At 38.5% G+C, this 69,462-nt stretch overlaps 1 protein-coding gene across 8 annotated transcripts; it reads right to left on the bottom strand.

Moving 5' to 3' along the window:
- Window positions 1-9,687: 9,687 nt before the first annotated feature.
- Window positions 9,688-46,347, bottom strand: NDUFAF6 (NADH:ubiquinone oxidoreductase complex assembly factor 6). 8 transcript variants are annotated; one of them, XR_014255347.1, is made up of 10 exons: window positions 46,108-46,347; window positions 40,531-40,630; window positions 28,364-28,486; window positions 23,985-24,041; window positions 19,776-19,878; window positions 17,771-17,904; window positions 16,619-16,720; window positions 14,518-14,599; window positions 14,123-14,179; window positions 9,688-9,831 (listed from the first exon to the last, which is right to left on the bottom strand). XR_014255347.1 is itself a non-coding variant. In XM_082432775.1 (9 exons), exons 1-9 carry the CDS (start codon window positions 46,302-46,304, stop codon window positions 9,703-9,705), a joined length of 1,002 nt encoding a protein of 333 aa, XP_082288901.1. In that variant the 5' UTR covers window positions 46,305-46,343; the 3' UTR covers window positions 9,688-9,702. The 8 variants fall into 8 exon arrangements, 7 of the variants coding, with proteins under 7 accessions (XP_082288901.1, XP_082288905.1, XP_082288902.1 ...); XM_082432775.1 differs by lacking the exon at window positions 14,518-14,599 and having other exon boundaries at window positions 46,108-46,343; XM_082432779.1 differs by lacking the exon at window positions 14,518-14,599 and having other exon boundaries at window positions 40,527-40,630; window positions 46,108-46,248.
- Window positions 46,348-69,462: the final 23,115 nt, after the last annotated feature.

The following is a 69,462-nucleotide window of genomic DNA, read 5'->3' as shown; positions in this document are numbered from 1 at the left end:
CAAAAACTGATAGAATTAAAAGAAGAAATAGACAAATACACAATTATAGTTGGATAATTCAACATCCCTCTCTCAACTATTGATAGAACAACTAGACATAGAGTCAGCAAGAATATAGAACATCATCAAGCAACAGGATTTAATTGACATTTATAAAACACTTCACCCAACAAGAGCAGAATACATATTCTTTTCAATTGCTCACAGAACATATGCAAAGATAGGATTATATCCAAATTTCACATTTAAAAAAAATCCACTAATCAGATCTATTGATACTTTAAATATCTAGATATAAATACTGGGGTTTTTTGGAGTTATTTTATCAAAAGCAAAGATTTCAAATGAAATTTATTTCACATTCATCGGGAATGATGTTGACTGCATCTGCCATCAACAATAATTTCTTTCTTTCTTGCCCAGATGGGGCACAGCAAATTAAGGCAGGGGAGGCACTCACTTTAAATAAACAAAAGTTATGAAAATCTGGATTTACAGAGAAGATACTTTCACATTCCCAGATGTTTTTGCAAAAGGTTGGCCAAAATATTGTTTTATTGGAATCTCCCCAATTTTAGCCTAAATTCTCTCTCCTAACTGAATAGTACTGTTTACATTCCACTTCTATAGGCAGTTTCCTACATTAAGGCACATGTACATTGGCTCTGATGAAAGTTTGTCATTTACCTTCTCTGGGCACACAAACATAAACTCATAAGCATACATTTGATCACTATTGTCACACAGCAGCAAGATGAAATTTGAGCCTGTTATTCAGCAAAGGATATATGCACATACATTTCATTTCTTCAAGCTCTCAGCTCCTCAACTGACCAGACTGCTCTGGTTATGAGTGACAGAAATTCAAATCAAACTTGCTTAAGCGAAAGGGAGGAATTTCCTGGAAGGCCCATAAAACCCAACTGTTGGCAGGACAAGGGGTGCCAGTGGAAATCAGGGACAATGGAACCATGAATTAGATGTCTTTCGGACTTTCTCTTCCACTCTCTTTCCTTTATTTCTACTTCTTTCTAAATAGGAATTTCATTTCTCAGATTTCCACATGGCTGAAAACATGGCCACCAGTGGTTCTTGAGACTCATATCTCTTGCCATGTGTGTGTCTGTTTCCCCAGCTCCAGCTCAAATAATTTCAGGAAATGAGAGAGATGCTGGTTCATAAGACAGCAGGTGGTAGATATATGCTATAGTCACACGGTTCCATCTGCCACAAACACCTCTTCAAACCCTAATCCCCCGGTGAATACCTAGTTTACTTTTTTTTTTTTAAATAAATTTATTTATTTATTTATTTTTGGCTGTGTTGGGTCTTCATTTCTGTGCAAGGGCTTTCCCCAGTTGCGGCGAGCGGGGGCCACTCTTCATCGCTGTGCACGGGCCTCTCACCGCCGTGGCCCCTGCCGCCGCGGAGCACAGGCTCCAGACGCGCAGACCCAGCAGCTGCGGCTCACGGGCCCAGCCGCTCCGCGGCATGTGGGATCCTCCCGGACCAGGGCACGAACCCGTCTCCCCTGCACTGGCAGGCGGACTCCCAACCACTGCACCACCAGGGAAGCCCCGTAGTTTACTTTAAAGGTTCCATTTAAGCATCATTTCCTCTAAGAAATTCTCTTCTAGTATCTTCTTACAATAGAGTTTAACACTGTTCTTTGGATCCCTACATACCTTCTATGTATTTACCTCTATCATGGATCCGGTGATGCTTTATTTTGCTTATTTGTTTACAGCTCTCTTTCTATTGGACCCTGGCATCATAGACATCTTTGCTTTCCCAGCCCCTAACAGGGCAGCTAGTTTGCTGAATGACTGCTGATGATTTTTTTTTTAAACAAAACTCATTGCACAACTCATTCCAGGTGTAGACAATGAGTAGTTGGAACCATCAATGTGCTCACTAATGTGCATGAAGTAGTGACTACAGTAGCAGAAGAAATCACTGATGTTCACCCAGGAAGAATGAAAAGGCCTGCCCCAGGCTAGGGTCACACTTAGCATTTAATTGCATTCTCTACTCCCTAGTGTGGTTTCCTTGCTTCAGGAGAGATAAAACTCCAAACAGAAAGTGTCATGTCAACCTAAATAGTGATTTAAATCACTACTAAATATCTAAGCAGTTACATCCCAGAAATGTCATTGAAAAAAATTCCCATCTAGGGAGTCTGCATCAAGATTAAAAAATTTAAAACTCAAGACACACACACACACACACACACACACACACACACACACAAAGCAAAAAGGACCCTTCCCCTTTCCCCCTTGAACAAAGAGAGAAAAAGATGAAGGAAGAGCCAAGTGATTTTTTTTTTTTTCTTTAATAGTGGGAGAAAATTTACCACGGACAAGAGATGCCCTTTGCCCCAGATAATAAGTTCTCCACATCTAGGAGCTCTGGGCAACTGCAGAACCAAGCTCAGGCCTCCCAGTGGCCTATGGACTGCTCTGTGGGTAAGACAGGAGAGTGGCCTTTCAGCAAAGCAGCCATCCCTGAGAGCCACGCCTGCCCCAATTTCCTTTTCCCTCCTGTTTCTCCATCCTGCTTGATGCATTTTCTAGGAACATTCTATGAGCCTGGACCAGTGCAGCTGCACTGGGCGGGGATTAGTTGCAATAGTAAATCTTCTCTGGTGGGAGCAAAATAGATATCTTTGACCTCCAGTTTTTCACCAGGACCCAGCTGGATTGGTCCATCAGAGCCCATACTCCAAGGCACACAGTGGCTTAATTTTCCCTCTGACGTTCAGGCAACACAGCATAAATTCCTCTATTGCTCATCCATCCTCTCTCATTCTCACTTACAGGCACAGACATGAAAAAGTCAGAGAGACTAAGAACGAGCTCCCCACAGCAAGTTTACAAGGTGAGTTGAGCAGCTGTGTGGGGCATCAGTGCATATAGGACATCACTAGAATAACTCAGAAATGCGTTTCCATTAACTCAGGTCCCACAAGCAATTCCTCACATAACCAGTAGATGTGAATTGGTCCCACGTCCACAGAAAAAATGGGGAAAATAGTCTTCACCAGCACCAGCTCCATCCACACTAAATTAATCTTGAAAATTTATTTAAATGAATATGAGTTTGGACAGGCTAAATTATTACTCATATTCCTTGGTCGAGTACAAGTGCCCACTTCTCTTGTTTATTATGGCTCATATCTGAGCTAACCAATCAGAAAACAAAATGGAAATCTTGTTTTACTTCGTATCTGTCCAAAGCCAAGAGAAAAAAAATTAAAAAAGAAAAGAGTGTCAAGATGATTTAGAACTCTATTTCAAAGTTTTTGCTCAGAGGCATGCTAACTTGCAGTGTGGTTTACAGGCATCTAGTTTATTCTCCTCCTCTCTTCCGTTGCCTCTTCACTGTTTGAGGAAGGGAAAAAAAGGAAACCAAGACGGTGAAAGAGAAAGCTGATGGGGTGGATTAAAGTTTGATTGATGCTCCAGAATATGCCATTTTGGACAAACAGTGATTTTTTTAAAAAAAACAGATTTATGAAAAATGATCCAGTGTGACCACTCACTTCTCAAAGAGTCTTTTATTTTTAATAAAAGGGAGTTATGAGAACATTTCTTCAAGAAGTGACCTCCTCTAATGTATTTAAAATGCACTTCAGATTCAAATACAGATGGAAACTGAATATATGCCTAGGATGGCTGATGATATCGGTTCACGCGGATCTATACCTCACATCTTGCTTCAAATTCATTCCATGTAAGAAATCAAAACACAAAAAGTACTAAAAGAAATCATGGGAGAAAAGATTTTTTTATCGTCTTCAAGTAGGCAAAGAATATAAAGAATTAAATCAAAGGATAATCAAATGGCTTTTACATATATGAAAAGATGTTCAAATTCATCCATAATAAGACAAAAACCAAGTAAACTATTCTGAGAAGTGATGTAAGTACATAAATCCTGTGCTCCATTCTACCCAGGAAATCCTTATAAATATTGACAAAGGCTATTATGCTGGCTTTTCACAGAACATTACATGGAATGGTGGCTTAAATGACTTTATTTAGTTATTAAAGGAAGGTTTGACTTCAGAAGGCTGGAGGTCTTAGCTATATTTGGATTACAATTGCAAAATAAGAGAGAGAACATATTCCCAGTAAATTAAAATAATGTTCTTAGAATAAAAATTAAGAATATTTTTCCAATATCTTTTTCAAATTGTATTATTAAGCTAAAATGCAGACTAAAAAAAACTACACAGAATATACCAATTTGTATATTATATGTATGCCAAGGAGAAAATTGGAAGGACATAGACTAAAACGTTAACGGTGGTTATTTCTTACCTGGTAAAATTATAGTTGATTTTTAAAAGGTTTTCCTTTATGCTTTTGTGTTTATTTTTTCCCCAAGATTTCTGCAATGAGCACATGTAAGTTACTTGTGTAAAAAGAAAATAAATACATTAATTTTTAGAAAATGATCTCTCAGTAAAGAGAGAATTATACACTCCCCCAACCAAGACTCAAACAGATCTAATTCTAACGACCACATGGAATAGCTTACAAGAAAGGAGTGGAGGAGGTGTCTTTATGTTGACTGCGAACTTTCTCAGCTTATTAGTCCACTTAGAAGATAAACAAAGGATAAAACCACTGCAGCAAGAAACAAATGTAAGATATAGTAAAATAGCTTCTCAAATCATTAATGTTGGGTCCTAAAGAATCTTTGTAGCACCCATAAAAGAGATCTTGTGGTTTTAAAAAGCTCTAAAACTTGCTCTCCAAGAAATTCAATCTGTAGGCCTGTGTTTAAACACACAGGACATTATTACATAACTAAGCAACTGGGAAGATTAATCGTGATTAAAAATAAAAAGGAAAACACACAGAACACCAAGGCAGGACTTGTTTAATGAGCGAAGGGTAACTCAAAGGAAAACAGTATTTGTACAGGGTAATAAGAAGTCAACCCACAGACTTATAAAATAAGAATAAAAATATTCTATTTCATATCTGATTCAAAAGGTACGCTTATCAAAGATATGATTACACTAGAAATAACACAAATGATATTCATAAGCATATACACAAAATATATTATGGACCATTTGTGATTTATTTCCAAATCTCATGCCATTCTTCAAATCCGAACACCTTAATATGTCTATGATTTCCCTTTCCAGCCTTACTTTTCCTTCCTCACACCCTGCTTTCCAACTGTACCTGATAATAGTTGCTTGAACACCATATACAGTCTACTCACTTTTTTTTTTTTTTTTTTTGGCTGCATTGGGTCTTCGCTGCTGCTCACAGGCTTTCTCTAGTTGTGACAAATGGGGGCTACTCTTCGTTGTGGTGCATGTGCTTCTCATTGCAGTGGCTTCTCTTGGTTGCGGTGCATGGGCTCTAGGCGCATGGGCTTCAGTAGTTGTGGCTCACGGGCTTAGTTGCTCTGTGGCATGGGGGATCTTCCCAGACGAGGGCTCAAACCCTTGTCCCCTGCATTGGCAGGCGGATTCTGAACCACTGTGCCACCAGGGAAGCCCTGCCCACCACATCTCTGACATGAACTTCCAGTTTGTCATGTACATATCAGCCCCAACCCATTTCCTCGGATCCCACTACCCCACCTTATACTCTGGTATGTTCATTCAGACCATAAAGGTTTATGGAGTAGCATCAGGATCTATGATAGGTTCTGGGGACACAAAGATGAATAGAACATTGTCTTGCACTCAAAAGAACTTTGGCTGAGTGAGGGACAGATGTGTAAACAATAGTTAAAATACAGTTGGCTTGCGGGGAGAAAGCATGGCTATGCTTAGTGAAACCAGCCTCCAGTTGGTGGTCACTTATTAATCCATCATCCACAAATTCTCCTAAACCATTGCTTGCAAACTCGAGTGCTTACAGAGTAAGCAGGTAACATGAATTTATGAATCAGGTTGGGTGTGAGACAGTCGCTCATGCTGAGACCTGTAGCCAAATGGAGAGTACCTGTCCTATCTAAAGGCATTCAATTTCTCACTCTTTTTCAAATGCCATGCCTGAATAACAGAATATGCCTGCAGGCCTGATATGGTTCAGGCTGCCGGTTTGTGACTTCTGTATACTAAGATTAACAACGTCGTTTAATGTTCACTACATGTAGGTCCCTCTCCTAAGCACTTTGCAAGTATTAACTTACTCCTCGCAGCAACTGTGGAGGTTGATATTATGATTTTGCCCGTTTTACAAAGGCACAACTTGGGCACGGGAGGGTTCTCATACCTTGCTGAGGTCACACATCTATTAGGGTGGTGAAACTGGCACCTGAAGCCAGTCAGCCTCCTTCACAGACCACACTCTTAAAAGAAGTACTTCATAGCACTATACTGCTCTGTATCTAAACTTTCAAAATTCCTTTATTCAGCTTAAACTACATAATGAATTACATATTTAAAAATGTGCCAAATATTATTCCTTTTTGTTGTTGACCAAACTCTTTTTTAATTGGTATAAACAGACGTGATGTAAAAATTTGACCATCTATCTGTTCACCTTTCCATAAATTTCATTACACTCCTTGCTTACCATCATCTTTCTCATTTGAAGATCCTAATTCTTTAGAAAGAACTTTGCAGTTATACTCCAAGAAATACATGTTCATTATAGGAGAAAGCAGGTAGAGTTAAGTGTTATTTAAGGTATTTTCATGATGACTCCCCGTCTCCTCTCCGTTCCCTCCAGTCTACCTCCGACATCCTTCCCAATTCTGGGTGTATGTGGATTATTAGCCCTCCAAACAGTAGGACAATGTTTTGTTTTCTTTTCAATAATTGTCAGCATAATGTTTACAACTCTGTGGCTCTTTCTGGACAAGGCAATCGATCAGGCCATGTCTTCAGGGAAGTCCTATTTATATGAGCTAAAACAAATCCAAGGACACCTAGGCATTTGGTGAAATGGGCAAAATATAAACTCCCAAGTCTGTGATCTTAAGTCAAAATGTTCCACTAGACCAGGAGATGTGGCCACTTTTTATTCACAAACTTTCCTAAGAACTCTGGACGTTACATTATATTCTTTTTACTTAGGTAAGTTGAAGCCAAAAAATGAAGTCTTAGAGAGGCTATTGGTTCGGCCTCCTGGCCTTTGTTCCTACTGCTTCCTCAGCCAGGACCTCTCCCAACATCTGCACCCCCTTCCCAAACCCTGCTTCCTACCTGACCTTCCTGAAACTCCTAACACGGCCCCTCCTCTGGGAAAACTTTGACCTCCAAAGTGGTTACGTGCCCTTCCTATATATACCCAGTGACCAGCACTTAATATCTATTTCAGTTGTCTACTTATTTCTCTAATTTGTAGTTGGAATTTATGTAGTAATTATACTTCTTAACCTAACTTGTACATGAAATTTATGCAGTAACACTTTATTTCTGGAAAAAAGTTGTGCCCTTGAGCTTTTAAACTTGGCTGTTTATTTTACAATCTCAAGAATAGTAAAAATATATGGGTTGTGGGCTTTGGCATTGAACTAACGTGGGTTTGGCATCCAGCTCTAGTTTTAATGGCTGTGTGACCTTGAACTGAGGCAGTTTTATCCTTTGGAAAATAAAGACCTACTGCTCTGTGAATATTAAAGCTTAGGAGCGCAAGAGCACATCACCTGTCCAAGTTCGTGCTAAGTGTTAACTGCTGTTGTATTTCTCAAGAGTAATTTAATTTCATCAAAAGGAGAGATTTAACCAAAAGAATAGAAAAAATAATGCCAGCTGATTTGGAACTACTCAAATGCATTTTATGATAAGCAACTTTACCTACATTGAGATTAATACTTAACATTTGTTATCTGTTGCTCTCTACCTATTCAATATCAAAATACATCTTAAATGGTTTGAAAATGTATCTGACTCCTTTAAATGCTCTAAAAAAGAGATCTGAAAAATGAAAAACAATGTTGGCACCATCTAAGGGAGTATCTTTTAAGCCAGGAAATTAATAGTACAGTAAATGTCACCGAATAAGACCCTATCTTAATCTCTAGGAGACTGGAAACGTCAGTTCATCCAACTCCCTAAGCATCAAATTTCAAACGGCTTAGAAAGTATTTTGAAATTATTTACTTAAAGTAAATTGGCTTCTGAGCCAGTAAAAAATCCAGTAATCCAGTTGAGTGTTTAAACCCCTCTTTTTAACCCTTCTTAGACGGGAACTAAGATGCTTAGCGATTGATTGCTGCCAGATTTAACCTGGTAAGACCCACAAACAATTCTTACTAATAAAGACTATCTCTAATGAACTTTTCAACTCTGGACCATTCAGAATCCCACGAGGAAATGTGTCCCATTTCCCTGGATTTTCCTCTTTTAGATAAGCTTTAAGCTCTCTAAAGCCACAGGATTAAATAAGAGGATATTCTTTCAGCATCAGTATAAACCAAAAGTACACTAACATAAACAACAGCATTGTATGTTCATTCATTTATACATTTATTAATCTCCACTTGCTCTAAATCAGAAGCCATACGAGGTGCTGGGGGATCCCAAGATGAATAAAACAATCTATTCTTGCCCTCAAGCAGCTCTCCATTTGAATTTTATTTGCAAAACTGTAATACTTTAAGCCATCATTAATTCACAATTGAAGTAGGCACTAATTCATAACTGAAACCAAAGATTTGAGATGGCATAGAGAAATGGTACAACAGAGGTGGGAGTGGGCAGGAAACAAGACCACTAAAAAAAGAAAGGAAAAGGAAACTAGGGCACAATTCTGGTTTTAGGAGTCAGAGACTCATTCAGAGTCCAGATCTGCCAACTACCAGCAATGTAAACAATTTTGGTTTTTGCAATTAGTATGTTTAATTAAAAATTTTTAATTACCAAAAATGTTCCTTGCTTCAGTTTTGAAGATCAGATGAGAACACTGGGAAGTATACAGCACAGAGCTTTTTAGTGGGAAGCTCAACTAGTATAGTAATTTTTAAAAATGTAGTATCCCCTTAATGAATGTTCAATACAATTTTGTTAATTTACATTAATACACATTTTGTTAATACAGTTTTGTTCATGATGATAATGCTCAATAATAGAGAGTGAAACAAAAGGGTAAACAAAGAAGTAAAAGCCTTCAAATCAGCCAGATGTAAAGTCAAATTAGGGTTCGAGCTCTTGAAAGAAGTTATTTTATCATCATGGTCAAATTTTCACAGGGTGGTAAAGATTAAACGTTAGAGATATAAGGCCCTCAACATAGCGACTGACACTCCTCAGATATAAACTTCACTCTTCATGATCCCTAAATAAATGCATTTCCCAGCTGTCCTGGACGCCTGGGTTTTGGCTGCTCAGAATGCAAACCCCGTACTTCCTGAGCCCCTTCCCCATTCTTCTCTAAGGGTGAGGACAGGAGGAGACGTGCTTCCCCCTGCCCTCTGGTGGCTGAAGCATGGCCTGCAGCCTAAGCACAGCTAAAACGATGCTCCCTCCTGGGGCTCGGACTCTGCAGGGATGGCACAGCAGACACTGTCTGGGCTGCTGGTGACAAGGGCGGTGCCTGCAGCAGAATCTGGGCATCACGGCCCCACAGCAACTTCTCACTAATTCTGTGACCTACACACTCATCCAATAAGTGAATTTTCTCCTTAGGTAAACAGTTCCTGTTGTTTGTAAACAAGAATCCTAAACTAGTACACTTTTGTAAAACTAATAAAAGTAAATATCAGTGCCACGAAATTATTTTAATATCTTTTTCTCCATGACTGAATATACAAAGATAATGGAAGTAAAGTATTCTTCTGCTGTAAAGATGGGTGGAATATATCAAAATCCACTTGTTGAATTTTCTTTAAATAGTCCTCCAGAGCAACCTGAAAAAAGAGAATAATGGTCACTAGATCACAGAATGATTAAGTCTTTAAAAGAAACAAAAACAAACCCAGCAGGTATTAAGGCTATTGTAGTTTTCCTGAGATGGTCTTCTACATACTAAGAATGTAAATGAAAATTTTAAAAGAGAGAGAGAATAAAGACATCTTCTAAGAAGTTTTCTATGAAGCCAGTAAAACTATGTCACAGATCTAGTACTAGAAACATCAAACCAATTCTGATCATAGTTTAGTGTTCTGGTCAAAATGTGAAAGAGAAATTATTTGTCAGGTCTTATTACTAGATTCTGTAGAATACAAAAGGGGCGTTTCATTTGAGGAAAATGAACCCCCCCCACACACACACACACAGAAATGCACAGTGCAATGACGGGGAGCTCAAGTTGTTTCTTTAAAAGATTATTTTGTGCAAAAGTTTAAAGGGTCTCCATGTTCTTGCTGGAAAACAATTTGCAACCAGGGAGAACAATCACAGGTCCCTATAAACCTCACACCATGCTCCCCCCCCATCACACAAAACTTGACAAAGCTTTCTCTGGGACCGGGGATCAGGATGGAAAACAGTGACGATGGGCAGTGCTCCTTATGCTTTTCAATCTTATTAATTTGTAAATTTTTATTAAACAGAGAAGCCACCTACTTTTGCACTGCACAATGTGAAGCGGCCCCACCGCCTTCTCAGCCCACGTGCACAGCTCCCTCTAGAGTTCTGCAGCGCAACCTGTGTGACCCACAGAGAGCATGCTTGTCCAAAGGACTGTGTGTTCTCCCAGACTTCTATACACTATAAATGGATGAGTGTACATACAAACAAATTCACTCTCTACTTTTGAAACCCTACACTTATATATGTACAGCAATAAACATGTGCATTAATGTGCACAGATGCAAAAAACCTGGAAACAATCCAGAAGTTCTTTGACAAAAAAATAAATGTTCACACAATGAAATATTAAGCTGCCATGAAATAAATGTAGCTAGATGCAATAATATGGATAAATCTTAGAAACACTGTGTGTGTGTGTGTGTGTGTGTAACCCAGAAGACATAAACAGAAAATGATCCATTTTTATACAGTTCAAAAAAAAAAAAAAACCTAAGGGACTTCCCTGGTGGCGCAGTGGTTAAGAATCCACCTGCCAATGCAGGGGACATGGGTTCGATCCCTGGTCCGGGAAGATCCCATATGCCACAGGGCAACTAAGCCCATGTACCACTACTGAGCCTGTGCTCTAGAACCCTCAAGCCACAACTACTGAAGCTCGCATGCCTAGAACCCGTGCTCCACAACAAGAGAAGCCACCGCAATGAGAAGCCCGCACACCACAACAAAGAGTAGCCCCCGCTCTACGCAACTAGGGAAAGCCCACACGCAGCAACGAAGACCCAATGCAGCCAAAAAAAAAAAAAGGCAACATTTTGGTTAGGAATACATAAAATAGGGAAAAGCTTTTCTAGAATAAAAGCAAGATAATAATAAATACAAAATTCAGGATAGCTACTTGGAGGAGGAAGGCAGAGGCAAGGGGATGAGATTGGGAAAACACATGAGCACAGTTTAATGGTAACATTCTAGTTCCTGGATTAAGTGGTGAGTTCATGGGCATTCATTATGTTATGCTTTATAATACATGCAGACATATATATTCATTTGTAGATATCAAATAAAAAACACGTTAAGAGAAAAAACTTTGAAGATATTTTAGTGTACTTTCACATGTTCGCTTTTATTTTTGGAAAAAAAGAGCTCATGTTATTCATAATGTTCTGTAACTTGCTTGTTTTAAAAATCAATTCATATACTGTTATTAACTTTCCACCTCTAAGAACGTTATTATGTTCATTTTAATAGTTTTATAATATCCAATTATAAAGAATAATGAAATTAAGATACAAGCACATGAAAGAGTATTATACAGCCATCAAATATTGTATTAATAAATATTTCTAATGATGTGGTTAAATGTTTGATAAATAGGACACTGCCATATAAAGTGTGACTTTAAATATACAGAGAAATTCATTTAAAAGAAAGAACAGTGAAAAAAAAAAGAAGAAAGAACAGTGTAAACAGCATTTATCTCTGGGTCTGGGAATTGTAGGTGATTGTTATTTTCTTCTAATATTCTTTTTATATTGTCCAAATCTCTATTATGAGAATGTAATGCTTTTATAATTAGGAGAAAATTCCATTAAAATACAGATGAAACATGACCTCAAAATTAGAGCTCAACTGGGCATTCACAAATTAGGATTTGGTTCATGGTTAATGGTAAATAAATTGTTCAACGTAACAAATTCATTGTGAAATTCTCAAAGATATTACAATCTCTGAATATAGCTTCTTAAAACCTCATGTATAGAGCACAACATACTCTACCCTAGACTAGTCATTTTCAAACCATTTTTAAACAGCAAAACCTTTTCTTTGAACAAGTAATTAACAGATGCTCCATATATAAAACAAATGAGAAGAGACGTGCCCCAGCTGGACTTAGGGTGTAGGATAGAACCAGCTCCTCGGAAACTGCCATGTAGTCCCTCCACTTTCTCCTGGCACAGGACGGAAACAGAGCTGGGCTCCAGCCCCTAGAGTTTCTGATCTGTGGTGGATCCCAAGATCTACATTTCTAACAATATCTGAGGCATATATTGCTGGCCCAGGGACCACACCACTAGCCTAAGATAGTGGTTCTTAGGCCTAGCTGCACTTCATGATTACTGGGGGAACTTTTAAGAAGTATCAGTGCCTAGATCCAACCTCTTAGGTATGATTTAACTGGTTTGGGGACAGGCCCAGCATTGCTTTGTTTTGCTTTCAAAGTTCCCCAAGTGATTCTAATGGACAAGCAGAGTTGAGAACAACCTATTCCACAAAAGTGAACAAAACAAAGTCTTGAACTTTCTTGGAGCTTATAAGTCAAGACAGGTGATAGGGTACTTCCCAAGAGGTCCAGTGGTTGGGACTCCACACTTCCACTGCATGGGGTGTGGATTTGATCCCTGGTTGGGGAACTAGGATCCTGCATGCTGTATGGTGCAGCCAAAAAAAAAAAGAAGAGGAAAAAAATAGAAAAAAAAAAAAAAGAGAGACAAAAGAGATGATAGTACATCACCAAATAACCAAATAAATAACAATTAAAAATGGTGATATAGAACAATGTGTTGACACAGAAAGAGATGCTTGGCACCTCATTTATACAAAAAATACATATATAATTACATGAACATAAGAAGTCCAGAAAGATGAACAGACATTATCTCTGGAAAGGACAGAACTGTGAGACCATTCTAATTTCTTTTGCCTCCTCTTATGTGAACATCTAAAACATTAACATATTACTTTTATAATAAGTAAACCCAGAAAAGAAAGAAAATGATTTCAAACACTCAGATCTGAGACCCAGGATAGAAGATGTGAAAGGATAGAAATGAATCTTTAAATATATTTTAGGGAAAAATGTAGAAGGTATGTTTGGTACTGTAGAAAATGCATGAATTTCCCTTTTCAAACATCACAAATCTTTGAACCTTGGTTTCTATCTATAAAATGAAGTAAACCACACCTAGGAATAATGTATGCAATGACCTAGCTCAGAACCTGTCCCACAGGAGGTGCTACTAACCGGAAGCTATTCTCATTTCTTTATGTATTTTACCACAATGGTTCCTGAACCAGGCTACACATCAGAATCACCTGGGGAATTTTTAAAAATCACAGATCCTCTTAGAAATGCTCCCTTCCCCAACCTCAAGAGTCTTATTTAGTAAGAAGACCCCAGGAATCTGTATTTTTGAAGAAGCCTTCCAGATTATTCTGATGCAGCCAGCTCAGCACTGGTCTGTGAACCACTTTCAGGAACCAATGCTACAATATGGTCACTAAGGAGAAAAAAAAAAATAGACTATTAAGTCATACTTACATGGCTATAAGTAGCCTAACACTCCTATGATTCCCATCTTACCTATGAATAAACTGAGGTACATAGTGATTAAGGAACTTGCTCCACAGCTAGTAAATGGCAAAGCAGATTCAAACCGATGCAGTCTGGCTGCAGCCAGTGCTAATGACAATTCCACTCACCTGCCTCTGGGGAACAGAGGCATGACCTTCACCAAAAGCAGAATGTAACTAACAAAACATACCATAGGGAGGAAAACAAAACAAAGACTCCAAACTAAAGAACTGCACTGGGAACCTTATAAAATAGAAAAAAAAAATTATACACATCTGCTTCATTAATTAAACAACCTTCTCTGTTAATCTACTTACTGTCTGAAGGAAAGCAGGAAATGCTTTCACAGGAACACTTTTGTGGAAGGACCTAGCCTAAAAAAGGAAGACAAAAGGAAACTGGTTTGAAATACAAATATTTCTGGAAATAAACACTCTCCCTCTGAAAGTGCGCACAAAGCAACACCAGCAGTTTAAATCAGCACTGCTAGGGACGCTCTCGAAAGCACGAAAATAGTTCTCATCTCCTGCCGGTTGAGATTAATTTGCCAGATCTAAAGGAATCAGGAAAAGGTACTATATTAAGAATTCTCTTCTTTCTTACATTTGGTTTTGGCATTTCCAACTGCCTTATAACTTTGACACCCCCAGCTCTGTGGTAAGGGGTAAATGAAGACATACAGGTGACCCTAGAATAACATGGGTTCACTTACACGCAGATTTTTTTCAACAGTAAATACTACAGCACTACACGATCCTTGGTTGGTTGAATCCACCTTGGATACAGAAGACCACCTATAAATTATACACGGATTTTCAACTGCGTGGAAGGTTGGAGCCCCTAACCCCCGTGATTGTTCAAGGGTCAACTGTACTTGCATACAAGTCCCAGCACCTCCCCAGCTTGGATGTCATTCCCTCCTGTCTAGATGAATATAAGATCCTTCTAGCTGATCTTCCTGCCTCTGTGTTCCCCAACCTTTAATTCATGCCCCACAGTCAGCCAAATTCATGTCCTAAAGTCACTGTTTTACTTTTTCTTTCTTTAACTTAACCCCCTGATAGATCATGTCCCAACTATTCATCTTGGAATTCAAAGGCCTACACATCTTGAATCTAACCTCATCTATCCAACCTAACACCCTACTACTCTGGACTACAGAGCCCTGATCCACTCAGGCTGATGCCCATCATCCAGGCCTCACCAAGCCCACTTCTGTCTGAAGGGCTTTGTTTATATTGTCAGATACCGCTTCTTATTCCTGACTCACTTACCACATCTACTACAATTGCTCTCTTCAAGATCATCCACAATTTACTAATCATCATACCTATCTTTTCTCTCAATCTCTCCAAGAAATGCAAAACTTCAGTATTCCCCATTCTTGGAACTTGCTCCTCCCTAAGTTTCCAAGACACTGACTCTGAGTTCTCCCTCTTCTTTGATCATTCTTTCCTTCTCCTTCTTCCTATTAAATGGCCCTTCCTCCTCCTACCTGAGAAATGGAGGTGGGCTCGAGGTTCTGCCTTTGGTCTTATTGTTTAAATGTATATTCTCCTTGGACAACAGCATAGCCACACTTAGAGCTTTAAACATAAGCCTTCCATCTGGATGACTACCCAATCTGTATCTCCAGTTCTGACCTCCTTTTAAAGTCACAATCCTGCAATCTGCATTTTAGCCCACCTCCCTAAATGCCCTCTAATCCCCTTACATTCAATGATGTCCAGCAGCTACCGATCAGCACCCAGCACACCACTGCTTTTGTATTGTAGTCTCGGACTGGCACCATTACCATCTATATTTGAACTCCATGCAGCCTTCGACTTTCCTGCTTCCTGATTCTGCTACAATCCAATCAGTTATCAAGTCTAGTTGATTCCTCCTCTGTTATATGTGTGTATGTATGTATATATGTATATATATTCACATACATACATATACATATAAAACATCTACCCTCTCTAAATCACTCTTTATTTTTTAATGACTTATTATAGCTTAATTAGTTGGTTTTAATATTATAGTTTTAATATATTTAAGTTATATTAAATATGATAATCACTTGTTTGTACTTTCTGGGCTTTAATAATTTACATGTAAATTTTAGTTTCAGAAACTATTTTGACTGAGCAACCTAGATAAGTTACATTCGCTCATATCTTGGAAGCATTTAGAGTAAAGCTACCAAGAAGGTTTAAGAATGCAACAAATCAGACACTTCTTTAAATGTGGCAGTAAGGAGATTATATACTAGAGATTATTATTAGAGTAAGCAGGATGAAAGCCAAATTACAGTATGGTGAATGGTGCCATGGTGGTGAGGGCCTTGAGGTAAAATGAATGTAGAACACTTGTGCAAAAAAGGTTAATTGGGAGGGAAAAATAAGAAACAGAAGGGTCCAATGGGCTGCCTGTAACTTCAGAAGGCAGTAGCAACAAACCAGAAGATAAAAGGGGCAAGTTATCAGAAAGGCCAACTGAAAATACCAGCTGGGAACTGCTGACGATGCAAGGTCCTGGAAGAGTAGAAGACGCATCAGCCTTGACAAGGCAGAAAGACACACCGTCCCCTGAGAGAGAAACAGTGAGTGGATGCATCAGAGAGGCGCCTAACTGAGGAAGCTGAGAGGGAGAAGGAGAATTTTTTTAAGTAGAAAAAGTTTATAATAATCCCTGAGATAAATCTATTGGGATTTCAGTGAGCGATGGATATGGACTGCCGAAGAGAGAACACTACAACCATGCTCTAGGAGGAGCCACAGCTAGAAATGATAGTTTCCTAAATGATTTGGCCAAAAGAGGCTACTTACATGCTTTAGGTGCAAGTGTGCCTGGCTGGCCATGTCATATACCACATCTCTCACATTTTTATCTTGGCTCTTCCGTAGAAAATCCTCTTGTGAAACACCATGCTGTGTGGGAAAATGTACATTACATCAGGATTCAAAAAGCACAATTAAAACTAGCTCAAGAAAACTGGTGATAGAACAGTATATACAGTATAATGCCTATTTTGTTTTCTTGTTTTTTGTTTTTTTTGGCCACGCCGTGCAGCTTGCATGATGTCAGTTTTCTTTTTTTTTTAATATTTATTTATTTATTCGTTTGTTTCTTTGTTTGGCTGCACCGGGTCTTAGTTGCAGCACACGTGGCATGCAGGCTCTTTCACTGTAGTGTGCGGGCTTCTCTCTAGTTGCGGTGCGCAGGCTCAGTAGTTGCAGCGCGAGAGCTCTCTAGTTGCGGCGCAGGGGCTCCAGAGCACACAGGCTCACTAGGTACAGCGCTCAGGCTCTAGAGCATGCAGGCTTAGTTGCCCCGTGGCATGTGGGATCTTAGTTCTCCAATGAGGGATCGAACCCACGTCCCCTGCATTGGAAGGCGGATTCTTAACCATTGGACCACGAGGGAAGTCCCCTATTTTGTTTTTTTAAAATATATCTATATGTATGTGAGTGCGTATATAGACACACCCACAGACACTCTCTCTCCTGGAAGAATATGCAACAAGATGCTAACTAATGACAGTTGTAGGTGAAACAAAATAAAGCAAGAAACAAACAGATAAGAAGTTTAATAGAACAGACAATAATGAACCTCCTCCAGAAAACAAAAGTTCTCATAAACAGTATTCTTTTTTAATGGATTATTTCCTCCTTTAAAATAAAATAAAGAACAGGCTAAGGTGACCACTAGGAATAATTACTGTAATTGCTTGAAAGGGAGTAAGGCATCAACATGAAGGTACACCAAGTGAGGTTCTCTGAACCTTCTTACTCATAGCTCCACCACAGACCTAAAATGCCTGACTGATAAAATTCTGACTTGATAACTCTGGAGCAAAAAAGCAATAAGCATGTGTTTCAAAAGGGTCACTTGAATAGACTAAGCAAAGAACCAAGACAGGACCGTCCCTCCCCATATTCTTGAGGTAAACAATTACAGGGTACAAACAACGGCCTTACCAGCATACAAATATCCATGGGAAGGAATACTCTTCTTCTACTACCATGATACGGCGTTGCTCTCAAGCAAGTTACAATGCCTTGTGCTTTTCCAATGTGACTTGCGGCATGATCTGCATGAAGATCCTTTATACCTATAATTTTAGAAATCAACTGGGCTGCTCTTTTCTCTTTAAATGCATAACAAGTCAACAGAAGCAGCATAGAGAAATGACCTAAACATGTAAAAGGTGTTTCTCCCATGTTTTATATCTGAAAAACAGGATTTATGAGAGCAAAACTGGGCACAAAGACAAGCTGACCATTTACCATAAACAGGTTTCTGAACGTCAACTTTTAAATAAAAGAGTTTTCCTCAGAGTACAGCACACCAAGAGCACATTTGGAATTTTAATTAGCTATCCTGGAAAAACACTGCAAGTCTTGCATTTCTTCTCCTCAGTGCAATTTCCATATGACTTCATTTTAAGTATATGCTTAACAAACATTCTGCTCTTTGCTCCCTCCTTTCATTGTGTTGGCAAACATGTCACTGAATGTGCAGGCAGAACAGGTCCGGGACATTTGGTAAGGACTTGTGTTATTCTTTTAGGGTGACATAAGGACATATTACCTTCTTCAAATGGATGCTATTGTCCTTGTCCCAAATAATTTCCTCGTTACAACTTAGAACAAAATCAAAGGAGGAAAAATACCATCTAAATGGCATAGTTTTTTTTTTTTTAAGACAAATCTCACAAAAACTTTTAGATATACAGTTTTATTTCTTCTACCTTTTGTTTTTAAACATGGGGTAGTATTATTGACAGAGAAGGAAGGAGTCAGGCCACAGGCCTTCCAAATTGTAGCAGATGCATAAAGAAATAAAATCACCTGCAATTACCAGATTATTAATTACAGCATTCTCATGAGGTAGCTAAAGTCCTTTTATGAGAGCCTGGGTATTCTGATTAGCCTGCATTCCATTCCAAAGAAAGGTATATATTATATTCCCCTTCTTACTCAAAAAAAAAAAAAAAAAAAAAAAAGCTATTCCTTTCTAGTTGGTGCAAAGAAAAACTTCAGTGTTAAACTGGTTAGACTGTCACATTATGAAAGAGTGAAGTCTAAAAGGTGTTTTCTTAACAGTATGCAGTTACCACATCATCCAGCAATCCCACTCCTGGGCATATATATCTGGAAAAGATGAAAACCAATTCGAAAAGATACATGCACTCCAATGTTCATCGTAGCACTATTTACAATAGCCAAGACATGGAAGCAACCTAAGTGTCCATCAACAGAAGAGTCAATAAAGAAGATGTGGGGTGTGTGTGTGTGTGTGTGTGTGTGCGCGCGCACGCACACACACACTGGAATATGACTCAGCCTTAAAAAAGAATGAAATATTACCATCTGCAGCAACATGGTTGGACCTAGAGATTATCATACTGAGTGAAGTAAATCAGAAAAAGACAAATATTATATAATATCACTTATATGTGGAATCTAAAAAATATTACAAATGAACTTATTTACAAAACAGAAACAGACTCATAGACTTAGAAAACAAACTTATGGTTACCAAAGAGGAAAGAAGGGGAGGGGGATAAATTAGGAGTACGGGATTAACAGATAACACACCACTACACATAAAATAAACAACAAGGATTTACTATGTAGCACAGGGAACTATATTATCTTCTAATAACTATAATGGAAAAGAATCTGAAATACAATATATACATATAACTGAATCACTTTCCTGTATACCTGAAATTAACACAAATTAACACTTTCCTGTACACCTGAAATTAACACAATTCTAATAACTATAATGGAAAAGAATCTGAAATACATATATATATATGTGTAACTGAATCACTTTCCTGTACACCTGAAATTAATCACTTTCTTGTACACCTGAAATTAACACAATATTGTAAACCAACTACACTTCAATTTTTTAAAAAAAAGGTGTTTTCTTTAAAAAAGAGAAGTATAAAATAGAAAAAAAAAAACTTACCCAATATTTCTAGTGTTAGATAAAGAAGAGAGCTCTGTGTGTTTTCAGCATAATTTTCCAGTTCCTGGATGTTACGATATGCTTTGTCATCCAAATTTTTTTCCTACAAACAAAATGCTTTATTTGCTTGACGAATTGTCAATATTTTATTTTTAAAAGGCATTATTTTTTTGCCCTAAAGAATTGAGTAATAAAGAATAAAAACTTTTAGTATAAATTGTTTATTACACAATAAAATAAGATTAAAATAAAATTAAAATATTAAAGTCCTACATGTTCAGTACTTACAAATCACCCCTCAAAATAATATCTCAGGAATAATCTCAATGCACAAATCACCACGGACATGGGGTTGGCTTAATTTTTACTTCCTTCTAAAGCCTAAGATATCATGAGAAACTGACAGCTGAGCTCTTACTTAAGTACTTCAGACAGTATCTCCTTAACCCTAACAACTCCCTCAAAAGGAATTAATACTTTATTCATTTTGCAGATGAAGAAACTGAGTTACCACGAAGTTAAGGAATACGCCCAAGGTCGCATAGTGAATTAGTGGTGGGGAAAAGATTCAAACCCACATATTTTGACCATTAAGCCCGTGCTCTTAATATGGAAAAGGTGCCTAGAAAAAGAAAGGAGATCACAACCAGGCCCTGCACCCCATTCCCCACAAAAGAAACTATGCTCAATAAACTAACGGTTGATTACCAGAACACACTATATCCAAGAAACAGAAAAATGTAAATCTTAGAACATCCAGCAACTTTTATAATAATACATTTACAAAGACTTGATAGCCAAGGTAATATTATTCCTCCACCCCTTCCTCCTTTTTTACAATCAGGAGAAACTGGCACCAGCAATGAATCCCAGGGGAAAAAATATGCTCCAGCTCCATTACATTTAAACAAATTGGAACATAATTCATATACCATAAAATTTACCCTTTTGAACTATACAATTCAGTGGTTGTAGTATATTCACAAAGTTGTGCAACTATCACCACTAATTCCAGAATGTTTTCCTTTCATCACCTCAGAAAGAATCCTGTATCTATTAAGCAGTCACTTCCCAGTTCTCCCTTTCCTTATCTCCTGACAAACCTCTAACCTACTTTGTCTCCATGGATTTGTCTGTTGTGAACATTTTATAAAAATGCAATGATACAATATGTGGCTTTTTGTATCTGGCTTCTTTCAATTAGCATGTTTTCAAGGTTCATCCATGTTGGCACATCTTTTAGTATCTCATTCATTTTAATTGAAGAAAATATGAATAATATTCCATTGTATGGATACACACATTTTGTTTATTCATTCAACTATGAATTGTTCCCACTTTTGGACTATTATGAATGAACATTTGTGCACAAGTTTTGTGTGGATACGTTTTCATTTCTCATACCAACCTGGGAGTGAAATGCTAGGTCTATGATAACTCTATGTTTAACTTTCTGAAGAACTGCCAAACAGTTTTTCCAAAGCAGCTGCACCATTTTACATTTCCATCAGCATTGTATGAAGGGTTCCAATTTCTCCACATCCTCACCAACACTCATTATTGTTCATTCTTTTTATTATAGCCATCCTAATTGTATGAAGTGGTATCTCATTGTGGTTTTGATTTCCATTTCCCTCATGAAAAGATGTTGAGCATCTTTTAAGGTACTTATTACTCATCTGTATATCTTCCTTGGAGAAATGTTTACTCAAATCCTTTGCCCATGTTTAAGTTGGGTTATTTGTCTTTTTATTGTTGAATTATAAGAGTTCTTTATATATTCTAGATACTAGTCCCTTATCATATATATAACTGGTAAATATTTTCTCCCATTCTGTGGATTGTCTTTTTGCTTTCTTGAAGTTTTTACTTTTGATGAAGTCCAATTATCTATTTTTTTTTTTTTATTGCTTGTGCTTTTGGTATCATACCTAAGAAGTCACTGCCCAACAGAAAGTTAAAAAGATTTATGCCTAGGTTTTCTCCTAAGACTTTTACAACTTTAACTCTTACATTTAGGTCTTTGGTCCATTTTGAGTTAGTTTTTGTATATGGTATGAGGTAGGAGTTCAAATTCATTCTTTTGCATGTGGATAGCCAGTTGTCCCACCACTGCTTGTTGAAAAGGTTATTCTTTCCCTCACTGAATTATCTTCATACCCTTGTCAAAAATCAGCTGACTATCAATATATAGGTTTAGTTCTGGACTCTCAATTCTATTTCATGCCAATATATATGATCTATATGATCAGTATATATTGATCTACATGTCTATGGCAGGTCAATACTACACAGTTTGATTACTGTAACTTTGTAGTTAAGTCTCAAAATTGGGAAATGTGAGCCCTCCAACTTTGTTCTTCTTTTTCAAGATTCTTTTGATGATTCTGGGTCCCTTGCATTTTCATATGAATTTTAGGATCAGCTTGTCAATTTCTCCAAAAAAGGCAGCTGGAATTTTTATAAGGATTACATTGAATCTTTAGATCAATGCAGGGAGATTGATCCCAGTCCTTTACTTTTAAATATCTCTCCATACAAAAGCCAAATGTTATATTCCATTAAACAATGGAAAAACTGCTATTTTTTCATTAAGAAAAAAAGAGAGATTTTCCATTATCTGTCTTGAGTTCTCAAATTTTCTTTACCTCATGAAAACTGAAGACACCTGAAAAATACATTTTCTTAGTACTAATTAATTCTATAGGCCAACTGAGCAATTTTTTAAATGTTAAAGTCATTATCTCATTTTTGCTTATATTATTACTACTATAGCCTATGGTTATTAATAGATTGTATCCAAATAAACTAAGTAAACTTACATTTTCAGGACAACAGTATATGATAAATATCAGGCCAACAAGGACACTTAGCCAACAATGTGTCAGAAAGATTACACAAATCAGCCCAGGTCATCAAGCAATTTGCATGCTTGGTTAGAACTAGAACTTAGTTCTAAGAACTCAGTATAAGACTCCATTTGCTAGAACTGTTGAACTTTCCTTATTCCCTCTATTTGGACAGAGATCCAAGCACTGGGTATGCATAATGATGTGTGTACAACTACTCAAGTTTTGATGATATTAAGGAATTATCCATATTTTTTTAAGGTCTGGTAATCATATTATAGTTATGTTTTATACAAGTTTTTTTCTCTCTTTTTTAAAATTTTTATTTATATTGGAGTATAGTTGATTTACAACGTTGTGTTTAGTTTCAGGCATACAGCAAAGTGATTCAGTTATACATATACATACATGTATTTTCAGATACTTTTCCCATTTTAGGTTATTACAGAATATTGAGTAGAGTTTCCTGTGCCATACAGTAGGTTCTCGTTGATTATCTGTTTTATACAAGTTTTTACCTTTTCAAGATACATGTATATGTACAGATCAAATAATAACATGTCTGGGGTTTACTTTAAAATAATCTAATAGGGTTTAGGGAGGGAAGTTGGTAGAATATAGATTGGACATGTATTTATAACTATTAAAGCTGGGTGACAGATACATGAAAGTATATTACACTATTCTCTCTACTTTTATATAAGCCTGAAAATTTCTGTTTTAAAAAATTTGTTTTTAAAAAACAAACTAGTTGAGTGTGGTGCGCACACACATGCCTCTGCCTGGGTGCCTGTCCTTGCTTGTCTGTCTCTAGGTACGGGGGTGGGCGGCTGAGGTGGGTGGCATGCAGTGGTGGAGAATGGATAAAATGGTACAGTTCTCTAAAAGTTTCCTTCCTCCAAATTTTTTTTTTTTAATTTTTATTTATTTATTTTTGGCTGCGTTGGGTCTTTGTTGCTGTGTGCGGGCTTTTCTCTAGTTGCAGTGAGCGGGGGCTACTCTTCGTTGCGGTGCACGGGCATCTCATTGCAGTGGCTTCTTTTGTTGCGGAGCACGGGCTCTAGGCGCACGGGCTTCAGTAGTTGTGGCACGCAGGCTCAGTAGTTGTGGCTTGCGGGCTCTAGAGCGCAGGCTCAGTAGTTGTGGTGCACAGGCTTAGTTGCTCTGCGGCATGTGGGATTTTCCCGGACCAGGGCTTGAACCCGTGTCCCCTGCATTGGCAGGTGGATTCTTAACCACTGCACCACCAGGGAAGCCCTCTCCAAATATTAATACACATACTAAAACAGTTCCTCCCTGAAGATTAGCTTAAGGATTAAAAAGGAAGAAAAAACTTAAGACTTGAGCAATTTCAACTTACTCTTTCATCAATGATTTTCATAAGCCATCTTTTAGTCAGATTATGTCTTTTGACAGCCTAAAAAAAACAAGAGTTGTAAGTTTTAGAAAGTACTAGAAATGACTTCTGTAGACCCGAATAACATAAACAAACCAAATACAAAACTAGGTAAGGGAGCATTTGTAATAACGCATCACCAGATAGATAGCTATGTTAAAGAACTAGGGAAAAAAGAGAATGTCCCTAGAAAACATTTCAAAACATTTCCAAGTAAAGATAATATATCCAAAACCTTTCCCCTAATTTGTCTTTTTTTTCTTATACTATTAGTAATTTAGTGATTCCACTTTCAAAACAAAAACGAAACAAGAATTAAGCAGAGCGGAGCTTCTCTGCTATGTGATATGCCCCAACTTCTATGCTTACTTATTACACACAAACTTTTTTCCATAAAAATGAAGATTCTATTTAATGAAAATAAACACTTTCCAAAAAGAAAACAGTAATAAAGCTCCAAAGAAAACAATCTGCAGGGTACAGTGTTATCTTACAAGTAAAGACACTCTAGTAAGAAAGAGAACACTAGTGCTCAGATCTTGGCCTCTAATACCACTCCCCACAAAGGAAACAAGAGTCTAGAAAATGGGTGATTCCAGAGCTGGAGCAAGGGAGATTCAAGATGATTCAAGACTATTTTATTGTGCCAGAAAATAGAAAGTGCTCAAAAAAACAATGGGAGGCATGTCAGGACACAGAAGCCAGTTTGATGGGACTCCCACTGTCCAAATCTGGGACTATTTGAACACCAAAATAATTAAGTATAGTAATAAGTTATAAACTACTGAAAAAAACAGGAATTCATGAGTTTATACCAATAATTAATAAACAAATAAATAATATAGGAGAGCGAGAGCACTTGCTTATAGTAGAGTGCCAAGTGGTAAATGTGAACAGAGCATCAGAGTTGCGAAATTATCATTCTGCAATCATAATAATAAAGACTGGATAAGACAAGAACCATCAATGAATGCAGGAAATTTCAAGAGAAGCTGATGAGGAACAGGGCATTTGCACTGTCTTAAAGTTGATTAGTTACAAGGGGAACTATAATTATACAGTAGATTACACACTGGGAAAACCAGGCAACATCTTGACTGTTAACGAAAATGAACAATGCCAATAAAGGACAGATGGACAAAATGTGTCTCCAGATGTGATACCCTGAGAATACATTACCTATGCAGTATTCTGGCCAAGAATGCATAACCTGAATCATTTAATCATGAGAACACATCAGACAAATCCAAAATGAGGAATGTTCTACTACCAAAAAAAAAAAGAAAGAAAGAAAGAAAAAAAGAAGGGGTTACATTCTTCAAAAATATCAATGTCATAGAAAACAAAGAAAAGCTATGGAAATGTTCCAGATTAAAGTAAGCTAAAAAGACATAACAAAAAAAATACCTAACTGGATCCTACACTGGAGGGAAAAAATACATTAGTGGATATTATTGGGTCAAGTGACAAAATTGGAATATGAATGGAAAATTAGATGAAAAGTGTTATATCAAAGTTAAATTTACTGAAGTCAATAACTATTCTGGTTATATAAGAGAATGTCTCTATTAGGAAATACTAAAGTATTTAGGGACAAAGGGACATGATGTATGTAACTTACACTCAAATGATTTAAAAAAATGTGTGAAAATATATACAGAGAGAGCATGCTAGCACACACACACGTGAGTGAGCACACAAAATGATTAACAAATGGGATAAAATGTTAACAACAGGTAAATCTAGGTAAAGGATATAGAAATGTTCTTATACTATTTTTAATTTTGTAACCTTTCTGAAATTTTGAAGTTATTTCCAAATAAGTTTTTAAAACATTGTTTTCTTACCAAGTCAACACTAAGTATAATATATTTTTACAATAAATAAATATAGTAGTGAAACAAAGTCTTAGGAATATCCTACACTTCAATTGAGACTCTAAGATGTCACTGATACTAAAATGTAAAGGCTGACATGCTCATCAATACACATTGATGTGACAAAGGGTGGATCTGTGGAGAATGGAGCCCACTTTGCCCTACAGGAACTTAACAGAAGCTAAAAGGGCTACATGGAGCTGGTTTCCAAGTGCTCTCAGCATTATAACTACATAGCAGGACTCTCTACAGGCCTCTCTCCCCAGGGCCAGGAATCAGCCTGGGATACCTCAGTCATTAGAGTCCTGCTCTTGCTTTATTTTGCACATGTCTGAGTAGTGCAGGACTTGTTTGATCTTTGTAACCACATCATCAAGCACCATTCCTGGCATAGAAAAGTACTCAATAAATACTTAACCACTGAAAAGTCAGACTCCTATTTACTCAAGACTGACGCTATAACAGCTGCAGTTCCTTGACCACAAAATATAGCTCTCTTGTCTGATTCTGAAGGAAACTGGAGATCAAGATAAAAAATAAATATTTATAAGAAGCTGAAAACCTGCTGAACAAGACTATCAAAACTTTGGAAATAGAAGCCAAATAGAACAAAAACCTTGGCTATAAATATTAGAAATTATAGATATTCAACTATTTTGTACCCTAAAGGCACCAATGAAACAGTGTGGCAAGAATGTACTCTTTGGACAACATGTCACTGTTTCCCTATTTAATCTTCTAAAGAACCTGAAACTCTTCAAAGAATCAATTGAAAGTTTGACTGGACAGTGGCGCAATAATGGTATGTTCCAACAGAATGGGGAGGGGTAGGGAATATGCAATCAGGACAACTGGTCTGAACACTACCTGCTTCTTTCAAATACTCATATTAACCTTCAATACCTGTCATATTAGAAAGCTGGCCAGGGACTTCCAGCCAGTGGCACAGTGGTTAAGAATCCACTTACCAATGCAAGGGATATGGGTTCAATCCCTGGTCCGGGAAGATCCCACATACTGCAGAGCAACTAAGCCCATGTGCCACAACTACTGAGCCTGCACTCTAGAGCCCGTGAGCCACAATTACTGAGCCCGTGCACCTAGAGCCTGTGCTCCACAACAAGAGAAGCCATTGCAATGAGAAGCCCACGCACCACAACTAGAGGAAGCCCGTGCACAGCAACAGAGACCCAATGCAGCCAAAAATAAGTTAATTAATAAATTAAAAAAAAAAAAAGAAAGTTGGTCAACATTAATCAACAAAATTTAAGCAGCTATTAAAACTGGACAAATTGGCATACACGTAAACACTGTGTAATTCGATATGTTTTCCAGAATTTTTTTAAGAGAAGCGAAGGCAAGATAAATTTGTGTTAAAGAAATCTCTGACCTTTCACATTATTTCCTGACAAAGGTCAGAATCTTCAGTGCAAGTCTTAGCATAAACCTCTAATGCAATCAGGTTTGTATATAAAATAAATAGAGTTTCTGGATTTTTAGAGAAACTTTTTTCTAAACTGAGTCACCTAGGATGAGATTCTTGAAGTGGGATGAATAAAGGTAAACAACTAATCTAATACTCACAAGCTTCCCATCCACTCTTTCTTCTCAGTCCCCGGTGGAGGGGCCTGGCTTTCCATCCTTACTGAGGCTCTGTGAAGTCAATCTGGGGCCCACAAATGGGGCCTGCCTCTGCTGGGGCACAGACCTGAGAAGAGGTGTACCACTGTCAGGTCTGTCAGTGGCTCCCGTGACGGAAACTATCTTTTGGCATTCATCATATTACAATGGGGACACAGATCAGTGATGAAAGGCACCTAATTCCCTTTCTCTGTTCATAGTTCAGCGTATTTCTAAACTGTGCATGGCTGTTTGTGAATGAGGAATCCATACAGCTTTAATGTAAAACTAATTACTAAATACATCTAGTTTACAAATAATACCCTAGCGCATAGGTTTCCATTCTCGGACACCTAAAATTCATCAACAAATACGCAATTCTATCAAACTAGACAAGGCAGTTTTAGATTTGTGTCTGGACAATGATGAGAGCACGTCTCCTGTCACAAAAGATCAATGCGTGATTTTCTACTGCCCAGAGTACGGATTAAAGCACTGAAATAAGGAGCTGCTGGGTGGTCAGACAGAAAATGTACCTGCCACTGCTTCAAAATTTGTAGGGTTTAAATTCTGCAATCAAATATGTGGAAAATAATTTATAAAGAGACCAGATTCCTCCTTCTTCCTTTAATAAAGAAATACACTGAAGATATATGCAAATTATTCATGGATGATTTTAAATTCTGTCAAATCTAACATATATCTGAACGTTACATGAGCCTAAAACTATTTTCAGGATAGATTCCCCATTGACACTATCCAAATGGTATGTAACAAAAAGTATGCTCAAATAACATTCTTGCAAATGAAAAGTAGGGGTCTTTTTTTGTTTGCTTGTTTGTTTACCTTCCATAGTTCAATGGCCACAGGCTGATGTGGTGGACTGTCACAGTATACATCATCCACAGTTTTTTTCCAAAACTGCATTCTCATCAGTCCAATTGTTTTCTCAGAGACGGAGTCCTTAACCTGTAAATAGTGTTTAAAAACTTTAATAAATGCACTGTTCACAGTCTCAAAAACCAGCATTTGTAACTGCATCATCATATAATTCAGCCAAAAATTAAGTTTCTCTACATTTAATTTTTCCTTGAAGTTATGTATCATTTAAATTATCATCATTATGAGTTTCCTAAGTAAAAGCTACAAATTATTTGGTGCTTATTCAAAAATATTTTCAAGGTCTGCATTCAAAAATAGGAGCAATTCTTCTAGAAAAAAATTGTAAGAAAAAACAAGGAGAGGGAGGGGGATCATTTCGTTTAAAAGAAATTTAAGAGAGAGATCAACCAGTCACATGTAGACCTATCTGAATCCTAATTTAAAGAGACAGAGACAACTAGGAAAATCTGAACACCAGACGTTTAATGATATTAAGAAATTATTGTTAAATTTTTAATATATAATAATGGGATTGTGGTTATTTTTTTAAGTGAGTTCTTTTAGAGATGCAAGTGAAATATTTGCAGATGGAAAAATTTGAGACTTACTTCAAAATAACCTGGAGGTGGGGATGAGGTGGGTGGGGAGTAAAGATGAGAAAACAAGACTGGCCATGAGTTAGTAACAGTTGGAGGTGGGTGATGAGGTATATGGGGGTTCATTATGCTTCTCTCTCTACATATGAATATATTTCATGCTGTATATGACTGAAGTTTTCCAAAACAAAGTTTTTACATAATAAGTGGAAGAGAAGAAAAACAAACCTCACAGGGTTAGTGATAGTAAAAATATTTTTGAGTCTTAAGATAAACCTAGGAAATAGAACCAGAGGCTTTTTAGAGGAAGCAGAAAAGGAACTAATACTTATTTATCAAATGTCAACAGGTACCAGGTACAGTACCAGAGGTTATCTGATCACAATCCTCACAACAAACTCACAGGGTCCTTACAAATACACCCATTTTACAAACACAGAAATTACGGTTCAAAAAGGTAGAAGTTTATCCCATGCTCTGCATACTCACAGCTCTTATAATGGAACCAGAAGGATATGTAAAAGATTGTGGGTGAGGGGAGGGGTTGACTACAAAGGGACACATAAGGGTTGATGGAATTGCTCTGTATCACGACTCTGGTGGTAAATACGTGACTGTAAGCAGTTCTCAAAACCTATAGGACTGTACACCACAGAAAGTGAATTTTACTGTGGTACATTTAAATAAACTCATTTATTTATTCACTAAGTAACTTTTTAAAAGATGATTATTAGACTCTCTCCCTCACTTACTACTGATTAAGAATGGCCCTGAGTCAAGCAAGAATCACCAATGCATGCTAAATCTAGGAGGTAAATTTTTTATTTTTAATTGAGCTATAATTGACACATAACAGTATCTTAGTGTCAAGTGTACAACATGATTTATGTATATATTGTGAAATGATCACCATAGGTCTAGTTAATATCTATCACCACACATAATTAGGAATTTGTGTATACTGAGAACTTTCAAGATCTACGCTATTAGCAACTTTCAAACACATAATACAGTATTAGCTGTACATTACATTCCTATGACTTATTTACTTATAACTGGAAGTTTCTACCTTTTGACCACCCTCACCCATTTCACCCATCTCCCACCCACTGCCTCTGACAACCAGAAATCTGTTCTCTGCATCTATGAGTTTGGGGGGTTTTTTGTTTTGCTTTTGTTTTTGTTTTAGATTCCACATATACGTGAGATCATATGGTATTTGCCTTTCTCTAACTTACTTCACTTAGCATAAAGCCCTCAAGGTCCATCTGTGTTGTCACAAATGGCAAGATTTCCTTCTTTTTTATGTCTAAGTAATATTCCATTGTGTAGATATACCACATCTCTATCCAGTCATCCACCAATGGACACTTAGGTGGCTTCCATGTCTTGGCTATTGTAAATAATGCTGCAATGAACAAGGGGGTGCATGTATCTTTTCAAGTTAATATTTTCATTTCCCTTGGATAAACACCCAGAAATGAAATTACTGGATTATATGGTAGTTCTAGTTTTAGTTTTTTGAGGCACCTCCATGCTGTTTTCCACAGTGGCTGCACCTATTTACACTCCCACCAACAATGCACAAGGGCTCCCTTTTCTCCACACACTCTACAACACTTGTTATTTCTTGTCTCTTTGATAACATCTATCCTAATAGGTGTCAGGGGATATGTCATTGTGGTTCTGATTTGCACTTCTCTGATGTTAGTGATGTTGAGCACATTTTCATATACCTATTTGCCATATATGAGGTAAATTTTGATGAGGACCATGGTCTTAAAATGTGTCCTCATATTTAACAAGGAAAAAATTGTTAACACCTTGACTAGTGACCAAAATTGGTATCGCCAATAAGAGGTATACAGACATGTAATGCCTCCTTGTGATTCCCTGAGAAGGACATACACCATTTAGGTAGTTAAGCATTAGACTAGATATATATAAATATAATCATGACAAAAAATAAACTCCAAATGAGAAATACTCAATTTTTGAAAAGGAACAATATTGTTTTTAAAATGTCAATGTAATAGAAGACAAAGAAAGGCTGTGGAAATGTTCCAGATTAAAGGAGGCCAAAGAGACATGAAAACTAAATGCAATACATTATCCTAGATTGGATCCTGTACAGAAGGGTTAAAAAATGCCATAAAGGACATCATTGATATCATCTGACAAAACTGGAAACCAGAAGGTAGATTAAATAAATGTACTGTATCAATCTCAAGTTTACTCAAACTGATAACTGTTATGTAAGAGAATATTCTTATGGTAATGAAATACAGCTCAAGTTTACAGGGATAAGGGCCATGGTGTAGTCAAGTTACTGTAAAACGATTCATAAGAAAAACAGTGCATGTATGTGTGTGCATATTTGTGTGTGTGTGTGTGTATATACACAGAGAGAGACAGAGAGAGGGAGAGAGAGAGGGAGAAGGGGAGAGGGGCACAATATGATAAAGCAAATAGGGCAAAATATTAACAAAAGGGTATATGGGTATTTGTACTATTCTTACTTTGGTGTGTGTGAAATTATTTCCAAATAAAAAGTTTTTTTTTTTTATGGTCTTGGTGCTGGGTAGGTCTCTTAGCAATGTTTAGTGTTCAGATCCCATGGCATACGGTCTATTCTCAATACAGCATCAAGAGTAATCCTTCAAAGAAGATGTGGCATATACACACACACACACACACACACACACACACACACACACAATGGAATATTACTCAGCCATAAAAAAGAATGAAACAATGCCATTTGCAGCTATAAGGATGGACCTAGAGATTATCATACTAAATGAAGTAAGTCAGAAAAAAGACAACTACTACTTACCAAAGTGATATCATTTATTTGTGGAATCTAAAATATGACACAAATGAACTTATCTATGAAACAGAAACAAACTCACAGACATAGAGAACAGACTTGTGGTTGCCAAGAGGGAGGGATGGATTGGGAGTTTGGGACTAGCAGATGCAAATTATTATATACAGAATGGATAAACAACAAGGTCCTACTGTATAGCACAGGGAACTATATTCAGTATCTTGTAATAAACCATAATGGAAAAGAAAAAATAAATAAATACATTTTTAAAAAAGAGTCAATCCTTTTAGGAGGGAGATCAAGAGGCAGAGTAGGAGGCCACTGAGCCCACCTGCCCCCATGAACACATCAAAAATACATCTACATCGCGGAAAACAACCTGGAAACTGGCAAAAAGGCTCTTCTACAACCAAGGCTGAGAAGAAAGATGCACATGGAGTTGGGGAGGAAAGGAGAACCAGTTAGGTTGGGACCCAGGCCCTTAGCAGGGGACACAGAAGAGGAGGGGGATATCACACACAGGCTCAAGGAACCACCCTGGGAAGCAAGGGGTTTGAGCCACACATCAAGCACCCCAGCCCAAGGGTCTGACACCGGTAACACAATTACCCTTAGCTGGTTTGAAAACCAGTGGGACTTACTGGAGGGCTGTAAGAAACCAAGACTCTGCTCATGAAGAGTGTGCACACACTTACTTATTCCTGGAATAGCATGGAGGCTGCAGACTGAAAACTGCCTGCGGCTCTGACCAGCTGCCTGCTCCAGCCTCTCCTGCTCCAGCACTGCCCTCCACTAGGGCGAAGGCTGTCATGGCTAAGGGGAGTGCACACACTTAAAGAAAAGGAAGCCAGCTTGGGCCTGACTCTGCCTCTGAATAGGGTGAAGGCAGCCATTAACAGCATGCACATCAGGCTGCAGGCTGAAAACTGCCTGGGGCTCTGACTGGCTTCCCAGACCATTCCAGCATGTACCCCAGCCCACACCAGGCGCCTGCTCCAGCCCCTCTTGCTCTCGACTAGGGCTAAGGCGCCATTGCTAGAGGAGTGCACACACTTAGAAGGATGGGAGCCACCTCAGACCAACCCTCAGGGCTTGTGCTCCAGCACCTTGGGCTGGAAGCGCAAAGGAAAAGCCCCAGCTCACACCTGGCTCTGGCTATAGCCCCTTCATCTATAGCCCTACCTCCCACCAAAGTGGTAGCTGCCAGCACACCCCAGGAGAAGACATGACCTATGCTCACTTCAGATCCAGCTCTCCCACCAAAGTGACTGGGCACAAGCAGACTGCATAGGGGCAGGCCCACCCAAGGACAACCCTTCAAGATTGGGACAGGTAACCAATCTTATCACCTAACTCATAGAGACAGAGAAAGTTAAACAATATGAGAAGACAAAGGAATATGTTTCAAATGGAAGAACAAGAAAAAAACCCTGAAAAAAACCCTAATGAAACAGACATAAATAATTTACCACATAAAGTATTCAAAGCAATAGTAAAAAGAATGCTAACTAAATTTGGGAAAAGAATGAATGAACACACTGAGAATTTTAACAAGGAACTAGAAAATATTAAAAAGAACCAGTCAGAGCTGATAAATACAATAAATGAAATGAAAAATGCACTAGAAGGAATGAACAGCAGACTAGGTGATAGAGAAGAACACATAAGTGATCTGGAAGAAAGAATAATGGAAATCACCCAATCAGAACAGCAAAAAGAAAAACAAATGTTAAAAAAATGAGGAAAGTTTAAGGGACCTCTGAGCCAACATCAAGTGTATTAACATTCACATTATAAGGATTCCAGAAGAAGAGAGTGAGAAAGGGGTAGAAAATGTATTTGATGAAATTATGGCTGAAAACTTCTTGAAGCTGAAGAAGGAAACAGATTTCCAGGTACAGGAAGCACAGAGAGTCCCAAGCAAGATGAACACAAAGAGACCCACACCAAGACACATCATAATTAAAATGGTAAAAGTTAAAGATAAAGAGGATCTTAGAGGCAGCAAGAGAAAAAAAAAAAACAAAAAGAGAGAAAAGCAGAAAAACATACAAGGGAATCCCCCTAAGGCTATCAGCTGATTTTTCTGCAGAAGCTTTGCAGGCCATAAGGGAGTGAGTGGCATGATATACTTAAACAGCTGAAAGGAAAAAACCTACAACCTAGGATACTCTGCCCAGCAAGGTTATCTTTCAGAACTGAAGGAGAGATAAAGAACTTCTCGGATAAGGAAAAAACTAAGAGTTTATCAGTACTAAACCAACCTTACAAGAAGTATTAAATGGTCTTCTTTAAGTGGAAAAGAAAAGGTTACAAGAAGTAAGAATTTATAGGGGAAAAAAAAATGCCACTAATAAAGACAAATCATATAGTAAAGGCTGTGGATCAACCACTTAAATATTAAAGCCAGTATGCAGATTATAAAAAAAAAACTGTAAAAGCAACCATAACTACAATAAACAGTAAAGAGACAGACATGAAGATGTAAAATATGACATAAAAAACACAAAATATGAGGGAAGGGAGTAAAAAACGTAGATCTTTTAGAATGCATTTTAACTTAAAAGACTATCAGTTTAAGTCACGTAGATATAATTATTGGTCAACACATATGAACCCCATGGTAACCACAAATCAAAAACCTATAATAGATACACAAAAACCAGTAAGAAAGGAACCCAAGCATACTACAAAAGAAAATCATATAACCACAATGGAAGAAACAAAATGAAGAAGAAATTAACAGAGAAGAACTACAAAAACAATTGGAAAACAAGTAATAAAATGGCAATAAGTACATACCTATCAATAATTACTCTAAATGTCAGTGGACTACAATTACTTTAAATGTCAAAAGACACAGTGTGGCTGATTGGATAAAAAACAAGACCCTTCAACATGATGCCTACAACAGACTCACTTCAGGGATAAAGACACACACAGAGTGAAAGTGAGGGAATGGAGAAAGATATTTCATGCAAACAGAAACGACAAGAAATCAGGAGTAGCAACATGCATATCAGACAAAATAGACTTTAAAACAAAGGCTATAACAAAAGAAAAAGAGCATTGTATAATGATAAAGGAACCAATAGAGCAAGAGGATATAACATTCATTATCATATATGCACGTAATATAGGTACATCTAAATACATAAAGCAAATATCAACAGACATAAAGGGAGAAATTGACAAAAACACAGTAATAGTAGGAGACTTTAACACCCCATTTACATCAAAGGACAGACAATCCAGAAAGAAAATCAATGAGTAAACAGTGATCTTAAATGACACATTTGACCAGTTAGAATTAATAGATATCTACAGGACATTCCATACAAAAACAGAATACAAATTATTTTCAAGTGCACGTGGAACATTCTCTAGGACAGATCACATGCTAGGCCACAAAACAAGTCTGAAAAAATTTAAGAGGATAGAAATTATATCAAGCATCTTTTCTGACCACAACAGTATGAAAGTAGAGATCTATCACAGAAAGAAAAATGGGAAAAACATTTAACACATGGAGACTAAAAAACCAATGGGTCAATGAAGAAATCAAAGAGGAAATCAGAAAATACCTCGGGACAAATGAAAATAAAAGCACAACTTTCCAAAATCTATAGGACACACAGCAAAGAAGTTCTAAGAGGAAAGTTTATAGTGATACAGGCCCATCTCAAGAAACAAGAAAAATCTCAAATAAATAACCTAACTTACCATCTAAAGGAATTAGAAAAAGAAGAACAAACAAAGCCCAAAGTCAGCAGAAGGAAGGAAATAATAAAGATCAGAGCAGAAACAAATAAAATAGAGACCAGAAAAAGAAAAAAGAAAAGTTCAATGAAACCAAGAGCTGGCTTTTTGAAAAGATAAATAAAATTGATAAGCCCTTAGCCAAGCTCATTAAGAAAAAGAGAGAGAACACAAATAAACAAAGTAAGAAATAAAAGAGAAGCAATTACAACTGATATCACAGATACAAAAAAATCAGAAGGGAAAACTATGAACAGTTATATGCCAACAAATTGGACAATCTAGAAGAAATGGATAAATTCCTAGAAACTACAATCTTCTGAAACTAGACCAAAAGAAATAGATAATCTGAACAGACAGATCACTAGTAATGAAATTGAATCAGTAACCAAAAAACTCCCAGCAAACCAAAGTCCAGGACTGGACAGCTTCACAGGGGAATTCAACCAAATACACAAAGAGGAGCTAATACCTATCCTTCTCAAACTACTCCAAAGTATTGAAGAGGAGGGAAGATTCCCAATCACGAGGCCACCATTACCCTGATACCAAAACTAGACAAAGACACTACAGAAAACGAAAATTACAGGCCAATATCTCTGATGAATATAGATGTAAAAATCTTCAACAAAATATTAGCAAACCAAATTCAACAATATGTAAAAAGGATCATACACCATGGGATTTACTAAATCCCATTGGGATTTACATCCCATTTACAAGTGGGATTTACTAAAATGATGGTTCAATATCCACAAATCAATTAATGTGACACCATATTAATAAAACAAAGCATAAAACTCACGATTATCTCAATAGACTCAGAAAAAACATCTGACAAAATTCAACATTCACTCATTCATGATAAAAACTCTCATCATGGGGCTTCCCTGGTGGCGCAGTGGTTGAGAATCCACCTGCCAATGCAGGGGACACGGGTTCGAGCCCTGGTCTGGGAAGATCCCACATGCCGCGGAGCGACTGGGCCCGTGAGCCACAACTACTGAGCCTGCGTGTCTGGCGTCTGTGCTCCACAATGGAAGAGGCCGAGATGGTGACAGGCCGGCGCACCGCGATGAAGCGTGGCCCCCGCTCGCCGCAACTGGAGAAAGCTCTCGCACAGAAACGAAGACCCAACACAGCCAAAAATAAATATAAATAAATAAATAAATTTATTTAAAAAAAAAAAACTCTCATCGAAGTTGGTATAGAGGAAACATCTCAACATAATAAAGGCCAATTATGACAACCCCATAGCTAACATCATACTCAATGGTGAGAAGTTTCTTCTCTAAAATCAGGAACAAGACAAGGATACCCACCCTTGCCACTTCTATTTAATATGGTATTGAAAGTCCTAGCCACAGCAATTAGACAAGAAAAAGAAATAAAAGGCATCCAAATTGGAAGGTAAGAAGTAAAACTGTCACTATTTGCAGATGACATGATACTATATAAAGAAAACCCTAAATCTCCACCAAAAAACTATTAGAACTAAGAAATGAAGTCAATAAAGTTACAGGATATAAAATTAATATACAGAATTTTTTTGCTTTTCTAATACACCAATAATGAACTATAGGAAAGAAAAAGCAAGAAAACAATCCCGTTTAAAATCACATCAGAAAGAATAAAATCCTAGGAATAAATTTAACCAAGGAGGTGAGAGACCTATACTCTGAAAACTAAAAAACACTAATGAAGAAAACTGAAGATAATACAAAGAAATGGAAAGATATCCCGTGTCCATGGATTGGAAGAGTTAATATTGTTAAAATGTCAAGCCTACTCAAAGCAATCTACAGATTTAATGTAATCCCTATAAAAATACCCATGACATTTTTCACAGAACTAGAACATATAATCCTAAAATTTATATGGAACGACAAAAGACCCTGAACAGCTGAAGCAATCTTGATAAAAAAGCATAAAGCTGGAGATACCACACTCCTTGATTTCAGACTATACTACACAGGTACAGTGATCAAAACAGTATGATACTGGCATTAAAACAGACACATAGATCAATGGAACAGAATAGAGAGCCCAGAAATAAACCCATGCATTTATGGTCAATTAATCTTTGACAAAAGAGGCAAAAATATACAATGGGGAAAGACAATCTCTTCAATAAGTGGTGCTGGGAAAACTGGACAGCTACATGTAAAAGAATGAAATTAGAACATTTTCTCATATTATATATGAAAATAAACTCAAAATGGATTAAAGACCTAAATGTAAGACGACACCATAAAACTCCTAGAAAATAGGCAAATCACCCTCTGACCTATGTCATAGCAATATTTTTTTGGATCTTTCTCCTCAGGCAAAGAAAACAAAGGCAAAAATAAACAAATGGGGCCTAATTAAACTTAAAAGTTTTTGCACAGCAAAAGAAACCATCAACAGAGTGGAAAGACTACCTACTGAATGGGAGAAAATATTTGCAAATATTTGCAAATGGTATGTCTGTTGAGGGGTTAATATCCAAAATATATAAACAGCTCATACTCGATATCAAAAAAACAAACAATGCAATTAAAAAATGGGCAGATGACCTGAACAGACACTTTTCCAAAGACAATATACAGATGGCCAAGAGGTACATGCAAAAATGCTGAACATCACTAAGCATCAGGGAAATGCACATCAAAACCACAATGAGGTATCACCTCACATCTGTCAGAATAGCTGTCACAGAAAAGACCACAAATTAAGAAATGTTGGCATGGATGTGGAGAAAAGGGAGCTCCAGTACACTGTTGGTGGGAATGTAAATTGGTGTACCCACTGTGAAAGCAGTATGGAGGCTCCTCAAAAAACTAAAAATTGAACTACCATATGATTCAGCAACTCCAATCCTGGACATACATCCAAATTAGTCAAAAATAATGTACATTATCACTTGTATGTAGAATCTAAAAAATAAGACAAATGAATAAACATAACAACAACAAAAAAAGAGAAGCAGACTCACAGATATAGAGAACAAAGTAGTGGCTACCAGTGGGAAGAGGGATGAGGGGAGAGACAAGATAGGGATAAGGGATTAAGAAGTACAAACTACTATGTATAAAATAAATAAGACACAAGGATATACTGTACAGCACAGGGAATACAACCAATACTTTGTAATAACTTTAAATGGAGTAAAATCTATCAAAAATATTGAATCATGGTTGTACACGTCAAACTAATATAATATTGTAAATCAACTATACTTTAATAAAAAAAAATGTTTTTAAAGGGTAATTCTTCAGAAACACGACAAACAGGTGATGCCTTTCTCTGCTCAGAACCTTCCAATGGTTTTCCATCTCACTCAGAGTAAATGCCAAAGTGACTGAAGTGGTCTCCAAGACCTTACTTTTCTGGCCCAGATACCTCTAACCTAATCTCCTCCCACACTCTCCCTCCTTTCTCTGTTGTGCCACACTGGCCTTCTCGGCTTTGAATATGTCAGGCACACTTACATCTCAGGGCCTTTGCACTTGCTGCTCCTTCTGTCTAGAAGACTCTTCAGCCACGTATCTCACTCCCTTGCCTCCTTCAAATCTTTGCTAAAATGCCACCGTCTCAGTGAGGTTTTTCCTGATCACCCTACTTAAAACAGGAACCCCTGCTATACCTAGCCTTCCCTATCCTCCTTAATTTTTCTGTACAGTATTTACTTGTTCCTTGAATACAGGGACTTTGTATGTTTTATTCAATGCTATAACCCAGTACTTAAAATAGTGCCTAGCATATTTTGGACAATACCTGTTGAATTGAATGAACAAGACTGTGTGTGTAAAAAAGCAGTAAGACAGACAGCCATAGGGAGATGAAAGTGGCATCTTGTGCAGGGCAGTGGGACCAAGGGGCAGCCAGGTGGACACTGCCTGGAGTGGCACACAGGTGCGAGGCTACCTGCACAGTTGAATTTATTTAAATTAAAAAAAAAAAAAAAAAGCAAGACATTCCTATAAGGTGACAGAGAATCACGGAAAATATGGAAGATTTATTTATTAAAAATGGAATTTTAATTATTTTAAAGTTATAATGGAAGATCACATTGGGTACTATTTATTGTTAAATTCTGACTGACTTAAGATGCTGAAGTGTAGTTTATACCTGAAAAAGGATGAAGTAAAAAAATATAGACCCATGACTTCTAGAAATATACCGAGGACAAACAGCCAGACTCTATTACTCTCTGCAGATTTATAGTGTCTAACCACAATTATGCCTCAGTACTATACTCACATCCTTTCATTTGCCCCTACTTCATGTCCTATCATATTCACCAGAAAGGCTGTGTCAAAACCTGTCATACTCTTCAAGACTCCAAACCCTCCTGTGCTCCCTCACTCTCAATAACTAACCTCTCCATTTCATTTACTGAGAAGATCAACGCCATTCTATCTCAACTCCCTCAATTACATTCTCCATCTCAATTTATCTTATATCAGCACACATTCTTTCCAGTCTAAGAGAAAGAAGAGTCGCTTCTTTGTTTGTAATTCTTTAGAAAAAATGTGAGTTAGTATGATATAAGGTCTGGGTTTGCTATAATTGCTTCAATTTCCATTTCACTTTAAAGCTAAAAACTCAATTTAAAAAGTGCTTTGAAGAACAGCCATATACATGTAAATTATTCAAATGTTGTAAAGAATAAGCAGTAATACTCTGATGAACCTATTCAATTAACAGACAAATGTTCAGTGTTAATTGCATAGTTTTATATCTTTAAAAAAAGAAATTCCAGGATGGTCTTTCCAAAAACATTAAGTTCATTAGCTAGTTTTATTTTTGGAATTGAATTGTTACGCAGGAGAAAGAAATCACCAGCAGAAACCTTAAACACATCTAACATATAAATTACAACTATATTTCTTTATTGTTCAGCATTAAACATATTACATCACTATTTTTACAAATAATTTTTAAGGTATTTTAATACCAGCCTGAGCCAGTTCCACATTGAAAGCTCTCAGTGCAAAAGCAGAGCTTCTGGACTCTGCAGGGAGTAGCAGGGAGCATAAATAGCCTTCATAATCTCGTTTCCTATAATAAATAAGAAAAAAAAGATAATTACTTTTCACTTTCCAAACTGCACACAAAAAAACACTGACCAAAATGAACTGAAAACAAGGCTTCAACTCAAAATAGCCCCCAAGTTTCCTATATTTTTTTTTTTTTAATTTTATTTTATTTTTGGCTGTGTTGTGTCTTCGTTTCTGTGCGAGGGCTTTCTCTAGTTGTGGCGAGTGGGGGCCACTCTTCATCGCAGTGCGCGGGCCTCTCACTGTCGCGGCCTCTCTTGTTGCGGAGCACAGGCTCCAGACGCGCAGGCTCAGCAGTTGTGGCTCACGGGCCTAGTTGCTCCGCGGCATGTGGGATCTTCCCAGACCAGGGTTCAAACCCGCGTCCCCTGCATTGGCAGGCAGATTCTCAACCACTGCGCCACCAGGGAAGCCCCAAGTTTCCTATATTTTATATGTTTCTCTACAATTATAAAAAATTTATGTGCTTCCAATCCCAGACCAGTTAAAATGAATAATCAATCTCTACTAATTTATTTTGACTTATATAATATATATATAATTTTAACTGTTTCAGAATCACTTTGGTTTTAGTAAGAATTCAAATGAGTTACAGATGTAGAAATCAAGAAAACAGTGCCAGCAAGTATTGGTATGAACTCATGGTTTTGAATGCATAGACAAATATATACGTAAGACAAAGACAGAGAACAATATGCGGGGTGTGTGGGAGGGTGCACCTGTGCGTATGCGCACACACTCACACTTACTTCTATTTCCCTACAGCATCTGCTGACAAAGCCTAGAAACAATGATATCCGCCCCCCCATACCCACAGTGTCAGCGAACACACCCTGATTTCTCCACTGAAAGAAACTAAGGCTCCTTGAAGGAATGACTGTCTCCAAGGCTGGTGCAAAGAAAATACCAGATAAGCCTGAAACATCTTCTTGAGCAGAAAGTAAACAAACGTTCAAAGAATGGAGTGACTTGTTAAAAGGACAAAGAAATTGGCTTGATGAAGTTCTATTGGCCAAGTCTGGGACAATTTGAGCAACAAAAAAATAATGACAGTAAAAGATTGTAACAGGACCCCATGAGCTCATACCAATATAAATGAATGAATAAATACAAAGAGAAGGAAAAATTTGACAACCAGTACAATGCCAACTGATAAACCTACAAGACATGATTGAATTTTTAAAATCACCACTTGATAACTATTAAAGTAAAAACTCATTCAAGCAAATATCAATAAATGTCTGAAAATGTTAAACAGGTGAAAGTTTGAAAGAAAAAGAGTATTTACATAGTATTAAAGTATCTCCTCACAAAATAAATATTATTTGCTAACATTCTTATTAATTTACAAGGGAGAAACCTGAAAGACACTTGAGAACCAAGTAACAAAAAGTTCACTCCACAGTAGTAGGATAAATCAACACCATGTGCTTTCTGACATGATACTGAGAAAAGCACAGCATAACTTCTGTAATATTCCTGCAAAAATTGTGTAAATCATGAGTAAACATTAAAAAAACCCAAACTGAAAGTCTACAAAGTAGCCTGTCCTGTTCTCTTAAAAAAAAAAAATGTCAAGTTCTTTAAAGATAAGGAAAGACTGAGAAACTGTCCCAGATTGGAGAAGACTAAAGACACATGACAACTAAATGTAGCACATGATCCTGGATATATGAAAGACATAACAGACTAATTAGCAAAATGTCAATGGAGTCTGTGGATTAGATGGTAATACTGGATCAATTTTAATATCCTGATTTTGATGGTTATACTATGGTTATATGGGAGAGAATCCTTGTGTATTAAAAACACACACCAAAATAATAAGGGGGGTAATGGGGCATCTACATCTTATTCTCAAGTGGTTCAAAACGTTAACAATGAGGGAATTTGGGTGAAGAGTACATTGGAGCTCTGTGTACTATTTCTGTAACTTTTATGTGAATTTGAAATTACTTTAAAATGAAAAGTTAAAAAAATATAATCCTTACTATATTCATTCTAGGATGACTTAAGTATAAAGTGCTTACTAGGGCTTCCTTGGTGGCACAGTGGTTAAGAATCTGCCTGCCAATGCAGGGGACACGGGTTCAAGCCCTGGTCCGGGAAGATCCCACATGCCGCGGAGCAACTGAGCCCGTGTGCCACAACTACTGAGCCTGTGCTCTAGAGCCCGTGCGCCACAACTACTGAGCCTGTGCTCTAGAGCCCACGAGCCACAGCTACTGAAGCCCATGTGCCACAACTACTGAAGCCCGCGTGCCTAGAGCCCGTGCTCCGCAACAAGAGAGGCCACTGCAATGAGATGCCCGCGCACCACAACGAAGAGTAGCCCCCACTCACCACAACTAGAGAAAAGACTGCGCACAGCAACGAAGACCCAGCGCAGCCATACATACATACATACATAAATAGATAAATATAAAGTGCTTACCAGACTGCCTATTGACAAGGCTACTTTCACTGTAATACACTGGAACCTTACTATAACAGTATTTCCTATAAAACAGTACTCAGTATAAAATGGGTCCAACCTCATTCCATGGAGTTTAGGTTTTGAAATTCAGACTACTCCCACTTTTCAACTGGTTCACACTTTGTCGTGTGGCTAACAGAGAACTTAAACCTTCACAATTCCCCCAACTTCCACATAAACAAAAGGGAGAGATCATCAGTAGATAGCAGTAACCTTGTTATCACAAGACAGCTCTACTAAAAAATCTCACCATATGCGGTTTCAGCTACAATATGGAGAGTTCAGACAAAACTTTATAGCTTATACTTGTAAATATATATAGATGTAAACATTTCTAAATTTTATTTTATTACAAACAGTCTCTAAACTTCAAAAGTGTTTAAAACACCTGAAAGTTAATATGAGACAGTAAGAAAACACTGAATAGGAATCAAACTACAATCTTAATTTCCATCATTCAACTAGTTATTGACAGAAATGATACCAGTCATGTCTATTTCCTAACTTGAAAAATGAGGATTGATATCCTATCTGGTTCATATCTCCTTAAAAATAACCAATATGTGAAGTACTTCAAGTTTCTTACACGAAAATGAAAAATGAAATGAAGACATAACAAAACTGTAACAGTCTTTGGGAAATAAGATATTCTACACAGCTAATGGTTTGCCCTGTTAACAATTTTTAAAATACTTTGGTTGGAAATTTTTCTAAACAATATTACCCACTTCTTTACATTAAATAGGATATACTATTTAACCATTTCTTCATCAATCAGGATCATTGTTATCAACATTGATTACTGGTATACAAGGATAACCTACAAATAGCTAACCAAGGTCCAGTTACCTAAGAACTGTTCCAGATAATGAGAAATGCTATGCTATGATGGCTTTATACAGCAGCAGGGTCAATAACCTTTCATTCATTCATTCATTCAAACATTTATTCAGTGTCTAGCACATGCCAGGCACTGCGCTAGACACTGAAGATTGGTATAGACTTCAGTCTAGCAGGGAGAAACAGACATATGAGAAGTAAGCATATCTAGTGCTAGGACTGCTATGCTAATTCCATGCACCTGTGCCACTGAAGCACAAAAGTGGCTCCTCAGTGAGGCTGGAGAACTGCACTTCCAGATACCACCACTGCCACCTCCTCATCTTATTATAACACTAATCCCAAGGCCTGAGGCGGTGTTCCTCAAACCAAATCCCAAGAAGCCTATGTAAATTAGGCTTGAGATTTTCCCAGGAACCTTGATTCCTAGAAGATCCTCGGCTGGCTAATCTGAAGTTTTAGCCTAGTATCTTGTCTGATATTTGGAGGCCTTGCATAAGATACATGTCCAGAACAACCCTGCACACACAATTTTGGAGGCCAAATCTTGCAAAGATTAACGGACAATTAGAAGCTAAAAGTTCTAATCTTCCTTTCAAGTTCATTTTGTTTTTATTTTAAACTATTTATTGAGCATTTGTTATGTACCAGCATTTTTATATACATCATGTAATTTAATCCTCACAACCATGTTATAAAGTAGAAATCTACAAATGAGGAAATAGCTGAATCTTAAAGTAATTAACTTTCCCAAGTGACAGAGCTAGGATTAATAAACTCAGATAAGGTCTGCCTGCTGCCTACTTTTCAATAAATCGCTAGAGTCAACAGCCTCCATTCCACTTAAATACCAATATGGACAGATTAAGTATCTGGCCATTTATAAATATATATTTGAGAAAAACTGTTATGTGATATCCACAGACTATTTCTAGAAGAATATATAAGAAATTAGTAAGACCCTGGATAGGAAAGTTAGGACACTACTGGTGTCAAAGAAAAATTGCACTGAACAAGTGGATATGGATGGTATACGTTTTGGTAACTTAAATTTCTTATCATCAAAAAATGATAACTTAAAAATATATATAGATGAATATAATCTTTTTGGCTTTTACAGTTCTTAATGACCTGATTTCCACTAATGCTACCTTGTTTCTCCTACAAGCAATCAACAAGTAAATAAGGCGGGGTAGGAACACTATTTTAAAAAGTGATTAAAAACAAAACAAAATACTGAAATGCATGGGAATGTTGTCGTTATGCTACATTTTGCTACAATGGAATTCAAACAAATTGGATTTACTAGCCCAATCAAATTCAAGATAGTTTAACTATTCTAGCACTTCTCAGAAGTCCTTGAGACCAGGTACTTTGAGACTTTTTGCCACTGTTACGAATTAAGGGCAGCAAAAGGGCAGCGGGGGCGGGGCCGGGGGGTGTTGGTGGTAAGCCATTCACTCCTGAAGTCAGGCCTGGATTCCAAGGCAGGCCCCTGCCCACATGTACCAGGTAACCTGATTCATCCAATTTATCCCACAAATGATTAACAGCGACTCCGATGTGCTATGCCTTTCGCGTGCTACCAGAATAACTGACTTTATGAGGTTTAGATTCCACTGAACTCAGGTAAATTCCAGAATCTCTCTAAACCTTCATTTCCATGTCTGTTAGATGAGATAATAAAGTTTATACCGTACTCACTGTACCCCTGCTTTGCGCCAGGCACTGTTCTAAATGCTCTAATCCACATAACTGTAAGTGGTAGGTCTACAACTGTTCCCTCATACTTTGTAACAAAAATTAGATAATTTACTTGTAAACTACTTTGCATAGTGCCTGACACATAGGAAGAACTCAAAGTTAACTACTGCTTAATTAAAATTAGTTACTAGCCATCTTTCGAATGTTAAAAAGCAATTCATGCAAAACGTTTAATTAGGTAAAAGTTAAGGCTCGGGCAAGGTGACAGACGAAGGAATTTTGCCACAATTTTGTGACCAGTGTGAAAGCTCCTGTTGCCTCACTCCCCCATACACCCGAGCTCACACGCTGAGGGACACGGGGAAGGTGCAGGTCCGCTCCGAGGCCCGCCGCGCCCACCAGGGTCCCTTTCGGCCTGCTCCCCGACCTCCCGGCCGGGGGCAGTCGGGCTCGCTCACCGCAGCAGCTCCAAGCAGTAGCGGTCAGTGCCCGAGGCGCCAGGTCCGCTGACCGCGGCCACGCTCCGCCCGGACCCCGCGGGCTCCGGGAGCCGCCGTGCGTGCACCCACAGGCCCCTGGACGGCCGGCGGCGGCACAGGCCGGGGACGCCGGGCCGTAGCGGGCCCCACGCCGACACCAGCGTGGAGGCAGCCATGACAGGGACGCCGCCGTGCCCTTCGACCTCGCGCTGTTAGCGCTCGGACACGCCTCGCCTCGCCACGCCCCGCCACGCCCCCGGCAGCTCTGTCTGCGCACCTCTTTGCGGCGGGAAGGAGACCGCTGGGCGCCCCTCGGAGATGAGACAGGTGTCGCTGTGGTCCCCTGCATCTGCGCCTCCGCCGCGCTCCTCGGCCTTATAGGTGCCAGGAAAGCCCCGCCTAAATTCGACGGATCTCGCCCGGGCTCTCCCCCTTCCTTCCAGGTCCTTCTGAAGATGTATTGATATTTATCGAGGCAGGAGGAAAGAGAATAATTTGACAGTTTACTAGCTTGATTTATAACTTTTAAACATTTATTCACATGGTATGTGAGCCTCCTTTGGCACTCTTACCATCAGGCCCCTCAATTAGAGTTGGGTCTAGTTGCCACCACCTGACCTGGTCCAAGCCAGCAGCTGCCTACATCTGGATCCCAGTAACACCTCCTGCCTCCAGATTTGACCAGATTTTTCGCGCTGCAGCCACACTTGTTCTTTCTAAAGGGTGCCTCTGATCAGGGCCCCTCCCTGCTTGACCAGTTTTGCTGCGTGTTGGATAAAGCTCCTCCACGATTGTAGTCTCTTTTTACCTTTCAGCCTCAACCCTAGCTATCTGCATTTGTGACCCCATTTTAATGTTTCTCCTTAAACCCATGGGAGAGTACTCTGTTGTCTGGACCTAAGAACTCCAGCCAATTCACCCTGCTTTGGTTTTCCTCCCTGACACTGGCTCTCTTCAGCCTATGCAGGGCCTCAGTCCCTCCTGCATAATATTCTGTTTTCTCTCTGGGCTTCTGTCCTTTAGTTCTGACAGACACACACTAGTGTTTCTGATACCAAAGTTTAATAAACCTGCTCAGTTAAAAAAAATCACTTATCTACATCTCTAGTTCTGGTCTCCTGCCTAGCTGGACTTTTCCATCTCCACATCTTGCCATTACTTCAAAGTTTATGTCTAAAAACCAAATTAAACTAACTCCTCTCCTTAGTCTTTTTATCTGGACAGTGTCCCCCTTCTCACAACCAGCGGAAACACTTTGGAGTCACCATTACCTCTTCCTGCTTCTATATCTAATGTAATCTAACTTGTCAGGTCCTGTCAATTCTTTTACCTTCCTATACTCACATCCATGGCAGCATAACTTGTGCAAAACTACCTGGATTCAGATCCTCGTTCTACCTCCTACTATCACTGTGACCTTGGGTGACAGACTTACCTTTTCTTGTGCTTCAGATCCCTCCCCTGTGAAATGGTAATAGTAATAGAACCTACCTCATAAAGTTCTTGTGAGAATTAAATGAGTTAATATCTTCCAGGCATCTAGGGCAATGCCTGGCCCATAAATAGTACTCAAAACAAGTCATCTGTGTAGGGAAAACATTAAGAAAGACTGTTTAAAGGGACCAAAAAGATTGCTGGGTGTCTTAATGGAAAGTTAGACATTGTCCAGTTTATCTGATTTTATGGGGTTTTTGTGCCTTTCATTGTCTTTGAACTATTTTACAATTCTGTAAGTTGCAGAATATTGACAATAATGCAAATAATTCTTGTCCATAATTTATGCAAATTATATCCATAGGAGATTCAGTTGATTATTGTTCTATGGATATTATCTGTTTTTGCCAGTTTCATATCTATTAAGCAGATTTACTTAAGCATTCCTGACTGCCTATAGATGTCTAGTAGTTTGAATACTTCTTTTTTTTAATACTTCTTTGAATTGGTTGCAAAATCTTACTGTTTCCCCTACTAATTAATGAGTTAAATGAAATTTTTAACGTGTTGACTTTATATCTGTACGAGATCATGACTATACAGTTTTGTTAAAAATTATTTCTTAACAGTTATCATTGGCTATTATTAACTTCTCTTTTGTTTTATTTCCCATACCCAATTTCACATCTTTCTGATAGACCTATTTCATTTGTTTTCTTGTCTCCAGGACAGTCAATCTATTTCAAAAAATATAGCCATTTCTAATAATTCACATAATCATAAATGCATAATAAAGATGTTATGAGCCTTTAGATATTTAAACTTGAAGGCAGAATTTCAATTAACGGCAATAGAAGAAAAATTAAGAACTTTTAAAATTGTTCTATGGATAACACACTGTCACCAACTAACATTTATTGAACATCTATTATTTGCCAATCTTGAAGTTAATTTTTTTTTAGAATTATGAATACATGAAAATATTTCCTTAGTGTAATTTCTTGGTATTAAAATCAGCATATTTGAAATATGCATACACTTCTCTTCAATCAAGATTATAATCCAGGCAGAAGCTCAGTGCTTAACCAAAAATTAACATTAAGAAATAACTGCCCACGGAAGCACAATTTGTTAACTTGGCCTTTAGCTGTGGCAGTTGCTTACTCTGTCATCTTTGAGTTTATGACTGTCTTCATGGAGACTATAACTGATTCATCTGTGTAATTGTGAATGAAATATAATAAAATTTATTTCCAAGCTTTAGCCCAATGAAGATTGTCCTATGGTTGTTGCTACATTGTAAAGAGCTGTGCATTATTATTCCAGAATATTGCTCCACGTCTTATTTTTTTCCATGGCCTCTGTTAAGAAGTGAGTGTCATTCTTTATGTTAAGAGTCAGGCTGGCCTGTTGGCTTTTTTTTTTTTTTTAATAAATTTATTTATTTATTTTTGGCTGTGTTGGGTCTTCGTTTCTGTGTGAGGGCTTTCTCTAGTTGTGGTGAGTGGGAGCCACTCTTCATCGCGGTGCGCGGGCCTCTCACGATCGCGGCCTCTCTTGCTGCGGAGCACAGGCTCCAGACGCGCAGGCTCAGTAATTGTGGCTCACGGGCCCAGTTGCTCCGCGGCATGTGGGATCTTCCCAGACCAGGGCTCGAACCCGTGTCCCCTGCGTTGGCAGGCAGACTCTCAACCACTGTGCCACCAGGGAAGACCCGGTCTGCTGGCTTTTATATGACACCTTGAGTATCTAAAGGGTCTGAGAGGGTCTGCACCAGACCACAGCTGGTTAAATCTCCCCAGACAAGAATACTCCACACACCTCCTCCAACTTTTCCATGGCCCTCAGGGATCAACTAACTTCTCCTAGGTCCATTTTGTTTTGTTATATGTTTTTTATTATATATATGTTTTCTTTTTCTTAAATCTCATTAAAGGAAATTTGGAAAATATAGGCAAAAGTAGGAAAAAATCATGCTAAAGCCTATAATTCAAACAGTTACTATTCATATTTTGTATTTTCTTCCAACCTTTTTTCTATGCATAGGCTTTTTGCTTGTTTTTACATACTGCCTGTACAATGTTATTTGATTAGCCTAATATGCTCATGCACATTTTCTTATGCTATTATTTCATTCATTTTGAAACATTTATTAAGAATCTACTCTGTGCCTACACTGTACCAGTTGCTAGGATTCCAGTGAACAAATACCTATGTTCCATGTCCTCAAAGAACTTATTCTTTAGTGGTAAAGACATTTAAACAAACAAAAATCATCACAAATCAATATATAATTACAAAATATGATAACTGCTGTTGTATTAATAAGGATATAGGTTCAGCTGCTCAAATAAAGACACAAAATAACACTGCTGTAAACAAAGTAGACATTACTCTTCTTTGAAGTAGCAATTTGTATGTAAGCAATCCGAGGTTGCATGGAGATTCCAGGGTCCCAGAGACCTAGGCTCTTCCAGTCTGGTTGTTCTATCATCTGAAGAGGTGTAATTCTCACCTGCGTGTCCAAGATGGCCCATTGCTAGTTCCACATGCCAGCCAGCAGCGAGAGTGAAAGGGGAAGGGGCAAGATGCCCTTCTCTTTCAGAGAGGAGCTCCTTAATCATTTTTGTGCCATGGCATATATGTGCTTCTTTAAGCGTTAAATAATAAGATTTAGCAGTGAGTCTAATTTCAAGTTTCATAGTAGTGATGAACATAAACAATATTGAAAAACTATTTGTGATTTCATTTGGTGACAAGATCACAGTTACTCCCAATACTTTTGTGCTTTGTTGCCTATATTCATAACTGAAGCCAATGCTAAATTTTAGTTAGCAGTTAGTAAAATCAGATGTCGTTTTTTTTTTTTTCCTATTCAAGGTCACAGACCCCTGTGAATTCTGTGCACAGCTTCCTTGAGTTAAGAACCCTCTGCTTTAAGGGCACAACCCTGAATTTGCACGTATCGCATCTGCTCATATCCCATTGGTCAGAATTTAGTTTACTACGGTGGAAGCTGGAAATAGTCTTCCAGGCCGCCATGTGCCCAGTTAGAAATCAAGGACCCTATTATTATTGAAAATGAGAGGAATGGATATTGGGGAACCACTAACAAGAAAGAACCAGTTACTATGAAAGAGTTTAACAGGGAGTCCTAATCCAGATTATGGGGTCAGGAAAAGTATCTCTGAGAAAGTGACAGTTAAGCTGAGATCTGAAATAAAATTGATAGTAATAGTAACAATACCTGTTACTTAGTGGGTGCTTACCGTGTACTAGGCATTCTTCTAGATATTCATTCAGTCTCACAACAGCCATATTCAGTTTAGGGTGACTGTTCTGGTTTTAGCACTGAAAGTCCTGCATCCTAGGAAACCCCCTGGTCTGGGGCAAACTGGATGGTTGTCACCCTATTGGTACTATTGTTATCATCCCCATTTTACAGAAAGGGAAACTAAGGCATGAAAAGTTTAAATAATTTGCTAGTAATTGGCAGAGGCAGGATTTTCACCTAGGAAGGCTGCTCCAGTACTCACCTGCTTAACTACTGTGTTAGTTTGCTAGGGCTGCCTAGCAAAATACCACAGATGGGTGGCTTAAACAACAGAAATTTATTTTCTCACAATTCTGGAGTCTAGAGGTCCAAGATCACAGTGTTAGCAGAGATGATTTCTTCTGAGGCCTCTCTCCTTGGCTTGTAGATGGCTGCCTTCTTCCTGTATCTTCACATGGTCTTCCCTCTGGGTGTGTCTGTGCCCTCATCTCATCTTTTATGAGTGTGCCAGTCATATTAGATTAGGACTCACCCTAATGATCTCATTTTACCTTGAATTACCTCGTTCAAGATGCTCTCTCTAAATAACAGTCGTATTCTGTGGTACTGGAGGTTAGGACTTCAACATATGAATTTGCAGGGGGACATAATTGAGCCTGTAACAACTGCTGTATAATACTGCCAGGCAAAGGGGGTGAGGGTGGGGTAGTGTCTCACAAGAGGGAACTGCATGTACAGAAGTCCTGAATCAGTAAAGGGTTCAGCACACTCAAAGAACAGAGTGGAAGCCTGTGTAGCTGGCGCTTACTGAGTGTGCAGGAGGGTGGACCATCTGAGACTGGAGAGTTCTCCGATGGTGATGGGACGTTTTGTAAGCTAGATTGAAATTGGAGGATTTTATCAAGTGCCCTGGGAAGCCACTTAAGGAATTAAAGCAGGGGTTTGACATAATGGGACTTAGATTTTAAAAGACAACTCTGATGACTGTTTGGAGAAGAGATTTGAAGCAGGGAGATGGGTTAGGAGTTCATGGCTGCAAACTGGGCCAGAGCTGTTGGTGACTTGGACAGGTGCCGTAGTGGAGATGGAGAAAAGTGGGTGGATATCAGACATGTGGTGAAGATGGCACCAGCAGAACACAGAAGGGGTCAGGAAAAAGATACTGTCTGCTTCTTCCACCTGGCAGAACCCTCTTTGTGCATTTATCGGAGGAGCCGGGTACCATCCTCAGTCCACAGAGGAACATCCAATGAGCTAATGAGCCTAAGCATAGTGTTTCGACTTGCATCACCAGTGACTGGTCCAGGACTGTGCATGTTTCCCCGCTCTGGCCAAGGACACTTATGGAAAAGTCCACTATGGGGTTTCTGAGAAAAAAGCCTCACTACTAAAAGGAGACATAAGGTACAATATACTACTTATGAAACACTCTTGCCAAAAAGATTTAACATAAATCTAATTAAGCTTCTAAATCTAATTTTGAAGTTTATAAGGAATACAAAGACAAGAGGAACAAGATAAATGATACCGTGGGGAAACATATCAGAATAATTCAAAAGAAAATCTCAGTGAGACAACAAACTGGGAGAATGTTCTAAATTAAAAAGGACCAAAGAAATATAAACCAAGTGCAATGTTTGAAACTTGATTGGATTCTGGCTTGAAAAAGATAAGCTATAAAACACATTTTAGGGATAACTGAGGAAATTTGAACTTGGGACTGGACATTAAGTAGATGTTAGGGGATTACTAATTTTTCCTCAGTGGGATATTGTGGTTCTACAGGAGACATCTACAGGAAATATAGGCTGAATTATATAAGGGTAGAGTGTTGTGATATCTGCAACTTATTTTCAAATGATACAGGAAACAAAATATAAATATGTATACACATATCAATCACAGAGTGAAGAAGAGAGATTAAGCAATTGTGGCATGTGGCAAAATGTTATCAGTTGCTGAATCTAGGTGGAGGGTATATGGGAAGTCATTGCACCACTCTCAACTTTTCAAAATGTTTACAGTTTTTCAAAATAATACCTCTTCTTCCTCTGGATTTCTGAATGAGACACCTGTAACTGAAGCAACCATCCTGCAGCAAGACTAGTCTGAGGATCAAGCTGAAATGCTGACATGGCTCTAGGTCCCTGCTGACATTAGTGAGTAGATGCATTTTCAACCACCAGAGCTGCCCTTCCTCAGCACTTTTTGTTCTGTGAAATAATCCATATTCCTTACTATTTAAGCCATTTTGAATTGAGCCATTATCTCTAGTGGAGACAGGAAAAAAAGACTGAAAATAGAGTAGTCAAGGAGGCAGCAGGGAAGCCAGGAGACAGTGGTGTTACAGATATAAATTGTTAATTCACATACAAGTTTGCCCTCTGTTTTTTAAAATATTATAACATGAATTTTCCCATATCATTAAGATTTATTTATAAATATTTTTATTTCATATGTTTGAATAGGTAATATATTCCTGTGGTAGATTAAATATGACCACAGATTTTTTGCAGCTACTCTCATCAAGAGGTAGAGTCTGTTTCCCACCCCTAGAATATGAGCTGTCTTTGACATTTGCTTTGACCAATGGAAGATAACAGAAGTGACGTTGTGCAGGTTCCAGAGCCTGCACTTCAGAAACCTTGCATCCTCTGCTTTCCCCTCTTAAACACTTCTCCGAGTCTGCCATTAAGGAAACTGATTTAACCTACTAGAAGAGAAGAGGTCACGTGGAAGAAAACCAGGCAAGAGCCAAGACCAACTGCCAGACATATGAATGAAGTCCATTTGGACCTTTGTGCCCACCAGATCTCCCAGTCGAATTCCACCACATGACTGAGGCCAGGTAAACAAGCAGAAGAACAACCCAGCCAACCCACAGAACCAGGAGAATTAATAAATCATTGTTGTTATAAGTCATCCAGTTTTGGGGTGGTTTGTTATACTGCAGTTGAGTACTAATGCAATTTCCATGGTGCAAAATATTTTAAATATAAAAATATACAAGTGGGCTTCCCTGGTGGCGCAGTGGTTAAGAATCCGCCTGCCAATGCAGGGGACACAGGTTTGAGCCCTGGTCTGAGAAGATCCCACATGCTGCGGAGCAACTAAGCCCGTGCGCCACAACTACTGAGCCTGCGCTCTAAAGCCGAGCCACAACTACTGAAGCCCGCGTGCCTAGACCCCGTACTCCACTACAAGAGCAGCCACAGCGATGGGAAGCCCGTGCACCACAGGAAGAGTAGCCCCTGCTCGCCGCAACTAGAGAAAGCCTGCACACAGCAGCGAAGACCCAACGCAGCCAAAAATAAAATAAATAAATTTCAAAAAAAAGAGAGAGACAAATTACTTCTCTCTTGAGGACCAACATCTGCATTCCTATAAAAAATATATATATATACAAGTAAGGACTTGAAGAGATATTTGTACACCCACAGTCAGAGCAGCATTTTTCAAAATTGCCAAGCAACCCACATGTTCACTGACTGATGAATGGATTAAAAACGTGGTATACACATACAATGGAATGTTATTCCGCCTTAAAAAGGAAGGAAGGAAATTCTGACACATGCTACAACATGGATGAATCTTGAGGACATTATGTTAAGCAAAATAAGTCAGTCACAAAAGGACACATACTACATGATTCCTCTTATATAAGGTACCTGGAGTAGTCAAATTCATAGAGATAGGAAGTAGAATGCAGAGGGAGGACTGGGGCATTACTGTTTAATGGGTACAGAGTTTGTTTTGCAAAATGAAAAGGATTCTGGAGATGGATGGTGGCGAAGGTTACACAACAATGTGAGTGTACTTAATGCTACAGAACTGTATGCTTAAAAATGATTAAGATGGTAGATCACAGCTTTTTTCCAGTTTGTTTTTGGTTTTGGTTTTTCTTGTGGAATCTTGCCATGTAGAAATTTTGTAATATATTTTTATATAGTCAAACTTATCAATATTTACTTTTATGGCTTCTTTTATGTCATCATCAGAAAGGCCTTCCTGATTCTAAATTTTTTAAAATAATTTTTCTCCCTTGTTTTCTTCTAGTACTTTGGTTCCTTCTATAGGGCTTCTACAGGTCCAATTTATATATATGTGTGTGTGTGTGTATGTATATGTATTTATTTTGGAGGGAGTAATGTTACAAAGGCATGGATCCAACTTTTTTCTTTATATCTATCTAGTTGTCTTACCATCATTTATTCAGTAGCCCACCTTTTCCTCCTTTGATTTGAGATGCTTCCTTTTTCACAGAGTAAAGTCATGTATGTGTTTTTTGTCTATACTCTTCCATTTGTCTCTCTATTAACATTCTAGTGCCACACTCTTTTAACCATTGATGGCCTAACATATGTTCCCATATGTATCTGGTACTATTAGTTCTCATTGCTCTTATCCCTTCCCAGAGTTTTCCTGGCCATTCTTGTTTATTTTTTCATTTGACTTTTTGGATCAGTTTTTTCTACTAAAAAATTTCTGAAGGTATATTTATTGGAATTATGTTAAATTTGTAGCTAACTTATATTTTCTCCAATTTTTGTTTTATAAGTCATTCTTAGATAAGCCATTATATTTAGTTGAATCTTTTCCCATAGCTGTGATTATTGCCTTATGATAAATTCCTAGAAATAAAATGTGGGCTTTTGAGATATCTGTCATTGCCAAAATCCTTACCAAAGAAATTATATACTCCTACAAACTGTGGATGAAAATGATAGATTTATTAAATTTTTAAAAAAGTCTTGCTACTCTTATAGGCAAAAAGTGTCATCTCACTTTTAATTTTCACTTATCTGATTATTAGTGAGATAGAAAATTTTTTGTTTGCTACCTATTTGTATTTAATTTTCAGTGATTTAATATTAACATCATTACCCATTTTTTGGTTAAAAATCAAAGTTTTATTTCAAAGTACAACTTTCCTTATGCATTTTAATGCTGATGGTCTTAATGTTTTTCTTTTCGAGCGTATAAGCTTATACATATTATGTCTATCAAATCTATTTTAAGTGTTTATCATATTTTTGTCAAATACTTTTCCAGTTTGTTTACTTTTAGTTGTTTATAGCATGTTTTATTGTATGTAATTTTTTAATTTTAAAAGTTGTATAGGACTTCCCTGGCACTCCAGTGGTTAAGACTCCATGCTTCAAATGCAGGGGGTGTGGGGTCGATCCCTGGTTGGGGAGCTAAGATCCCACATGCCACGTGGCGCAGCCAAAAAAAAAAAAAGTTGCATATATTCACTGAATAAATTAAATAATACAGAACCATTTGTTTATACTTAGAAAGACATTCCCATACAGAAGTCAGAGGTGGAGGGGAGGCAGAGCGACTACGGAGAAACCAGTAGGTGGGCTCCTGAGGTTGTCTGGGCATGAGATTATTGTGGCTTGGACTGGGATTGTGGCACAGAGATAAAAAGAGGTGGACAGATCAATACGTAATTTGGAGGTTGACTTACAGACTGATCAATGGGAGGAGGTAATGAAGAAAAGAGAGAAATAAATGATGGCCTAGATTTTTAGCATAAACAACTGGTGGAATGGGGGTATTTTTTCACAATCCTGAGCTAAAGAATGTGAAGTCTTTATGGGGTGATTAAGGGTATCTTGGTATATGATACTTTCCCAACGATATTCGTCAACATGTGATCCCCTTTAGCAGCTTCCTTAAATATGGACTGACACACCCCTCAGCTCTCTGTGGCTGCCCTCTTGGACCTGCCATGTTTTAATGTGCCTGCCTACTTTGTAGGAATCTTCTTTTTATGTTTACAAAGTGATCTTGAGTTTGTCACGCATTCTCTTTGATGACTTCTTTCTAGGTGCTGACGTGGGCTAACGTTTTCTATTCCCCAGTCAGTGGGAGCTTCAGAAGGAGTGTTTTGGGCACCAGAGGATCACAACACAGTCTGGGAGGCACTCCTCAGTGCTTTCTGCGGTTATCAGATTGTTGCAGTGAGGGCCCTCGGGCAGTTCCTGAGAGCTGGTGCTGTATAACTCACCGCCATCTTTTATTTCAACATTAGGGTCATCAAAGGAGAACTTGGTTTATGAGTGTGTGGCCTGGAATAGCTAGTCTGGAACTAATCAGTAAAAACGGCGTCAGCGGGTTTATTGTTGGTGTTGCTATTGTACAGAACAGTGCCCAGTGAAGCTTCTCGTCTGCCTTGAACTCCACAAACAGGTTCAGAGAACACCGTCATTTCAGAACATCATGACAATGTCAGAGGAAGAAATAAAGTTCTAGGGGAAGAAAGAAAGTTCATTGCCTCTGACCCTTGCGCCCCAATACAATCAGTCTGATGCCTGTGTATGACTGCTCTCCCTTAATGACCCAGAAAAGACATCCCTGACTTCCTGCCAAAAGGACACACAGAGAGCTGCTTCTCTGAGAGTGACAGTGGCTTGTGTGGAGCTGTGTTTTCTAGCAACCAGTAGCATGTACTAACAAGGGAAAAGGTTTACTAGAGTTAGAAATGTCATCTGTGGTCTTGGAACAGCTTTTCTGGGCAAAACTAATTGATCCTTCTAGGGAAACAGCAGTCTAGGGCTTTCAAAAATTACATTCTAGCTAATCCACAATTCTATTGCATAACCAAAGGTCACACCTGCAGGCAAATTAAGAGTTTGTCACTAATATTTCCATCTGGCAAACAAAATACTGTGGGGTTATGCTGCTCCCTCTTCCTGGAATGTCCTTGCGTGCTGTATCTTCAAGGAGGCCATTTGGCCACGCTCCCAAATCCCCTGCCTTTGACCAGTCACCTCCTGCCTCCTCAGGTGCCCGAGAGAGAGCTATGCAGGGGGACAGTCCTGGCAAATGAACACTATTTATTACTCTGTTTATACAAGCCCCACTGCTGAGCTTGTCTGGATCACTTCAAAGGCAAAAAGAGACATAGACAAATCCAACAAAAATGGTGGGACCCAAGACCTAGATCAAAGGGATAAAGCTGCAACTGAAGCTTTATTGAGTTTGTGGGTACCAGAAGAAACCCTCGAGCTCGTCCTTATCACCAAAAGTCCCAATACCCTTTCCCACCTCATAAATGTCCACTCATCACACATTGAACCCCAATTCAAATGCCTCTTCCTTTCTGAGTTTTCCCTGACTGCAGCCACATCCAAGAGAAATGAGTGGTTCTTTCATTTGTGATTCAACAGCAATCTCTGTGTGTTTCTCTTTGATCACTTTACTAGGTCTTATTGTGGTAATCTGTTTACATGGCCCTCTTCCCAGTCTCCAAAAGTAGACTCTGTTTTATTCCTCTTTTTATTTCCAGTACCTGGCTGAGTGCCCAGCATTGGGAGGTGTTCAGTGTATTGTTCTGATGCCAGTGCCATGTTTTTTTGGCACTGGCATCAAGGCACCTGGTTGTGCAGTTTGTGCACTGCACAAACATGCCTGGGAGTGGGGGTGAGTGGGGCTGGTGTATGGTGGTCTGGGGCTGCCAAGAGTGAGGGGAGCCTTCCTCTCACACAGAGGCACAAGTTGGCAGGGCTGCATGAGCCCCGAGGGGGGCATCTCCTAATTTGCACCAAGATGCTGTATAGGCTTGCACTCTTCCTTATTGGAAGAGGAAACCAGCCACTTTGAGAATGGCAGAATGTGAAGAAATTCAAGCTTGAAAGGAATAGTTCCCCTTGTGAAAAGTTTCCACTACTCATTTAATAGTCAACCAGTGACCTGATTTTGGAGAACTTATTGTCAATTACGAGTAAGAAGAACTTGAATGCATCATGCTTTTCAGTGTAGTGTACTTATCCTCAATTACTATTTTTTTAAATATACAACTATACAGTTTTAGTCCTGCAAGAAAGTTATCTACTGATGTTTTTCTCTGAGCATTTTAATGCTGGCTATATGCTTACTATGGACTAGGCACTAGAAATTGTAATAAAGTTGGCCAAAGTCAAACACTTAATTGGTGGTGAGTTTCTCATTTGCTAAAAAGTTGTCTATCATACATTTCTATCAGAAACAGTAAGAGGAGGGACTTCCCTAGAGGTCCAGTGGTTAAGACTCCACACTTCCACTGCACGGGTCACGGGTTCAATCCCTGGTCAGGGAACTAAGGTCTCACATGCCAAGTGGCGTGGCCAAAACAAAAAAACAAAACACAAAACAGAAAAGAAATAGGAGGCAAAGTGGTCACCGTGTTAGTGCAATTGCAGTTTTATCCATTTTACTCTTCAGTTTCCACTGTGGCCTTATAGTGCCAATTTTTCAATGCAGAAGCTGCTGATTCTTTAGTTTGTTTGTTTGTTTCTCTCTGCGTTCTCACCCACCTACCACAAATATACCGTCAACCATTCTGGGGATAACACTGCTAAATACTCCACAAAATTGTGTCTGTGAAGAAGGAAGATAGGTGGTGGCCCCTGCACAAGACGCAGACATGACCTGTCATGGTTGTCATGTGGTCATGGTGAGTTGCCTCTGCACAAGTTGTTCTGAATCAGAATTAAAAATTCAAAGTTTGAAAATAGTTTGCTTTTCATATATATTAGAGATGATTCCAGGTTTTCCCTATGATAATGTCGTTCCAATATGGGAGAGAAAAGAATGGAGTTTCAGTTTTGTACCAGAAATTGCAAATACCTTCCTCAGCCACAGCCCCTAAATCAAGTGCCCTGGGGGGAATGGCGTATTTGTGAACAATGCCATGGATAGGTAGGGGGAAATAGTTAGTACCCCAAGAGCTTATGATGTCATTTATTTTTCTTCTTTTCCTCTTTCTTCATCTCTTCCTGTTTCTTCTCTTCTTCTTCTCTCTTTTGGCACCCACATTGGGTTGCCACCCACAACTGTTCCAAGATCAGTTCAATACAATTTGTATTTAATGAGCATCTTTACCCATGTGTTTTTATCCCGGTATCTGGGATCTACATTCCTTCTTTCCCATTTCCACACACATTCTTCCCAGGTGTTTTCTTATCTGCTCCCACACTACTAGATTGGGAGCACCTTCAGGAAAGGAAACAAGTCTCGATCTTATTTGTTTTTACTCCTTGGATTTATAGTAGAGTAAGTAGTTGCTCAATATGTCTTTTTTAAATGAAAGTTAATGAATGAAGGCATTAACGAATGAATGGAGGTAATAAGGGACAAGAAGCCTTCCACTCTGTGGTGTTTTATTAACAAATTCTGAAACAAACATCAAAATATTAACATTTTCTAAATTAGGGTGGTAGACATGAGTATACATTATCTTATTCTCCATAATATTTTTCATATTTGAAATTTTCTGTAATATTTAAAAACCAGGATGAGTAATGAAGGTGGTAGCAGTATGATAAAAATGCCTTTCTTCAAAGATCTCATCACTTAATTAGGGAATTGTTCCAAGAGTACATGATTGCAGAAGTCTATTGGACTGTACATTTTTAGGAGTTGACTGGCTAGCTATTAAAAAAAAAGCAGCAAATAACTCTAAACCTAGAAAAGCAGGAGTTGACACTACTTGTCCAGTTTGCAGGGTATCCTAGGAATCAGCAGATAAGCACTTCTGGTATTTTTTAATACTTATCCAGCCTCTATGAACTATGAAATATAGTCAACAAGAACTGGATGGATCTAGGCAGCATGGTATTGGCTAGCTATATACCTGGGGGTTGGTAGAAAGCCTGTTGAGAACTATGGCAAAATATCTCTGTTTGCTCCTTCAGGCCAAACAGGTCTACTCTTCCTCTTCTCCATCCTACTCTCTGCCTGGAATATTGACCCTGTATGGACCACATTAGTGGCTGCTCATGACTCTGCTTTCTGGTTGGGTTCAGCTAGAAGTCAAAGGAAGGGAAGAAGGAGAAGGAGGTCAGGTTGCTTAATCCCTTTGTTTCCTTCCTATAAAGTTGCCTCCAGCTGGCTGTGTTTCTCAAATAAAGGTCACTGCTCCTTTCATATAGAGTGGCAGCGCTACATGACTCTGTGTCTCTGTCTCTATCTCTCTCTCTCTCTGTGTGTCTGTCTCTTGGGTCCAGGAAACATCTCTTTGGGCCTGGGTATTATGGGCTCATTAAGAAGCGCCAGATGCCTGCACACACACACCGTTGAAAACAGTCCCTTTGTATATAAAACATCCCAAATTAGCCTCTTCTGAGTGTGCCATCTGTTTTCCTTTGGGAGTCTGATTAATCAAGGGCCTAGACCACAACGTCCAAGTTTTACCTCTTCACCAGTGGTTAGTACCCAGGTTTCTGTCCTTCACTTAGCAGATGCCAGGAGGGAACTTCAGAGAATTACCTTTAAATACCAAACTCCTGTATATACCTGGTGTCCTCAGCTCTTTCTAAACCTCTTTTTTTTTTGGCTGCATTGAGTCTTCGTTGCTGCGTGCGAGCTTTCTCTAGTTGCTGCGAGCAGGGGCTACTCTTCATCGCGGTGCGTGGGCTTCTCATTGCAGTGGCTTCTCTTGTTGCGGAGCATGGGCTCTAGGTGCACAGGCTCAGTAGTCGTGGCGCATGGGCTCAGTTGCTCCACGGCATGTGGGACCCTCCTGGACCAGGGCTCAAACCCATGTCCCCTGCATTGGCAGGTGGATTCTCAACCACTGCGCCACCAGGGAAGTCCCCTTTCTAAATCTTATCATCTTCTTTCCTACCACAAAGTTATAGAAACTAAAATGTTAAATTACTATGAAACACCACTTGAAAACATATTGTCAGCATGAAATAATTACAATCATCCTTTAATAAATTCTACCTTCTGATCACTTTTTGTCACTTTGTGATCTTCATATTTTAATACACTAATATATGCAAATAATAATCAGAGGGGGAAATCTAAATATTCATTCTACCATGTAATGATGAAAAGGGAGTGTGTGTGATTTATTTAATTTGAAATATAATGGGGACTTCCCTGGTGGTGCAGTGGTTAAGACTTCGCCTTTGCCTTCCAGGGTGCAGGTTCAATCCCTGGTTGGGGAGCTAAGATTCCACATGCTTCACAGCCATAAAACCGAAACATAAAACAGAAGCAATATTGTAACAAATTCAATAAAGACTTTAAAAAAAAGAAAAGAAATATTATGGAAAGCAACAAACAATGGAAATGTAAGTGTCTGGGATAATGTCCCTGGGGCTGGCCAGGGATGTCTGGTGATACCCAAACTCTTTAAGGCCTTCACACATGCCATTCCCGCTGCCTGGAATACTCTCCCTGCCTCTCCCACTCTTCATCTGGCTAATTCCTATTCATCCTTCAGCATTCTGCTTCAATGTCACAACCTCAGATAAATCCCTGATCCTAATCTAAATTAACCCCCCACCTCCTGTCAGGTCTCTCTGATAGAACCCAGTTCTTTTCCTTTTTCATACTTATCACAATATAAAGTATATATTTATATATGTGTTCATTGTCCAATGTCCATCTCACCCATGAGCACAGGAACCAGGTTTGTTTGGTTCCCCACTATATTTGCAATTCCTAACACAGTGCCTGTCCATAGTAGGGGCCCAACCAATAGTCATGTAATAAATGAATGCACAAAGTTCTTAGAAAGGAAGAGCCATTGAATTCATGAATTATAACTCGATTTATACTGCTGTTATCAAAGGTGGATTATTGACATTCCTTAAGTTGAGTATGCCCCTAGATAAGTTAAAATAAATGTATTTAGATATCTACTGTAGATTTGCATTTTATGAGTCATATTTTGTTCCAGGAAGGGAAAAGCCCAGCGAAGACCTTGCCATAAATAGTCTTTAAAAAAATAAGTCCTTTCTTAAAGTTATAATTAGATGTACTAGGGTATACCTGCTGGTTTTGCCCACACAGCTTCCTTTCTCCCTTCTTTAGGTTACAGAGCCAAGGACCACCATCTATGGCCTCTCCTGAGTTGTGCACTCCCCAACTCCAAGAGGTCCCGTTCACATACACTATAAGATGAATTAGAGTTCTGAAGCTGCGTAGCATGGTGGCCCTGACATAATTCTTTCTGTTGGTAAACGCTCCTCACCCACCATATCATTCAACCTGTGGGTCAGCTCCCTTGCCAAAGAGGTGGACATGTGATCCAAGCCAGTCAATCAAAAAGCTCTCTCTAGAAATCACCATTGCTTACTGTAGGACTATATATAAATTGGGATTTCCAATACTAAGAAGCATGAAAGTCTAGAGCTGCTAGGGGTTCTTTTGCCACATAACAATAAAAACCTATCTGCAAGTAAAATCAACATAGAGGAAGGCAGAACTGAAAGAAGGAGAAAATGAAACAGATTTTTGATGATAGGGGTTGATCCCCAGCTCTGCCTCAACCACTCATGGGTTTTTTGGTTATGTGATCTAATAAGTTCCCTCCCTTGCTTAGTTTAGTTTGAGTTGAACCTCTGTTAATTACAACTCCAAGAGTACTGGCTAATACAGATACATAACTGAAACCATAAATTAGGAACTTGGACCTTGTTTTCTACTTAACAGAAACTAAATATGCTACTTGTGACAACAATGATGTCATTTCTCTGCCTATAGTCCTCCAATGGCTTCTCATCTTACCCAGAGAAAAAGTCAACTGTCCACACATGGCCAGTCAGTCCGTACATGGTCTGACCTTTTCTCCTCCCACTTTCCCCCCCTTTGCTTACTGTGCATCAAGAATCCTGACCTTGGTGATCCTTATACCTGCCAAGCATGCTCCCACCAGAGGGTATTTGCACTTGAGGTTCCCTCTGCCTGGTACATGCTTCTCCCAGTTCTCTGTTCATATGTGAACTTCCCTCATGACCCCATCTAAAAATCTTACTTTCCCTCTCTGTCCTAGGTTCCTAGGGGTTCCATAACAAAGTACCACAAGTTGGGTGGCTGATTCAACAGAAATTTATTGTTTCACAGTTCTGGAGGCTGGAAGTCTGAAATTAAGGTGTTGGCAGAGTTGGTTTGTTCTGAAGGCTGTGAGGGAGAATCTGTTCTATGCCTTGTTCCTAGATTCTGGTGGTTTGCTGGCAATCACTGGCGTTCCTTGGTTTATAGAAGCATCGTCCAGATCTCGGCCTTCATCTTCACATGGCATTCTCCCTGTGTCAATGTCTGTCACTGACTGTATCCTAATTTCCCCTTTTTATGGACACCAGTCATATTGGATTAAGACCTACTCCAACGACCTCATCTTGACTTGATCATCTGCAAAGATCCTATTTCCAAATAAGGTCACATTCACAGGTACTAGGACTTCAACATCTTTTGGCGGGACACAATTCAACCCATAACACTCTCTTGTGCTATCTTATTTTTTCTTTATAGTATGTATCTGACATTATAAACTTATGTTTATACTGATTTAATGTCTCTCTCTCCCTCAGCATACGTCCCATGAACATGTAGATGTAATATTATTACCACAGTTTTTAAAACAGTGCCTAGTATACAGGCGGTAAGCAATCAAAATATGTTAAATAAGTTAATACTATACAGGAAAATGGGCTCTCCTATTTTAAAATATATAGTCTGAAACTTCTATTTTTTTTTAATTAATTTATTTTATTTTTAATTTATTTCTGGCTGCGTTGGGTCTTCCTTGTTGTGCGCAGGGGGCTACTCTTCGTTGTGGTGCACGGGCTTCTCTTGTTGTGGAGCACAGCTCTAGGCACGTGGGCTTCACTAGTTGCAGCACGTGGGCTCAGTAGTTGTGGCTCACAAGCTCTAGAGCACAGGCTCAGTAGTTGTGGCGCATGGGCTTAGTTGCTCCGCGGCATGTGGTATCTTCCCGGACCAGGGCTCGAACCCGTGTCCCCTGCATTGGCAGGCGGATTCTTAACCACTGCGCCACCAGGGAAGCCCTGAAACTTCTTTTTGCATAGTCAGCTATTTGAAGAAACTAATGCTCCTCAGATGGCTTTAAGGTGTATATTAAGAGTCTAACACTCACTGGAGATGTATAAAAAAATCTCTATCACAAACTGACAAATACCATTCCTATGAAAATAGAAGGGTGGACAGAAACACTCTGAGGAAGAATGGAATTTGGGAGTGATAGGTTGAGAGGGGACATGTGAGAAGTGTTAGAAGTTGAATAAGGTTAAGAGTGGTCAAGCTCTGGCAAAATCTAACAGTAGCGATCTTTTTGCCTGACTTCATGATAAATGTATGCCAGTGGCCTTCAATGGAGTTACATTGTTTTCATTACCAATTGAAAAGTAATACTAATGTGAAAACAAATTTTGCCTGCTGCAGATATTAGAAGTGCCCCCTCAGGCATTTATTGAGATGTACAACCTTATCAAGTTGTATTATCATTATCTGTCTTTCATCTGATGCCCCCATTGAAATATGAGGTAAGGGGTAGGGGTCTGTGTCTTTGTTAGCCCACAGGCAGTCAAAAGGCAAGTGATAAATTAAGTATATATGTATTTGCGGCATACACATACACAAAAAGAGTTAAGAGCCCTTACTTACATAAGGCTTTTTGGAAATCAATAAGAAGACAGATGACCCAGTGGATCAAAGGAAGTGCAGTTGCCAGTAGGCAGGGACATGCAAATTAAAATAATAACAAAATTGAATTTTTGCCCATCTGCTTGGCAAAAGTTGAAAAGATTGATAACTTCCAGGCTGGTGAGGGTGTGGATGATCAGTCATTCTCATACTTCTGGTTGTGGGATAGTACACAGAACTATATGTTCAAATTCAAAATACACTGGCCTTTTGACCTAAAATTCCTACTTTTAGGAATCTATCCTACAAAAAAGGCAGGCTTCAAAATAATACATATCAATAAAGCTCCAGAATTTCAACATGGGAAAGACATAGGGGTCCCATTTGGTTTTAAACAAATCAAGAATATGATATTTTTGTACTTCTGAGTTTATGTAGTAAAGTTCCTGCTCTCAACAGAATTAATTACCAATTAAATAGCAAAAGCGACATTTATCAAACGTCAACTGTAGGCAAAGGGTGTTGTTTGATTCCCTAACATTCTGTTTAGTCATGAATAGTTAAGAAAGTAACTCCTCAGCTTCTACCAGTCTAAGCCACCCTAAACCAGTCTCTGATGTACATGAACCATTAAGCCCCAAAGGCGAGCTTAGAAGGTGTGAAGTCAAACGGGCATGCAAGGCAGTAAAAGTCTCAGCTTTTGCTTCCAAATGTCCCTCCGCTCCCAGCATCCCTAGTTGTTCGTGTGTATAATAAAAAGGGGAAAGTGCTACTTAGAACAAGAATTGACACAACTATTTTCTCCTACTAAGGGAGTAGCTTAATATTTTATATTTATATCCAGGGAAGATACCAGGTAGGCCTCTTTGAATCGAAAAGATGACTCCTCCCACTAAAAAAGAAAAGTTATTTTTATCATACTGAAGTGCTCTGCCTAACGAAGTGAGAAAAACCTAGACTTTTCCTAGGGATAGGGAGGAGGTGAGGCTCAGGGAAACAAGGGAGGTTTGAGGGGTTTGGGAGGGAAAGCAAAGGCTCCCCTCGGCTAGCGGGGCACCGGAGGCCGCGGCGGTGCTCCCATGCGCCCTGCACGGAGCAGCGCGGAGGCTGAGAGCCCCTTCCCCAGCCGCTCCAGCAGGGAGTGAGGCGGGCGGTGCACAGGGCCCAGATGTTTCCACCAGACAGAGGACTACTTAACTGTACAGGCGGTGCCCTGAGCGCCCCTGGTCCCGACAAAGCCTTTGTCAGGTCGGCCTGGGTCAGATGACTTCCCTGCCCAGCCGGCTTCCCTCCCCTTTCCCACCCCTTCCCTCTGTCAGTACCTGCTCTCCTGGAGAGCCTGGCTGGCACAGCCAAAGACCCCTGCCCAAGTTTCACACCAGTGAGTTTTCTTTTAAAGACCCTGAAAGGAAATATTTCTCATTTTAATTTCAAGTTCAGGAATTAAAACCCAGTAATTGCCAGTTTGTCTCTGCCGCAGTCACTGCTTCACTTAAGATGATGACTGGCTTTGTCTGGGGGAACAATTGCAAATTCCCTCAGGAATATATTCCTTTTCTTTTTTTGTTGTTAAAGAGAAATGAAAGAAATTCTGGGGGGAGAAAACCTGCAAATGTTGATACAGAAGCTTCTAACTTTTATGAGCAGTGGAGTCCTAACTTTAGCATACAAAAGGACCTCCCAGTTTATCCTAATTAAAGACCCTAGCTTTGCATCAGAGGGTTGGTCCACAGAGCCCTTGAAAATTGTAATCTAGATCTCCAGTTACAAAAGCAAGCAAGTAAACAACAAAAAAAACTTTGCGACCGTCTTAGTAAAAACAGTTAACATTCCAGGTAATTATAACTTGTGTTTGCATTATTCAGAATTACTGTAATACTAGGTGGTAACACCCATCTAGATAAACTAGCATTTATGTTATTAAAGTAGATAAAGCTCAGTGTTTAGGATCTAATGTTTTTTTCAGTTGGATGTATTTTTCTTTTCATTGTTTTCAACTTACCAATTGTATTTGTTAAAGGGACAATTCCATTTTCTTTTTCAGAAAAACAACACGTGAGGCCACTTGGCATTTCTGGTCTATGTGCTGGGGAAATTGCAATCATATGAATTCAGTGCAGTGTATTTATTGGGGGAGGGGCATTCTGTGTTTTGTTAAGAAGAGCAAAAAAGCTTAAAAATCTGTAACTTTTAAAAGAAACAAATAGTTATTACTTGTTTAATAAACTTTTAAATATATCATGGTGGAAGCTGGCATTCAAAATGGTTTTTCTGAGTGTTTATTAAGGGAATATATTTGTCAATTCCGTTTATTCTCTAAACACTCCTTTCTCTGCCCTCTTTTGCCATCTCTGCTGAAATTACATCTCCACTTGGCTTTTTCTCCTTTACAAAAAAGAGAAGTTCACCTGCAGACCCAGGCTGCTTAACCTTCATTAATCCACTTTCTAGCTGGCCTGGAGCTTATGAGGTTATGGTGCGATTTCTCAGCGTCTTAGGAAGACCACAGTCCCTAGACCTTTCAGTTGCTGCTTTGAGGATCCTGCTGCACCACCCACCCTCTCTCTTCTATGACCCACTGACCTAGTAGTTTCCAGGGCAAAACGGCTGATGATCTAAGTCCAACTATATCTGGTTTCTATTGACACCATAGAACAGCCAACTTGTCTACACAAAAGGGTGGTTTCAGCTACAAATTACATGCAGATGGTCAAGTATCTTTTCTGTGCTACTAAAATGGAGACAGAATTTTTTAAATCAAAGGCAATCACTTGAGTGAATGATATTTACTTATGTATGTATGTATGTATGTATGTATATGTGTATTATATGTTGGCTAACAGTGATGGTGTCTGTGTTCAGAAGCACGGGGTTCAGGATATTCCCACATCTATAAATATATGTGTGTAAATCTTAGTGTCGCCCATGTAATAAATAGAAAATTGTTTTTCTGTTTAAATCTTAAACAGTTTAACTGGGAATTACCCAATACTATTAATTGCCACTTTTAGTAAGATAGAGTTTCTCTGTAAGGAGCTTGTGATCTAAATAAGACATAGCAAACCAATACCTATAAAACTTAGCTCAGAAAAACTTAGGCTTCCGCACTTGGGGGAGAAACTGGCCTTAGAATTTGCCCTTTATTGCGTTTACCCAAGCTAGGATTATTCAAAGTTTTTCTTTACACCACTGGAATGCATAAGACTTGATGATGATCATCTTTAATTCATGATGTATTACTAAACAATAATGTGAGGGAGAGGAAGAGGAGGAGGAGGAGAGAGCACAGAGCTGGAAGGCTATCTGGCTCAGGTCCCACATTTATAAAGGGCCTGGAATTTAGGCTTTTGATTCACCTCCAAAGGAGGTAACACAAAAATATTCTGATGGTACTGAAAGAAGATACCCCCATCCAAATTCAAAACTGAGATTCCCTAGCTAAACTACATCACCTTTAGTGTACTACAGACTTTTAAATTAAATCTTTTAATTATCTTCTGACTAGCACAGCTGTCTTGTGTTGTAAATTTTTTGTGTTAAAAGTATCAATTGTTAAAATTTAAACGTTCAAAACATCACCAATTTTTAAAACTTTATTTTAGTATTTTTAAAAAGTTTAATATACTGGGAACCTCAAAAATAATGGAGGCAGCCTGGATCTCCCTCAGCCTTTGAGAAGCCTTGAAATTATTTGGTTAGAATACAAATATTTCCATGAGGTAGCAGGAGCATTTTCATATAAGCCTAAGAACTGTGACGAAGAAATCTGGAAACAAGGAAATTGTAGGAAAGAATGAGTTATATGTATCAAATGAAAACTCAATGCATACCGTTTTGTTTTTCCTCTATGCTGAATTTTACGGACTTCAAGAAGTCTTACTATTCCGCCTATTAATGCATATTAAAAATATATACAATATTTACACCTTTAAAGCATGCTTTCTCAATCTGAAGTCACAACTAGCCTTGGTAATCTTACAGAAATGGCATGTGTGTGAAGTTGTGAATGTTCAACCAGAGTAAACTGCATGATGAAAAGTGTTCTTGAACACTGAGGCCTAGAGTGCTAAAATAAAACTTGATATGTAAGATTCTTTGAAACACAAGTCTTACAGAGATGCATTGAAGGAGAAAGGGGTGACAACTAGAACAATAGGAAAGTCAACTTTCATGAGCTAGAAGGGAAGGTTAATTCTGGGTAGCAGGTCAACAGAGGTCATTATTTGAATTATAAATATCTT

Source organism: Balaenoptera physalus (assembly GCF_965194825.1).
Source record: "Balaenoptera physalus genome assembly, chromosome: 17".
Classification (NCBI taxonomy): Eukaryota; Metazoa; Chordata; class Mammalia; order Artiodactyla; family Balaenopteridae; genus Balaenoptera; species Balaenoptera physalus.
This window is presented reverse-complemented; position numbering and strand designations above follow the sequence as displayed.

Excerpts from the sequence above, each read along its gene's own strand:
- NDUFAF6 (XM_082432775.1), bottom strand. The coding sequence starts at position 46,304 with ATGGCTGCCTCCACGCTGGTGTCGGCGTGGGGCCCGCTACGGCCCGGC. Across the intron at positions 19,879-23,984 it reads TGAAAATCATTGATGAAAGA|GAAAAAAATTTGGATGACAA; the intron begins GTAAGTTGAAAT and ends TTTTGTTTGTAG. Across the intron at positions 9,832-14,122 it reads TTCCTGCTTTCCTTCAGACA|GTTGCTCTGGAGGACTATTT; the intron begins GTAAGTAGATTA and ends CTCTTTTTTCAG.